Source organism: Triturus cristatus, chromosome 2_2 (assembly GCF_964204655.1).
Source record: "Triturus cristatus chromosome 2_2, aTriCri1.1, whole genome shotgun sequence".
Classification (NCBI taxonomy): domain Eukaryota; kingdom Metazoa; phylum Chordata; class Amphibia; order Caudata; family Salamandridae; genus Triturus; species Triturus cristatus.
Genome location: NC_140582.1, coordinates 863,951,045 through 864,023,133, shown reverse-complemented (window position 1 = coordinate 864,023,133; position 72,089 = coordinate 863,951,045).

Here is a 72,089-nt window from a genome sequence, read left to right as displayed (position 1 = left end):
GATTTTTTTCATATGTGATCAACAAGATAAACAGTGATCTCATACACTGGAATGAATATTCCTTCAGAGAGAAATTGATAGTGTCATAAGGTAGTTACATATAGGACTTCCAGATTGTGCATGTTAACTTCCAGTGATCCTGTGAGAAGTTTTGCTAGTGTGTTCATTTCTCTCAGGAAATAAAAACCGCATCAAATAGTTATTGTATTGGATACATATTTTTTCACTTAATATGGGTGGATTATATAGTGGATTGCATAAATCTGCAAATGTTGTATCATACATATGTTGAACATTTGTGTCCCACATGTGGTTTGCTCCCCTCTTTTTTATGACCCCTTTTCATTTGGGTACTTTTCACATTTTGTTATAAATGTGTTACTTGTCTAAATAACAAAACAATTCCTTTTCCCTAAAATGGACTCAATAGAAGATGCAGAGTTTATGGAGGACTCCTGCCTGAGTTCCGATTGCACAGTCTAACATTATTATATTGGACTTTGACACCAGACGGTGCATTCAGACTACTATGTAACTCAGAGTGCTGGTGCAGTGTTTGGTAAATAAATAAATGGAAGAACTGGATACCTCAAGGTGTAAAAGCATTTGTAAGCAGGCGACTGCCTGTCACTAGAGAAATCACGCTGGCTAACAACAATCGCACTGGACAACAACGGAGCCTCCTGCCTCTGTGAATTTGAGGTTTTAAGCCCATAATATAGAGGGCTTACTATGTCTGACCCTGCTGTACCACCTGTAAACATTAAAAGACCATGGCTTTATTTTATGTAGGGCTGCAGGCGTGATATCATTTTATCTTTGGCTTGTTGACCAAGCAGTGGCAATAGTTTTACTTCAATAAAAAACACGAAGGGGAAGCGTAACCCGATGGCTGGAAGCAGATAAAAAAAAGTTCGATATCCGTTTTCTTCAGGTTTGTTGAGGATTCGAGATTCTATACTTCTAATAAGTTAGTCTCTTTTAGGAAGAGTAATATACAAGGGATACTTTATTTCTCTGTAAAATAGTTATAAACCCCTGTATGAAAATTTCATTCTGAAAGCCCACTATTTTTTATATTTGGCTGTGGGAGTTGCTCATAATGTTGTATACTCTTAGAATGTATCTCTCACTCCCCAGGAAATAAATATAAAGATAATGATGTTACCACACATCCTTTTTGCCTCTGTTGTAATATGTTTTGACAACACTGGTTATTATATTGGTCCAGATGAATGCATTGGACATTTCGTGCTTTAATAAATGCAGAACTTAGTTGACTATTCTATCGTCCTCCACGGCCCGGATACTCACCAATGACTACGCCAAACATGGAGCTTGGTGGAACACATCTTTATCCTTCTGAGTGTAACCGCGAACTCACTCTGGGCCACTCCAGACTCCATGTCAGCACCTTGTTTGATCAGCATGCTCTTCAGCTCTAGCAGCCATGAGAACTCACTCCAGTCTAAGACTTTCTCTCACCCTTTTCCATCTGAATGAATCAGACAAGCATTCATCAATAACTCTGTGTGTAACAGTGATTTTAGCATTCAAAACCTGCATTCACTTCACTACGCTCTAACTCTAACATCCCAGTTCTACGGATTCCATCAGGAGCCACAAGGGTTCCGTCATTGCAAACTCACATGAAACTACATCGCCCCCTCTGTTAAATTTAAAAAAATATATATATTAATAAATATATTCACAGTCATAGTTCTTCAATGAGTTTTCATGGCATTTTGATCACACGTACCAACCGTGTCTTAGGAAACTGTGGACAGACAGTAAAAGTGTCCATGCCCTTTGTTGGTGATGTAGGAACAACAGCAGTCAGGGGGCCAAGCTAGTTTACCTGACAGCACTGAAAAAATACCATGCTCTATGTGCATCAGCTCATGGTACTTTCTTTACGGAAAGGATTAAGAATCCCAACACTGCCAAAAAACCCTATTTAAGGTTGTGAAACAACTTTCAGCAGCTAGTACTTTTCTACCTTCTCCTTCACTCTCGTTGCATCAGTGCAACAAGCTTGCGGCGTTTTTTCTTAATAAAGTTGAGTCTATTCATCGCCAGCTTGATTCAGCTTCTTCCCATCAAGGCAACTTTACCTCCTGTGCCACCTCTCTTGCAGATGGGCCTGGCTCCCTCTAGACCTGGTCACCCTTCAATCCTCGCGTGGAACTATCAAGTTCGGCTCCCCATTTTATCCTCTTTTCCCATCTAAACTCAGTCTTCTGGACGAGTCAGTCCTTAGAGTGATTCTTAATCTTCTCAACACTTCTTTAAATTCTGGTCTAGTTCCTCAGAACTAGAAACACGCTTTGGTGCTCCCCCTACTGAAAAAGACCCATCTTGATCCTTCCTGTTGGTCTAGCTATCAACCTATTTCCCTCCTCTTTGTCTTCTCTAAAGTCCTAGAAAGGCATATCAATTCCCAACTCTCCTCTCACGTGGCTACTCACAATTTATTTCATCTGTCACAGTCTGGCTTTTGATCTGGCTACAGCACCGAATCAGCTCTGTTTGGGGTCACTGAATATCTCAGGCAACAGCTTGTTTGTGGTGGTACGGCAGCTCTCATTTTACTGGATCTGAGCGCAGCATTTGATACGGTCTCACACTCCATCTTGGTTGATCACCTTGAAGCCTCAGGCATTGTGGGTGTTGCTTTGAGGTGGCTGGCCTCTTTCTTAAAAGATCGCTCGTTCCAAGTCTTCTCGCATACCACTAGATCAAATCCAGTAGCTCTTACTCCAGGAGTACCGCAGGGCTCGATTCTAAGCCCTCTTCTCTTTAATCTCTACATTCGCCCTCTTGCGGACATTGTGGAGAAGTCAGGACTGACTATTTTCTCATATGCAGATGATATCCAGACCATCTTCTCTCTTTCAGCCCCTCAGCATCAGGACTCTTCCTTGCTCCAGCTCGGACTAAGCAATATCTCTTTGTAGATGTCCAGAAACGCCTTGAAGCTGAACGGTTAAAAAACAGAGGTCCTCATTCTGGGAAACAACCCCGAACTTTGGGTACTTACCCATTGGCCTGACACTCTGGGACCTTTACCTGCGCCGGTCCCTAAAGTTAAGAATCTGGGTTTTATTATTGACAAAAATCTCTCCCTCAGAGCCAAGGTGTCTGGGGTCGCCGCAACCTGCTTTGCTGTTCTCAAGTGGCTAAACAAAATCCTCTGGTTAATCCCTCCTGCTGCCCAGAGAACAGTAATGCAGGCATTGGTGATTTCCAGACTTGACTACGGCAATGTTTTGTACCTGGGTGCAGATAAAGCATCTGTCCATCGCCTATAACTGATCCAAAATGCGGCTGCTCATCTTCTTATCCGGTTGCCTCGTCATGCCTCTGTCTCACCGTTGCTCCATTAACTTCATTGGCTCATGGTAAACCAACGTGTTGAGTTTAAGGCACTATGCTACATGTTCAGGGTCAAACATGGTTTGGCATCCCCTACATACAAAGTCTGGTCATACCCTACGTGCCCACTCGACAGCTGAGATCAGCAAGCCTCTCTTTGTTCTCCATTCCCAGAATCCATCTCACTCGTATGAGAGGTCGCTCATTCTCCTCCCTTGGCCCCAAACTGTGGAACTCTCCTCTGCTGAAACTCCGGTTATGTCATTCGCTTTTAGCCTTCCGTAAGGAATTAAAGACCTTCTTTTACAACTCGGCATAACTTGTTCTGTGCTCCTTCTGCAATGTGTGGCTTGCTTATTGTTCCGCTCAGCACTGGGAAACCCTGCTGGGTAGCTGTCCGTCTTCTAAATCTATAACTATATATATAAAATATATTTCAGGCCCAGCCTCTACATTGACATTAGTGTCTGACGAGTGATGAGCCGAATTGCAAGGAATCTCGCGTAATGAACTTCCCAGGACAAGGGTCAGTCTCCATGTGTTCTTTGCTGGTAACCACATGAAATGGTTCAGCATCGAACGGAGCATCAGACTTTCATTTTCTATGCTGACAAATAAGCATTCAGTCTCCTCTAGTTAACATAACATCTTTTGCACGTCAACGCTTGTCTGCGTAGGCCTTCATTGTACTTTTATGATGCAAGTCTTTCATGTGGGTTTCTCCCTCAGTATTTGATCTTCTGTCCACTGAGGTAACTTGGTTGTCATGGTTATCCCGAACATCAAGGTTGCCGGGCTTTCACCTATGGTTGAATGAGGAGTTGAACAGTAAGCTCGAAGAGTCGAATTTAAGACAATTTTAAGGTTGAGCTTTTGTAGTGTAGCAAGCTGGACAGCTTTCTGAATAGTACTCATGAAACGTTCGACAATGGCATTGGGCTGTGGCAAAAGAGATGTGTTCTTCTAATGCTTCACATTAAGATGACTGAGAAAGTCTCTGAATTCTCGACTGAGCCGTTGTCAGACTTTAAGATCACTGGAACATCCCAAGGCGTCTTGGTGCTAAAGGAAAGACTATGCTTCAACTAGCCAGGGAGAAGGGATTACATAGTCTTAGAGGAAAAAAGCCATGTTTTGAGCGACTTCCTAAAAGAAAGCCTATTACGCTGAGATCCGAGGGAGGGAGGCAAGGTATTCAAAAGTTTGCCCGCCGGGTGGCAGAGACTTCTGCCACTCCACTTGGTCTTTCTGATCCTGGGAATGATGACAAGATGAGCGCTAGCAGACCTCAAGTCGCGTTGAGGGACGTACCAAAGAGTTTCTGGAGGTCACGTGGCCCGAATCAGTGCAATGCCTTAGGTCCTCTATGCTATTAGATATGGAGCTGAATTTAGGAATTTTCAGCAGCAAACCGGCTGCGGCATTCTGCAGAAATTGAAGTTTTGATTGCAATTGTTTGTCTATTTCTAGATAGAGAGCATTACAATAATCTGTCTTGGACAGAATCAAGGCAGCTATTACCATTTTTTGCAACTCCAGGGGGATAAAGGGAAAATCTTTTTGAGGATCTTTTAAGTTTAAAGTATTTTATTCAAGCACGTCACATCCAAACTCCTATACAGCAACATGGGATCAGCCATCGAAAGGAAGCAAGAGTCTGGCATGACACAACCTATCAATACAAACAACCCCCCCCCCCTCAAATGCCCCAACGTCCCCCCCACCCACCCCACCCACCGTCCAGTGCGCTACTAACAGACAGCCCCTCTCCCCAAGCTATTGGAAACGGGGCAGGAAGGATTCTTCCCCCTCACGGAGCCGGCGCCAGCGGGCTCGTAAGCCTCAGGAGGCGAAGGTACCTCGGACAAGTGAGCTCCCTAAACTCTGTGACCAGCAACGAGTGGAATGGTTGCCATAGTTCATTAAATTGCGTTACATCTCCAGCCACCACCAAAGACAGTTTCTCCATCCCCAGCACATGCCACAGCCGGTGGAGCCACCCTGTTATCGTGGGCACCGTGTCTGTACGCCAGTATATCAAGATATTCTGCACTGCAGATCCAAGTGCAATGGCGATCTGCCTGCCCCTTCTAGACTTGAGGGGATGCATTAGATCGTTTGGGAGTCCTAGCAAAGTGTAGGTTGGGAAGCGCGGGAGCTCTATGCCGAAGTGAGAATCAATTTCGTCCAGCACTTCTTTCTAGTAGCCAATTAGCAAGGGGCAGTCCCAGAGAATGTGCGTGAGTGTACCCCGGAGTCCGCACCCTCGCCAGCATGCGTCTGTCTTGCTATGGTCAAACTCGTGGATCCGCTCAGGCGTATAGTACCAGTAAGTGGACACTTTAGTAAAAGTATCAGTGAGGCCCATGTGATATGCTGAGTGGCGCGCCCTAAAAGAAATGTGTTCCCAGTCCTTGGGGCTCAGTGTCCTCCCAAGCTCCCGTTCCCATCTCACCCTCCCCGGATTATAGAAATGTGTAGGAGGCGTTTGCAAAAACTTGTACAGGTCCGAGATTAGTTTCGAGTCTGATGTACGGGACAGCAGCCATCTCTCACACGGTAAGAGCCTCCTATCCGCCACCTCCCTCACCTGTGGCTGAAGGGCCCAATGCCGAACCTGCACATAGCGGTACCTCTCCGCCTCGCGGAGCGAGAAGTCCAGCCGAAATTGTGTGAACGGAATAACACCCTCGGGGCCATACAGGTGACATAATGCTCTACATCCCGCCTGCCGCCAATGCGTGAAGGCTCCCTTCTCCATCCCAGGAGCAAAGGCCGGATTATCCACTATCGGCGAGAGCGGCGAGGGAAATGTGGTGAGGCCATATCTAAGGTAGGTCTCATCCCAGACCCGTAGTGGCCCTCTAGTAATGAAAGAGGCGTAGAGGTTCCTAGGTCGGTGGGACCGGTGCAGAAACGGTATCTCCTGCAGGGGCCGACCCGCCACCGCCTGGTCCTGAAAGAGCCAATGCTTATCCGACTCCCACTTACACCATTCGACCAGGTACCGCAATTGCGTCGCCTGGAAGTATTTACGAAAGTCGGGAATACCTAGGCCTCCAGCGTCGGTAGACAAAAGGGAGAGGGATCTACGTAACCGAGGCTTTTTCCCCCGCCAGACGAACCGGGCCACGTCCGACTGCAATTGCTGTATCCACCCTTTAGGCGGCGGCAGCGGCAGAGCCCTGAACAAGTAGAGTACTTGCGGCAAAATCGTCATCTTGACGGTAGCTATCCTGCCCAACCAGGCTAGAACGCCGCGATTCCAGCGGCTGAGCTCACTCTTGATCTTGGCACCCAGGGCCCGATAGTTGGCCGAAACCATAGCTGACAACGTTGGAGCAATCAGAATCCCTAAATACGGTATTGCCTCCGAGGACCAAAGTAACGGGAACCTGTTCTGCAAATAGGCCTTAGTATCAGGTGCCAGGCCAATGTCTAAAGCCACCGACTTCTCCATATTTACTTTGAAGCCCGAAACCGCGCCGAACGCCGCCAGTTCCTCCATACAGGCTGGCAGCGATGTCCGGGGTGTATCCAGTGTAAAGATGACGTCATCCGCATAGAGGCTAACCGCATGGGTAAAGCCTCCCATCCGTATCCCCACCACCGCCGGCCGCGTCCGCACCCGCTGAGCGAACGGCTCCATGTAGAGGGCAAAGAGCAAGGGCGAGAGCGGGCAGCCCTGCCTAGTGCCTCTGTCGATGGGAAAAGCTGCCGAAGTGTGTCCGTTAACCCTGACCACCGCCGAAGGCCCTCTATAGCAATTAAGGATCATAGTACGGAACCGTTCCCCGATGCCCGCCTTCACCAGCACTTGTTCCAAAAAGGGCCAATGCACCCGATCAAACGCCTTTTCTGCGTCAACCGCGAGCATCATCCTCTCGCCCGGAACCCGGGAAGCCTTTTCCAGCAGGTGGACCACTCGTTTCGTATTATCCACCGTCTGCCGCCCCGGAACGAACCCCGCCTGATCCGGGTCGACCAGGTCGGGCAGATGCAATGCCAGGCGGCGTGCCAGAATTCCAGTATAGAGTTTCAGGTCGACATTCAGGAGAGATATCGGCCGATAAGAGCCACAGCGTTTCGGATCTTTCCCCGGTTTGGGGATGACCGTGACGGATGCCCTCAGGAGGTCAGGCGAGATGGCTCCAGGTTCCGCAAAAGAGTCGAAGAGGCGGGCGAGGATGGGTGCCAACGACCCGCAGAATGTCTTATAGAAGAGGGCGGAGTAACCATCCGGACCTGGCGCTTTGCCGTGCTTAAGTCTGGCAATGGCTGTCACTACTTCCTCTATGCTAATGGCCCTGTTCAGGTGGTCAGCCTGCCCTGGGTCTAGGGAGGGCAGAGTGACTGAGTCCAGATAGGAGGTCATAGCCGGAACATCCGGCGGATCACCCGCGTAAAGGGTTCCATAGAACCCTCGGAACGCGGCTGAGATGCAAGCATCATCCGTAACCACCCCGCCCGCGGGATCAGAGAGTTCCCTCACCAACTGGCTCTGCCGGGTGGCCTGGAGTCTGTTGGCCAGAAGCTTGCCACAACGGTCCCCCCCAGTATAGAAAGCATGGCGCAATCGGAGGGCCGCATACTCCGCCCGGTCTACATCCAGGGCGGCAAGAAGCTTCCTCGCTTCCTTAAGCTGCCGCCAAATCCTCGGAGCCCCAGTTCTACGGTGAATCAACTCCAGCTCCCGGACTCTATCGGTAAGCTCATCCCTCTTAATCGTGCGCTCCCTATTTTCGGCCGCGGAAATGGACAGGAACTCCCCCCGGAGTACCGCCTTCAGCGCCGCCCATTGGGTGGCTCTAGTGGTGTCCGTGTTATCATTATGTGCCAAATATTCCCTAAGCACCCGCTCAATACGATCCGTCACCGTTTTCCTGTGCAGTAGGGTATCCCGAAGGCGCCAGACCCTCGCCGGGGCGGCAGACGGCGGCAAGCAAAAAGAGGCCTAAACAGGGGCATGATCCGACAAGGAGATAACCCCCATGTCCACCGCGGACACCAGGGCCTGCGTCGGTGAGGTGACCAGTAAATGATCAAGCCGCGCATAGGTCTTGTGCGCGTGGGAATAGTATGAGTAATCCCTGGTGACGGGGTGTTGCTGGCGCCAGAGGTCCCGAAGGTCCACCTCCGCAAGCCTAGTCTTACAACCCGCGGAGAATTCCCCGATTTGCGGGGAGCGCTGCGCCGATCTGTCGATCACCGAGTCAAAGACCATATTAAGATCTCCCCCGAGGATAACATGCCTATCCGGCGAGGCCGAAATCTCCTCCACCGCGGACTGCAAGAACCTCTCCTGTTTATCATTGGGACTATAAAGGGAACCTATTGTGAATGTGATGCCCCCCACCCGAAACCTGTGCGCCAGCATCCTCCCTTTTATTTCTGCAAATTTGTGGATGTGTTCCCCTCCGAAGTGTCGAGCCACTAATATCGCTATCCCGGCCGTCTTCGCATTACCGGAAGAAAAGAACTGCGTCGGAAATTTACAGGAGCGCAGCCTATGTGTATCCTGTGGCAAGAGATGGGTTTCCTGTAGAAGGCAGATGTCCGCCCGGGTGTTTTCTAACAAGGAAAGCACCGCCCGCCGTTTAACCGGGTTGTTCAGACCCCTAACATTCAAAGTCACAATCTTAAAAGTATGTGGAGACATAGTAAGAACTACGTAGGAAGGCGCAAGTGTCCTGCATGGTGACCACAGTGGGAGGGCCGAACCCCCCCCACTCAAATCTCAAGCCAGGCTCCCAAAAGCAGGAGGCAGCGCCTCTCCCCTCTGCGGCGCGCATCCTAGCACCAATCACCAACCCCAGTGCGACCAGGTCTCTCCCCTCCCTCCCGTCGACCCGGCACTCCGCCTCCCCATGCATCTCCCCTGAAGCACAAAGCAAAACAATGTGGGGAAGCGCAAACAAAGCAGCAAATCCCTGCACAGCGCACTGGACAACCCCTACCCCCACAACCAACTCCCACGACCCCCCCAGTACCCCAACACCCCTAACCCACCCCTATCAAACCCAAAACCCCGTCCCCGTCCCCCCGAGAAGGAAGGCAGGGAAACCATTGTCCAAGGCCAGCCCAACGGCAAGTCTATGGAAAAGTCTCGAAAGTGGACGTCCAGCCACAACACCACCCCCGCTCACCCCCCCCACCCCCCCAGGCCCCCAAACCTGCAAAAGAAGCAATGTCGGTCTCCCCCCGGAGAAGTCCTAGGCAGTCAGAGCGACCTCTTCCGCCGCCGTTTCTCTAGCGACCTCACGCACCGCATTGTCCATTTCAGCCCGGATAGTGGGCGAGTCCGGTCTCACCGAAGTGGATGAAGATCTGCGACCGGGGACCGACCGCCAGCCATCTCGGGTAATCCGGCGTCGACGCGGAGTGGGGGCATCGTCATCAGTCGCCGTGATGCCCAGGACAGTGCAGGTTTCCTGAAGGGAGCGCAACTGATGCAGTATTCCGTTCCAGCGGAAGATAATACGAAAAAGGTGGCCCCACGAGTATTGAACACCATGCTCCCTCAGGAAGTCAGTCACAATTTTAAAGGACTTGCGCTTCTGCAGGGTGACCACAGAGAGATCCTGGAAGAGGGCCACCCTGTGGCCTCTGAACTCCAAAGAGGGCCTAGTGCGAGCCACCCGCAGGATCCTCTCCTTCAGGGGGTAGTCGGGTAGGTAGGCCAGAAGGTCGGGGGGGGCGCCGATGCCCCGCGCCGCGGGCCCACTCTATGAGCCCTGTCGATCCTGATGGAAAAGTCTGTCGGCTCTCCCAGGACCTCCCGGAACAAGTCCTGCAGGTAGGGGGCCACGTCCTCTCCCTCTTCTCCGAGCGGCACGCCCCGGACCCTGACATTGTTCCTCCGGGAACAGTTCTTGAGGTCCTCCACATGTGCCTGCAGGTCAATCTGCTGGTCCCGGAGCCTGATCACTTCCTGCTGGAGCTGTGTGAGTTCCCCATCCCGGGCATGGCCCGCTTCTTCCACCGACGAGACCCTCTCACCCAAGCCATCAACCTCTCTCCGGACCTCCCGCCACTTCCTGCTTGAGGGTCTGGAAGTCCTCCCGCAAGGAGCTGAAAAGCGACTCCAGGAATGACCTGGTAACTGGCGGCTCCCCTCCGCTCGCCCCCTGCGAGCTGCCAGCCGCACCCGGGGAGAGCTGTCCACGATCCGGCCGGGCAGTGCTCCTGCTCAACAGTTCCGGTAGGGTGCGGTCCCCCTTTCTGTTCCCCTTGCTGCCGGCCATCCTGGGCACCGAGGGAAAGCGCACAATCCACACCAGCGGCAGCAGAGCCCACCGCACCGCCGAGCCACCCGGCCCGAGACCGCCCTAGCCGGCCAGGCAGGCCGCTCGCTCCTGTGGCAGAGGCCGCCCCCGCTCACCACCTCGTTCGCGTTCTTCGGGCGGCAGCGCCCACCAGCTCTACTGCAGCGCTAGGCCGGCTGAACGTACCACTAAGCGCCCGGTCGCAGCCTCAGTCCTCCGAGCCCTGCCACGCCAGTAGCTCCCTGGGCGGGCCCAGGTCCTGTCCTCACATGGGGGCAAACAGTGCACCGCAGCCTCCACGGTCCGCCGCTGGCATCCAGGGCCCCACCGGGCCTGAGAGGCACCGCCAGGCACTCCTCACCTCCAATTTGGCTGCTCCGGCGGGTCGGCCTCGCGCATCTGGCCGGTCCAGGCAGGCCCCTCAAAGTCTTTGAAGCCACACCGGGAATCGGCCGTCTGCCGCAACAGGGCACCAACGTCTCTCCACCTCCGTCCCTCGCGCTCTGCGCCACAGCCCGCAGCTCCTCTTCCGGCCGCGCCGGCGGCCTCCGCTCCGCGCCGCAGACTCGAGTAGGCGCTCCGGGCGGACCCAACGGCACTTCCGGTCGGGTCGCGGCTTCCGAAGGTCGTGACTCAGCGTCCCCGGTGCCGGCAATGCCCGTTGGTGCTCTGATTTTCCCCCCGGCAGGGTCCGCAGGCTCTTCACCACCCCCTCCGTCGCTGGTCATCAACGACGGGGGGAGACCAGTAGCGGCAAGTGTGTTCCGGGGCCTGGGTCGGGGGAGCTCGCTGAGGCCGCGTCCTCCTACCCCGCCTTCTTGGCCACGCCCCTTGAGGATCTTTTAAAGATAAAAACACGAGGATGTGATGTGATTCATGTGTTCTGAAAAGCAGAGCTGATTATCGAATAGAACACCAAGATTTTTCACCTTATTGCCTGGGGCTGGACACGGACTGGAGTCGATGGGCCGCCAGGAGTCAAACAATATCACCTCCATTTTCTCTGTGTTGAGCTTTAAGTAGTTCTCATGCATCCAGCTAGTGATATGCTCCAGAGAGTTGTGAAACAGTCTGGCCACGGAGTTTACGTCAGATGTAATGGAAATAACTATCTGCGTATCGTCCGCGTAGGATGTAGCAGAGAAACCCTAAGCTCGGATAAGTCTGGCCAAAGGGATGACATAGATGTTAAATAATGTAGGGGATAGTGACATTGAACTTTGGTGTAATTCCGTTCAGCAGTTCGGGCTGTAGCTGCGGCTAAAGGTCCTATGGGAAATTGCATGGGGAAACACGTTTTGGGACCCCCCTTTTTTCCTAGCCCCCGCTACATGAATCATCCCGAGACTTTCAGGATAGGAGCGGACCGGAGCTGTCCAAAAGTTTTGAAAATTTCGCGAAGATTCTTCAACGGGCGCCAAAGTTATTCCAAATAGAATGTTGCGGATTTCCTATGGAAAATAGGTCCTAACTATAACTACCTACTGGCGACCGCCAGTAGGTAATACAGATATATATATATATATATATATATATATATATATATATATTCACTGAAAAAACCATAGGTTTCACACATGTTATAGTTAGCGGAAATTTTACTGATAAAAAACCAGTGAAATTGCCCCGTTATAGTTAGTGCTGGCAACTATAACTCACGCGACCGCAATCCTCTGCTGATGCTAATACTGTATTTAGACACTTATTTGCCCATGTCTTCTTCCATACATTTTTAGCTATACATATATTACAAAAATTTTTTTTTCATTAAGACACATATGTCATCAGCAGAAGATTGCGGTCGCGTGAGTTATAGTTGCCAGCACTAACTATAACGGGGCAATTTCACTGGTTTTTTATCAGTAAAATTTCCGCTAACTATAACGTGTGAAACCTATGGTTTTTTCAGTGAATTTGCAAGGTTTTTTAAATGCTAATTCCTAACTATAACGTGTGTGAAACCTATGGTTTTTTCAGTGAATTTGTACGGTTTTTTAAATGCGAAGTTACTTTACGCCATTCGAGGCGTGCGCGCCCACTTAACGCAGTTCGTTCCGTGCACGGTTTTTATCAACTTTAATAAGCCCTGTACATTTGGTGGCCTTCGGCCACCAAAAGCACAGGGGGTGGGGTCAATGTGGATAGTGTTTTTTTTATTTCGATTTTATAATTTCATGTTGCCAAAATTTAGTTTTTTTTACCTATTAATAAGCCCTGTACATTTGGTGGCCTACGGCCACCAAAAGCACAGGGGGTGGGGTAAGTGTGGATAGTGTTTTTTTTTTACCGTACGCTTACGGTAAGCGTACGGTAAGCGTACTCGGCGAAATTGCCGAAAAAAAAATAAAACCGTTTTTGCTCTTGGGGGATGTTTGGGGACTCCCTCAACATGACTATGTGGGAGGGAGTTGTCAAAACAGCCCCGTAACATGTTTTTGGCCATCTTGTTTGATAAACAACACTCAGTGCGAGAGACAAAATGGCGGCCGCCGCTTCCTGGTTTCGGCCGATTCGAATGTTTACTAAGATCTAAGAGCCAATCAGAATCGCGCTCGCGCACGCCACCGTACGCTTACGGTAAGCGTACGGTAAGCGTACCGTAAGCGGGCTCAGATATATATATTGATTTAAAGGCTATTTTCTCAGAATCTACTGAACAGATTTACACCAAACCTACAAAAGGCACTTCCTTGACCTAGGGACTACCTCTCTGCCAAATTTCTAGTAATTCTGTTCAGCCGTTCGGGCTGTAGCTCGTTCTAAAGGTCCTATGGAAAAATGCATGGGAAAAACGCGTTTTGGGACCCCCCTTTTATCTCAGCCCCCGCTTGACGAATCCCCCCGAGACTTTCAGGGTAGGAGCGGAGCGTAGCGCCCCACCTATTTTGAGAAATTCGCGAGGATTCATCGACCGGCGCCAAAGTTATTCAAAATAGAATGTTGAGGTTTTCCTATGGAAAAGGGGTCCTAACTATAACTACCTACTGGCGACCGCCAGTAGGTAATATATATATACATATATATATACATATATATATATATATATATATATATATATATATATATACATTACCTACTGGCGGTCGCCAGTAGGTAGTTATAGTTAGGACCCTGTTTCCATAGGAAAACCGCAACATTCTATTTTGAATAACTTTGGCGCCGGTCGACGAATCCTAGCCAAATTTTCAAAATAGGTGGGGCGCTGCGCTCCGCTCCTACCCTGAAACTCTCGGGGGGATTCGTCAAGCGGGGGCTGAGATAAAAGGGGGGTCCCAAAACGCGTTTTTCCCATGCATTTTTCCATAGGACCTTTAGACACAGCCACAGCCCGAACGGCTGAACAGAGTTAAATGAAATTTGGCAGAGAGGTAGTCCTCAGGTCAAGGAAGTGCCTTTTGTAGGTTTGGTGTAAATCTGTTCAGTAGATTCTGAGAAAATAGCCTTTAAATCAATATATATATCTGAGCCAGCTTACGGTGCGCTTACGGTGCGCTTACGGTGCGCTTACCGTACGCGTACGGTGACGTGCGCGAGCGCGATTCTGATTGGCTCTTAGATCTTAGTAAACATTCGAATCGGTCGAAACCAGGAAGCGGCGGCCGCCATTGTGTGTGTTTCACTCAGGAAAAAAAGGGTGATAACTTGAAAAGGGGGCAAGGAATAGAGTTACAGACCCCATAACATTTAAAAGGGGGTCAAAGAAGGACAGAAAAGTACAAAAAAAACATTTATTAATTTTAAAAAAAATCGCGGGGTACGCGTACGGTAAGCTCAACGTACGCGTACGGTAAAAAAAAAATAAAAAAAGAAATAAAATTCAGATTTAAGTGTTTAGATATTAAGGGGCTCTAAAAAGAGCCGTTGTGTTTATGAAGTGATTTTTTAGTGGTACCTACAAGTAAGTACCGATGCAGAGTCTAAGGTTCAAGAGGAAGACTCTGTTCCCTTCATCATTGAAGTGCACACCATCTCCTCTATAAATGTCTTGCATGTCGTAACGCAAGTTGTTGTGGTAAATGGAACCCATACCATAGTCACGGAGGAAAGCAGAAACAGATTTGTTGACGTGCTTTCTTGCTTTGTCAATCTGTGGACAGAAATGATTGGACCAGTTCCATTTTTGCCTTTGGCATATGTTAGAAAACACAAAGGCAGTTTTAGGGAAAAGTGAAAACAGTTGTGCAAAGGTGTCCTTCATAAGCATTTCCAGACCTACCCCAGTCAAAGTGCCTAGGTCATTGCCACCACAGTCCACTATTATGAGGTCAGGGTGTTGGATTTGCATGAAGGATTTCACCAATGGCATCAATTGGTGCCACTTTAACCCTCTCTGACCAATCCATTTAATGTCTACATTTGGCAAAGCAAGGTCTCTCACCATATCTGTTTTCTCTGCATACTTTTCACTCCAGAAGACATAGCTGTGCCCTACAATCCACACTGTGAACATCTTCAAAGGAGAACTGGATGCACTCAGGAGGTGTAATTCAGTAGAATGGTAAAAAGAAATGAAAGGCAGTTTGGAAATGGGGGCATACATATTTTTTTTATAAAAAAAAGAACTGATTGGCTGTTTCATACCATTCTACAATAAAAACTAGGCTGTATGTGTAAATTAATAGAAGCATGTTTTGTATTGGTACAGAAAAATGTGTTACCAAAGAACAGTACTATGGATTTGCTGTTAGGTTTGAAAAGTCAAGCACTCTTGCTCTTTGGAAATTAAACATTGTTTGGTGAACTTCTGACCTAACTCCACACAGCAGTGTTCCATGAGCTGTTGCTATGGTAGCAGGCAGAAGTCAAGTTGGGGGAAGGGTACTAGGCAGAAGTCAAGTTGGGGGAAGGGTACTTTTGGAAAAGGGTTGGTTTTCAACCAATAGAAATGTGTGATTACATTTGAAAAAAACGGGGGAAGCACTGAGATTTGAAATTAACATGTATATGTGTGGAAAAAGAGAGGGAAAGTTTGCCATTATCTGGTTCTGCTGAGAGGAGAGAGGTGTAAAGAACAGAGATCCTGGCTCTGATAATCTGCTGTTTGAGTGCCACATTTCTTTCACAACTAACTAATTTTAAAGGTGAGTTTAGAGTTTGAGAGGGGATGTGTATGGTAAATTAAGAAATGAATAATAGAAATGGAATTCCTTTTGTTGAAGTTGTGTTTATCATTTTCTGTTTTGGGAGAAATTTAAATGTGAGGAACATGTAAAATAATATGGACTATGTTTTCACGATAAATTAAGGTGTACTGGTATAAATAAGGAATACTTTTAGGGTTTGAGGTTGCACTCAGTAATGCAAATACATTCAGCATTACTAAGGCTGGTTGCCCTTGCTGGAGTGTAGTCAGTCACCCAGGTTACACATGTTGTTGGTCTCAGAAAGCTGTTTGGTATTGCTCTGGTGATTTTACATTTGCATTAGATGGAAAGGGGGAGCCATTTTTTGGTGCAGAAGCAGACTCTTAGCACACACCCAGCTGCTTACCCTGTGGAATCATGCACAGTATTCACAAGCGAGTGGGGTTTGAGGTTTCAGTCAGTAATGCAAATACATTCAGCATCACTAAGGCTGGTTGCCCTTGCTGGAGTGTAGTCAGTCACCCAGGTTACACATGGTGCTGGTCTGAAAAAGCAGTTTGCACATGTGCTTTTTTAAGAATCTGAAAAGTGGATTCATAATGTGTCAGTCTGTAAAAGTGTTTATCACTTGCCAAAAAAAAGAGTAGTAAGTGTGCTTTCAAATTGGCAAAGAAATTTCGTTTTGTGACTAATATGAAAACATGACTCTGTGTGCAAAAAGGAATTACAGGCAGAGATTTATTGCGTATTGCTCTGGTGATTTCACAGTTGCATTAGATGGAAAGGGGGAGCCATTTTTTGGTGCAGAAGCAGACTCTTAGCACACACCCAGCTGCTTACCCTGTGGAATCATGCACAGTATTCACAAGCGAGTGGGGTTTGAGGTTTCAGTCAGTAATGCAAATACATTCAGCATCACTAAGGCTGGTTGCCCTTGCTGGAGTGTAGTCAGTCACCCAGGTTACACATGGTGCTGGTCTGAAAAAGCAGTTTGGACATGTGCTTTTTTAAGAATCTAAAAAGTGGATTCAAAATGTGTCAGTCTGTAAAAGTGTTTATCACTTGCCAAGAAAAAGAGTAGTAAGTGTGCTTTCAAATTGGCAAAGAAATTTCGTTTTGTGACTAATATGAAAACATGACTCTGTGTGCAAAAAGGAATTACAGGCAGAGATTTATTGCGTATTGCTCTGGTGATTTCACAGTTGCATTAGATGGAAAGGGGGAGCCATTTTTTGGTGCAGAAGCAGACTCTTAGCACACACCCAGCTGCTTACCTTGTGGAATCATGCACAGTATTCACAAGCGAGTGGGGTTTGAGGTTTCAGTCAGTAATGCAAATACATTCAGCATCACTAAGGCTGGTTGCCCTTGCTGGAGTGTAGTCAGTCACCCAGGTTACACATGGTGCTGGTCTGAAAAAGCAGTTTGGACATGTGCTTTTTTAAGAATCTAAAAAGTGGATTCAAAATGTGTCAGTCTGTAAAAGTGTTTATCACTTGCCAAGAAAAAGAGTAGTAAGTGTGCTTTCAAATTGGCAAAGAAATTTCGTTTTGTGACTAATATGAAAACATGACTCTGTGTGCAAAAAGGAATTACAGGCAGAGATTTATTGCGTATTGCTCTGGTGATTTCACAGTTGCATTAGATGGAAAGGGGGAGCCATTTTTTGGTGCAGAAGCAGACTCTTAGCACACACCCAGCTGCTTACCCTGTGGAATCATGCACAGTATTCACAAGCGAGTGGGGTTTGAGGCTTCAGTCAGTAATGCAAATACATTCAGCATCACTAAGGCTGGTTGCCCTTGCTGGAGTGTAGTCAGTCACCCAGGTTACACATGGTGCTGGTCTGAAAAAGCAGTTTGGACATGTGCTTTTTTAAGAATCTGAAAAGTGGATTCATAATGTGTCAGTCTGTAAAAGTGTTTATCACTTGCCAAAAAAAAGAGTAGTAAGTGTGCTTTCAAATTGGCAAAGAAATTTCGTTTTGTGACTAATATGAAAACATGACTCTGTGTGCAAAAAGGAATTACAGGCAGAGATTTATTGCGTATTGCTCTGGTGATTTCACAGTTGCATTAGATGGAAAGGGGGAGCCATTTTTTGGTGCAGAAGCAGACTCTTAGCACACACCCAGCTGCTTACCCTGTGGAATCATGCACAGTATTCACAAGCGAGTGGGGTTTGAGGTTTCAGTCAGTAATGCAAATACATTCAGCATCACTAAGGCTGGTTGCCCTTGCTGGAGTGTAGTCAGTCACCCAGGTTACACATGGTGCTGGTCTGAAAAAGCAGTTTGGACATGTGCTTTTTTAAGAATCTAAAAAGTGGATTCAAAATGTGTCAGTCTGTAAAAGTGTTTATCACTTGCCAAAAAAAAGAGTAGTAAGTGTGCTTTCAAATTGGCAAAGAAATTTCGTTTTGTGACTAATATGAAAACATGACTCTGTGTGCAAAAAGGAATTACAGGCAGAGATTTATTGCGTATTGCTCTGGTGATTTCACAGTTGCATTAGATGGAAAGGGGGAGCCATTTTTTGGTGCAGAAGCAGACTCTTAGCACACACCCAGCTGCTTACCCTGTGGAATCATGCACAGTATTCACAAGCGAGTGGGGTTTGAGGTTTCAGTCAGTAATGCAAATACATTCAGCATCACTAAGGCTGGTTGCCCTTGCTGGAGTGTAGTCAGTCACCCAGGTTACACATGGTGCTGGTCTGAAAAAGCAGTTAGGACATGTGCTTTTTTAAGAATCTGAAAAGTGGATTCATAATGTGTCAGTATGTAAAAGTACTTTTCACTTGCCTAAAAAGTAGTAGAAAGTATGCTTTGCAATTGGCAAAGAAATTTCGTTTTCTGTCTAATTTCAAAGCATGACTTTGTGTGCACACAGGAATTATTTTTAGATATTTAATTTGTGAAGGTGTTATTGTGATTTTCATTTATAGGAAAGGGGTTTATAGTATTTTAAGATTTCTAAAGAACATAAAAAATGTAGTAATATATTTAAATAAAATAAAGGAATTTTTTTTTAGTTTTTTTCAGGTATTGCTGAAGAGCAGTGAACAAAATTTAAGATGCCTACAAAATCCAGAGTAAAGAAAGACCACAAAAAAAACCTATATTTGAAGACAACTGGAGGACCTAAGTTAGTTGGAGATGCTCATGTTGGGAAAAAGAAAAAATCTTCTGGTAAGCAAACAAAAGATTTTTTAAATAACATATTCAAAAAAAGGAAAAATGTACAAAATGTCTGTACTGGAAAGAATGTGTTCAATAGAAAAGGAGAGGAAAATATTGAGAATTTAGTTAATGCAAATATACCTTCTGCAACTAAAAAGATTAACTTAAACAGAAAAACAGCGTTTAAAGAGATACGTAGAAAAATGTTTCAGAGAAGAGTTATGTCCAATTTGATAAAGGATGTGAAGAAATATAAGCAAAAGGCTAAATTTTACAAGAGAAAAAAAGAAATTGAAGCCATTGCAGCAAAGGCATTAGAATTAAAAAGGAAACTATTCATTTTAATTTTGAATAGGATGCGTACATTAGATAAAATGGTTAATGTACTGAAATCACAAAGCAAAAGGAAAAGAGTAGTGAACAGAACAAACTTTTGTAAAGTGTTTTTAGGAAAATGGATGCATAGTTCAAGTAGTGAACCTTTTTTTAATGAAGAGAGCTATTTTCAAAGTAATAGTTTGCTGCATGCAGTTGACACCAGAGGTCGTGCTTACGAAGTGAAAAATGGTTGCATAATGGAGAAGGAGATAATGGTTCCAAGAGATGAGGTACAAGTGATGGCGGATGAGGCTATGGGGAGACGTCCTAAAGCCCCAGTGTACACTTGGAATTGTAGTAGTATTTGCACTGTGCGTCAGGAATCTATTGATAAATTTCGTGAGTTTCTAAGAGAATATAGTAAAAAAAGTGTAAAACAGAAGATTAAGGTGCTTCAAAGTCTAGATCCATGCAGAGTGAGAGAGAATACTGGTTTGCAGGGTCATTCTCTGGCTTGTCTATCTAGTAAAGTGTGTATTAGTGTTTTCCATCATTTTAGAATGCTGGCTGTTCATCATACTGAAATGAGAAAGTTTGTGAGACGGTTGTATTTTGCTAAAAGTCCAGCAATAAAGTTAGATGAATTGAATAGGGCTCTGTTCCGTGGGTCAGTATCAGATGTAGAGAAGGTTGTTGATGAAATTCAGTTTTGTTACTTTGGTCCTGAACAAAACAGTGCAGAAAAGGACACAGTAAATGAGGAAGAAGTGGAAGAGAATGTACAACCATTTTGAAGTAAGACATTTAATGATCACATAACAAAATTTGAAAAAATCTCTAATGAAAGACCAAATATTACTTGTATTTGTTGCAGCAGAACTCATTATAGAAAACAAACCAGGTATGTTGATCTCTATAGAAAAAGTGAAAATGAAGATAATTATAAGTGGAAGGATTTTGCCACATATATATTTCTTGAAAATTGTTTTGAATTGGGTGAAGTTCAGCGTATTTGTAAATACTGTTACAACAAATTAGAAGAAAATAGAATGCCGACCAGAGCTGTACATAATAATTTAGAATTGGATGTTATTCCTGCCGAACTTTCTGAATTAAATACTTATGAGTCTATACTTATTCAATGTGTTCATCCGTTCCAGACCATAGTACGTATGGAGCCCAAAACTGGTAAATTACCTCCTTCAGATTTACTGAGAGGTTTAAAAGGTAGAGTGGTATATTTGCCCTTGGATTTGAAAAAAAATATGGAAACTATTGATGCAGATACTTTGGAAACTGAACCATTAGTTATTCTGGTTAATGGTGTACCTACAAAGAATAAGAAGATTTGGCAGGAGCTGGTAGATGTACGGAAAGTACAAAGAGCAAATTTGTATTTGAAAAGGAATAACAAATGGTATGAATCAATTTATATAGAAGAAGAAGAAGAAGAAGATTTACAAGAAGACACAGAAACACCAACTGGACAAATTGAAAAAGTGGACAAGTCACAGGAAGAAGAAATTTATGAACATTTTAGCATACATCCTCTTCATTCAAAAGAAGTTATGGGAGACAATATTGATCTGTTTCAGATGAAGAAAGCAAAAGGAACTCCCGTGAGTGTATGGGAGGAGAGCTTGGAAGCTCGATGTTTTCCCCAGCTGTTTCCTAAAGGAAAAGGAGGACGATACGATGAACGTCCAGAACAGATTCCAGCTTCTGAGTATCGGACTACAAGACTATATGCAGAAGATCCAAGATTTCGACAAAGTATTCCTTATTTGTTCCATCTTTTATTTGAAAGCGACTTGTCTGCATTATCATATGCAGTAAATCACATTTTAAAAAGTGGAGTACATTTACAAAATGTGTCTGCTAAGGATTTTATGGAGAAAGTTCAGCACCGAGATGATCATTTGGAAACACAACTGATCAATCTGATGGCTTGTCAGCGTGGGGACTAATGAATATTGGTACCGACGCCATGGTGAATTAAAATGCATGTTACGGAATTTAGGAACACCAACATGGTTCGTTACCCTAAGCTGTGCTGAGTACGCTTGGGATGATTTACTGGATTTTCTACGAGAGGCAAATTCAAACATTAAAAACATCGAATACAAGACAGCAGGAGAACTGTGCTCATTGGATCCGGTTAATGTTTGCAGATATTTCAATCATAGATTTGAGGCTATGATGTCCTTCATCTGCAATAAAAAAAATCCACCTCTAGGAGAAGTAGGGGATTTCTTTAGGAGAAAAGAGTACCAGGCAAGAGGTGCTCCTCATATTCATATGCTGTTGTGGATCAAGGATGCTCCAAAGTTTGGAACAGATGCTGATGAAGCAGTGTTATCTTACATTGAAGAATATGCAACATGTGCTATACCAAAAAGCACAGAAGAGAAAAAGTTAAAGGAGCAAGTTTTACGTTTCCAAAGTCATCGGTGTGGAAAATACTGTCGACGGAAATACAAGAGCAAAGATAAATACTACACTAAATGTCGATTTGGATTTCCTAGACCTGTTCTTTCAAATGGAAGAGTAAACAGTTTTATGTCATCTGTGAGACATACTATCACAAGAAAATCACCTAAGCATACCTACAACCTTAAAAGAAAAGAAGAATCAAAAAATATAAATGACTACAACCCAGTCATTTTATCCATGTGGAATGCTAACATGGATATACAGTATGTAGCTGACAATTCCATTGCTGTTGCTCGATATGTAACGTCTTACATTACGAAATCAGAAAAAACAGAATTGAAGGAAATGTGGGAAGAGATTTCTCACGAGAAGACTGTCAGTAAGAAGCTGTACAGTTTCAGTTTAAAGATGTTATCGCATCGAGAAATTGGATCCTACGAATGTTCAGATAGGTTATCTTCTGCAAGTCTCTACTCGAAATCAAGAAGAATAATTTGGGTAAGTTTAGGCCTTGCAGCAATGAGAAATCGGGTACTGAAATCTGTTGGAGAAATTGAATATTTGGCCGAGAATGACCCAGAAAGTACAGATATTTTGAAATCAAACATGTTGGACACATATTACCCAAAGAGAAGTCATCATCTGGAGAACATGTGTCTTTATGAAGTGCTGCAGAACTACATTTATTCACGGAAAGCCGCAGAAGACATCAACAATGGAAAATATAAAGTCATTGGTGAGGAAGGATGTTTGGTGAAGCAAACAAAAGGAAGTTTGATAAATCACAGGAAGCTGAGTTGCGACAGTACTGACAAAAAGGAATTTTACTACTTGGCTCTTTTACAGCTGTTTAAACCATGGCGTACAGAGGATGAACTACTGGGAGAATTTCAAAGCTATGAAGATTCTTTTAATGCTTGCAAAGACAGCATACAATGCAGTACATTCTCAACTTATCTGCAAATGTTAAATGAAGAAATTGAACAGGAAACTACAATTGCAGCAGAAGTAGCTAGAGACAGTTCTCAGGACAGCCAAAGTTCAGGAACACTCAGTCAAGATCCCCTAGGACAACCAATCGTTGAAAATGAAGCATCAATAGCCATGAATGAAGTGGAAACGGCTATGAATCAAGCTCAAGAAGAATTTATAGACTTACAAAATTTGGAAAGACAACTGAACGAAGAGCAGCAACAAATTTATGAAGAGATCAGAAACAAAATTGATCACGGATTTCTACATGAAAAAAAAGAGTGCTCATGCACATCATTTCATCCAATCAGGATGTATGTAAGTGGACAAGCTGGAACTGGAAAAAGTTTCTTAATAAAAGTCATCAGAAGCTACCTACAGCAAAATACGGATTCTACTTTGTCTTGTGTGGTTACTGCTCCAACTGGGTTAGCAGCATATAACATAAAAGGAATCACCTTACATCGTTTGCTAATGTTACCAGTGGAGCATGAGAACAAAATACAATACAACTAGCTAACTGGAGAAGCATGCTTGGAAGTTTCAAGAGTATTGAAGAAGATGCAAGTTCTCATTATTGATGAGGTGAGCATGGTATCAAACTTAATGCTTGCCTTTGTGCATTTAAGAATGCAGCAAATTCTAAGGACAGACTATGACGTGTTATTTGGTGGAAAACATGTCATAGTTTTTGGGGATCTTCTACAGCTTACTCCAGTTAAAGGACAACCAGTGTTTAATACTGTGACACATGAAGACACAAAGAAGTCATTGGGAAGCATCGATAATGCAAATATTTGGTCCTTCTTTGAGTACAAGGAACTCACTACCAATATGAGACAAGCAAACGATGAAGAATATGGAAGTATTCTGAAAGATATCAGAATTGGACTACTCACTGAAGCTGGCACAAAAGCATTACAGAGTCGGTTGCTACATAATTTATTTCCAAAGGAAGAAATAGTTGCAGAGAAGATATACAAGAACATTGCAGAAAAGAAAAGTGTCATCTGCTTAATGCCAACTCTACGTGAATGCTCAATATTCAATGAAGAGCTTTTGAAATTGGAAAAGGAAGATATCAGGAAATTGGAAGCAGTGGACAAAATTGAGGATGGAAGAATTACTATCACATTAACAAGCACACTGAAAAATAAATTGGATTCACTAGAGAAGAACATTTCCAAAACAGCTGGATTAGAAAATAATCTATATGTTTGCATGAACTGTAGAGTATTTTTAAGGAGAAATTTGGATGTTGAAAAAGGTTTAGTTAATGGAGCTATGGGAAGAGTTGTGGTTTTTATTAATTATCAGAAAAAAGATGGAATTGAATGTTTAAAAATAAAATTTGATCAGATAGAAGAAGTTAAAGATATTTGTCGTTGTTCAGTTCGTTTCATGCTTGTGAAAGACTTATATGTACGTAGGAAGCAGTTTCCGTTTTCTCTAGCATATGCTGTAACTATTCACAAGTCTCAAGGATTGACTGTAGATTGTGCATTTGTGAACATTGGTTCAACTGTGTTCAAAGAAGGTATGGCATATGTTGCTTTGTCACGAGTGAAAACATTATCAGGTTTATTCATGATAGACTTTGATGACTCAAAAGTTAGTGCTGATACAAATTGTGTAAAGGAGTATAATAGATTAAGAAGAAGCTATGCTCCTCATTTAGGTCAGTATCCTGTGTTGGAGAAACGTGTAGTTTCTCGTAAAAGGAGAAATGAGAATATCTGTAATGAAGATGTAGAGAGGAGGAAAAAAAAGAGGAGTGATGTAATTGCAAGCAAAAAGAAAAAGGAAAATGAAGAACAGGTTGTAGGATGTCATTTTGAAAATAGCTCTGGTGTCAACTGCTACGCTAATGTAATGCTGAATGTTGCATTTTATCTGGAAAGTGTGCAAGAGCAGATAATAGTAAATCAGGGAAAAAGATTCTGTTCTGAGTTGAGTCTCCTTTTTCAAAAGCTGAGTAATGATAAAACTCAAATAGAAAGTGCTACTGAAATTAGAAAACTTTTAGATGTATGTTCAGGACGAACACAGTTTTCTCAAAATGTACAGCAAGACGCACAGGAATTCTTGATGTTTTTTCTTCAGGTACTGGAAGAAGAAGGGGCTCCCATTGAAAATGTATTTGGTCTCTCTTATAAATGGGAACATAGTTGTGAAAACTGTTATAATATATGTGGCTCTAATGTTGATTCTGAAAGGTTTATTTATTTAACATTGCCAGAAAGTAAAACAGTCACTTTTGCTAAATTAGTTAAAGATGCTAATCATAGCATGGAATGCAGTGAGTGTCAATCTGACATGTTTTCAACGTTAATTTTAAAAGAATACGGACAGTATGTAATTTTAATGATGCAACGCTGTAAAGCTGATGGTTCAAAATTAGATACTTTAATAAAGAAGTTTACAGGACAGCAATTATCAATTTCAGGAAAAACTTTTGTAACAGTTGCAATAATTTTCCATGATGGACCTACTGTAACTTCTGGACATTACACAGTTTATCTTAAATGTGAAAAAGGCTGGACACTGTGTAATGATTCCCAATTGATTTTTAAGCAACGTTTGCCTTTAGATTTAGCAAATTCCTATCTAATCTTCCTGAAACCAAAATTTTAGAGAGACTTGGCAAGATCTGTACAAAACAAATTTACTATTTTATTGGATTACCATTGGAATTTTCAAAAAAAATGATTTTACAAATTATCATTTGGCCTAATGGAAAGGTAACCAATTGTAATGTGGACTTTTTCAATTTTTAATGAAACTTTGGAAAACCAAAAATTTAGAAAAAATCGGTAACATCTGCACAATTTAAATTTTGGAATGTTATTGGATTGCCATTGGAAATTTATTCCAAAAAGATTTTTAAAATTACTATTTGGCCATGCGGAAAGGTAAACAATTCTATTGTGGACTTATTTAATTATTAATTAATCTTTCGGAAACCAAAATGTTACAGACAATTGGTGAGATCTGTACAATTTAAACTTTAGATTTTTATTGGATTACCATCGGAAATTTAATCAAAAAAGAATTTTAAAATTACTATTTGGCCTAAAGGAAATGGAATCAGATGTATTGTGGAGTTATTTGAGATATATTTTTGTGATTATACTTCTGAAACAAAAATGTCAGACGGTATTTTAAAGAAATAAGTATTGATATTAGATGATATTTTTTAAGAATATTAATCATTTCTATAAAGTTATGTTTATGCAAAAAGAGATTGTGGGCTTTTTTAAAACAATCTTTGAGATTGTTAATTTTTTTTTTGCCCGCTGTTAAATGATGAATGCAATTGCTTTCACAATTTATAGTGAAATGCAATATATTCTGAAAACAGCAAAAAAAAGGCAAAATTTTTTTTTGAAAAATATGTAAATATGTGTACTGTATTATAAAATGTTTTATTAAATATTAATACATTTTCTTTTTTTTCAGATTGAGATAGAAAATTTTCGACAACTAGAACCATTTTTAAAGCAATTAAAATTAAATTTAAATTAATAAATACTTTTTTGAGTGGGTATGGTAAGTCAAAAATGTCATGGTCCCTTTTTTCCACTTCTCCACAATCACATTTTCAGTTTTTCATTGTAGTCTCTCAAGGACCTTGTAATGTGATAATTGATTTTTAGTGTTTTTTTTATAAAATAAGTGGATGTTTATGTGGATCTTAGAATTATTGAAGAGGTTGTTGTAATTGGTATTGGTATGTCCACTTTTTTGAAAATTTCAGTCTCTATTTTTGAATGTGTGTATCAAAGGTTATATTAGGGTGAGAGGAGGTCTGCCACTCTATCACATGGATGATGTCATCAGTGATGTCATCAGTGATGTCATTTGAGATGTCATCAGTGATGTCATGAGTGATGTCACTGACCATGTCATGAGTGATGTAATATGTGACGTCATCAGCAGTGCATTGCGGGCGCGCGAGTTATAGTTAGCTTAACTAACTATAACGGGGAAATTTCATTGTTTTTTTACGAGTGAAATGTCCAGCTAACTATAACGTGTGTGAAACCTATGGTTTTTTCACTGAATTTGCAAGGTTTTTTAAATGCTAATTCCTAACTATAACGTGTGTGAAACCTATGGTTTTTTCACTGAATTTGCAAGGTTTTTTAAATGCTAATTCCTAACTATAACATGTGTGAAACCTATGGTTTTTTCAGTGAATTTGCAAGGTTTTTTAAATGCTAATTTCTAACTATAACGTGTGTGAAACCCATGTTTTTTTTCAGTGAATATATATATATATATATGAAACAAACTTCTCTCTAGCTTCACCCCGAGTCCCAGGGTTCGTCGCAGCAAAGGAAAGCACGGCACCACAGAGAAATCACCGTTAGTATTTATTCAGCATAAATCTTCAAGAACACGCACAAAAGGACGGTCGACGCGTTTCGGCACTCAGCCTTTAACTGGACCATAGAGTCCTATTGTCCAGAGTGTCTATTTAAAGCAACATTTTCAAATTAATAGTAGAAAGTGAAAACATACTGGACATACATCGCATCGTCGATCAAAACATGTTATTTACAAGTAAATGAGAATGTAGATCAGTTGTGAATCACAATAATTCATCCACCACGGTATTTGTTGTTAATTCGGATAAAGTTTAGAAAATTATTGCAATTAATCTCAGGCAGTTTGGAATTGAAGATGAATCGCAATCAAGGTAAAGTACCTTAGGCCTGTCAGATAATTGAGGTTAGGCAATCCTAGATAATGTAGTCTAAGGTGATTATTTACATAAAGTATGTGATATCAATAGACAAATTGCGTTTTTTGTCAAAATTCATGACATTCCCAACCTAGAATCATCTAGAAAATTCCAAATATTGCAAAATGAATTTCATATGTCTATATCAACAACAGTCAAGGAGTAGGTGGTTTAAAGAGAGATGCAGTGAAAATAATGAACAATTGGCAATTTGTTGATCAACCGTGGAAATATATACAAGTGCAAAAAGAAAAAGAAAAAGAAACGGAGAGGAGCCCATCATAGGTCATCAATTTAAGTCTCATTAAAGGTGCACATGTAGTTCAGCATCTAAGTTATGTCCCAATGGGTTTTCAGTACCCATTAGTAGTATCATTCTTGACTCAGCTCTTCTTAAATCAAGAATGCGATTTCCACCCCTTTCCTTCTGCTTGACAATTTTGATGCCAGAGTATTTAAGCTGATTATTGTCACTTGAGTGGAAGTCATGAAAATGTTTTGCCATAGGATATGTAAAATCCTTGTTCTTGATAGCACGCAGATGCTGTAGGATGCGAAGTTTGAGTTTGTTGATTGTGCTACCTATATAATATTTCTGACAAGGGCATTCCAGTCTGTAAATTACATATTTCGATTCACATGTAATGTGGTCTTGAATCATTTCATGATGGCCATTCTGTAATTGATAAGAAGTGATGTTTTTGCCCTGTTCACATGCCTTACATTTTGAACATTTCCAAAATCCCGGTGTGGTTAACCAGGACTTGGTGATTAGTGGTTTAACTTCAAAATGGCTTTGTGTGAGAATATCTCCCAGAGAGGCTGTCTTTCGATAGGTAATTCTTGGTCCGGGAGGCAGAATTTTCTTCAGGGTTTCATCAAGCAGTAGTACTCCCCAATGTCTAGAAATCGTTTTTTGGAATACATTACTTTGGTTGTTGAAATCAATAATGATTCTCGTTATGTTTGCAGTGTCCTCTTTGTTCCGGCCTACTTGGAGTAATTCATCTCTGTTTTTGTTCTGAACTCTATTAATTGCAGTTAGGATTACATCCATGGGGTAACCTCGTTGCAAGAAACGTTGACTCATCTCATCTATTTGCAGGTTAAAGTCTGACACTTCTGAGCAATTCCTTCTGGCTCTTAACATTTCCCCATAGGGGATGCTCCATTTAAGTTTTGCTGGATGTCCACTATTAGCATGAAGTATGCTATTACTGGCCGTAGGTTTTCTGTGCATTTTGGTACAGAATTTGCCATTTAGTATGTATACTTCGACATCCAAAAATACAATGTTGGAGGTACTGATGGTAGATGTGAAAGTCAGTTGGTATCTATTGGTGTTGAGGGAGTCCAGAAAATTCCTGAAGAGCTCAGAGTCGCCTTCCCAGATGATGAACAGGTCATCAATGTATCTTGACCAAAATTTGATGTTTTTTGCGCGATCGTCTTTTAAGACTTCAGTTTCCCATGTTGCCATGAGGAGATTGGCATATGTTGGGGCAAAAGATGTGCCCATCGCGGTCCCTTGTTTTTGCAGGAACAGTTCACCTCTAAACAGGAAGACGTTGTGTGTCAAACAGTAGGTCAACATTTCAATCAACATTTCAGAGTGTTCCAAAAAACAAATTGCTCTGGTATTGAGGAATTCTTTTACTGCTGCGATTCCATCAGAATGACGGATAGACGTGTAAAGTGAAGAAGCATCAATAGAGGCCATGATGTAATTTTGTTTCCACTGTAATTGATCAATTTTTTGCAAAAAGTCCATTGTGTCCCTCAAGTATGATGGGAGAGCTGTAACATAATTCATTAAGAAGATGTCAATAAACCGAGATGTAGATTCTAGTAAAGAACCGATGGAGCTAACAATGGGTCTGCCAGGTGGATTGATGGTAGATTTGTGGATCTTTGGTAGGAAATAAATTGTTGCCGTAATTGGATGATTAGTTTTGAGGTATAAATATTCTTCCAGATCAATAAGTTCTCTCTCCTTTCAAGCCGCAAGTTTCAAATGATATTCTTCTGTCCAATTCTTGATTGGATTCTTTGTTAATCTTTCATAGTGATCCTTATTATTAAGTTGTCTGTCAGCTTCTTTGATGTAGTCCTCACAATTTTGAATAACAATGTTGCCGCCTTTGTCAGAGGCTTTAATAATGATGTTTTGATCATTGCGTAATTCCTTTAATGCATTGTGTTCTTCAAAGGTGAGGTTCCATGTCTTACTCTTGTCCTTGTGTTTGGTAGTAGTTTTGACCTTTTTATTAGATGACATCGGACAATTGATGGACATTTTGTTGATCTCCTCCACCATGATTTCCTGGAAGAGATCAATTTTGTTACCAGGAGGAAGTTGTGGACAGAACGTTGATCGGTTTTTAGAGCCACTGTTACCTCCTCTGTTAGTTTCAATGCCAATGTCATGACAATATTGTAGATCAGACATGGAAGAAAGATTGCTGGCACCAGCGTGTGTGGATGATTCAGTTTGTAATAAGGTAGCTGTTCTTAATGCTGGAATATCTTTGATACTCAAGGGTTGAATAGTAGGGCTTGGTGGGAGTGTAGAAGATGGTTGAGAAGGTTTCTCTTCAAAGTATTTATTGAGTTTAATTTTGCGGCAAAATTTATACAGATCAATACGTATGTTGGCAAGGTCCATATCTTTATTGGGACAGAAGGATAAACCTTTGTTGAGCAGTGAGGTTTGTGCTTTGGTGAGAATTTTGTTGGAGAGATTAACAATTAAATTGAGATCTTCTGGTTTTAGTTTTGTTTTGCTCTTCCTCTTCCTATTTTGGGTCTGACCACCTCTCCTGGTTCTCCGTTTCGGGGTTGCGGTCGTCCTCTCCCCCGTGATGGTCCTTGGCCGCGTCCTCTCTGTCGCGTTGTCATCTGCATGAGGCGCATTTCCCCGGAAAAATCCAGGCTAGAGGTGAGTTGATCCTCATCCGCTGAGCTTAATTCAGAGCTCTCTTCTGAGACAGGAGTTTCTAGTCCACTGATTTTATCCATGACTACACGATTTCTGAATGTATCATATTTTCTGGCGAAGGTATAAATTCGGCCATATGTGTAGTCAAGTCTGTCCCTATTGAATTTATTAGCTTTACGTTTTTCCACGTCATCCTCGTGTTTGTTGACTTTCTTTTCCATTAGTTCAATTGATTTTGTAATATCCTCATCAGTGGGGATTTGGTTTAACTCAGTCTCCAATTCTTTGATAGTTGTGGCAATAGTGGCAAGTTTTCTTTCAGCGTGGGCAATCAGAGTGGCCATCAGTCTAAAAGAGCATTCGTTGGTGTCGGTTTGCCATTGTTTAATTAAGTCAGCATCCAAGTCATTGAGGGTGGGCATAATGAGAATCCTCAAGCCTCTGGGAATTCTTTTGAATTCGATATACTTTTCTAGCGTGGTTTCCCCCACCATTTATATATATATATATATGTGCAGGAAAAACACGCTAGTAGTGGCCGATGCGTTTCAGCTACACACATTCTACTGGTCCAGTAGAAGGCAAATGTTATGCTCCTCTGAAAACTCACTCCTCCATGTTCAAGCCCTCAGCACCCTGGTACACTCAAGAAATTACCAAATATACCTGCACCATATAAAGTTAGAACGAAGAAATGAAGTTCAAAATAGCAGGATGACCTTACATTTTAAAAGCACTTCATTTTAACTGTTTTTCCATCATTACTGCTGCTAAAGTCACCTACTACAAAACCACCACTTACAGAGCATTTAGCAAAAGTGAAGCCATCTTTAAAGCTGTCTGTGTGCCAACCCGATCCTAGAAGCTGTAATCCCACCATCACTTGATCGAAGCAACATTATCCACCCCATCCATCCATCAACAAAATCACATCTAATATCAACCAATCATCACCATCATTCAGATAATCACCTATAGCCAGCTGCCACACCACTAACGGGTCATCCTTTAACAGATTGCTCCGCAACATTCTGTACTGACTCAAAGATGCCTCCTACAAAAATGACATGCCCCTTCTCCACATTGCCAACGCCTCATTAACTGAGGGCACCTTCCAGAATATATTCTCTTGCTTCTCAAGAGGCCGACAGTATATCTAGCCATCCTCTCTAATTTCCATCCTATATCCCAATTCCCATTTGTTGGAAGAACCATCAAGAAGACAGTCACCACCTAGCTATAGGATGGCATCAGCAAATATAATCTAATTCAAGATTAATGAGGTTCAGACCACACAGCAATATTGAAACAGCCATGGTCCAACTAGATGATAATACCCTCTTACTCAACTGCACAAAAATACCTTCTGCTCAACCTCGCCACTGGTTATGACAGAGTCAACCAATCCAGCATTGATCCAAACCTTAAATGTCCCAAGTGCTTCACTGGAAAAACTCTACAATGCTCCTATCTACTTCCCTAACCAACAGAAACTCACTCAAAAAGGAGCTACCAGATCCCCAGCTCTTCGTGTCACCTGCGAAGTCCTTCAGGTCTTCATCCTGTCACCCATCATTTTTAACCTCCACATCGAACGAGTGGGGAGCTTTCATTGCAAGCAGAACATCAAGATCCACTGGCATGCAGATGATACCCAGCTGTATCTCAGAATCCCCTCTCAATGTACAGAGCCTGCCTCGTAGGTCAACAAAGCGCCTGGTGCTAAACCACATGAAGACTAAATTCCTCCTGTTTGGCAACAACACCAGACATTCTTTGACTTAGTCACAGAGCTCCAACTTAAACCTAACGGGCATCAGTCCCCAACTGTTGCAGAGGCTGAATCTTTCAGATTCACCCTTAACTCAAACCTCTCATTGAATTAACACATTTGCCAAGAATACCAAAATGCATTGCTCCAATTCTCTCCCCTAAAAAATGTTGAACTTTTTCTCCCACGAGATGACTTCAAAACAGTTCAAGTCCTAAACCTCTCCCACCTAGATGGAGACGATTCCCTGCACAACAGCATGCCAGAGACCCCCCTTGCTCCCTTGAAAAGCATAATTCATGCAGCAGCATGACTCATCAAGGGGCTGAATAAATCAGACCACATTGTTTTGTGCTAAATAAAGGGCCTGCACTGGCTCTCTTGGTAAACCTGGATCATCTTCTTGATCAGATGCATCACCGACTAGGCCCTCTATACCAAGACCCATGTCTACCTAAGTGAAAAAAGAACAAGTTGCCATGAGACATAAAATACCTGATTTAAGATTTCTGGTAAAATCTGTAAATTCCAATTGATGTTGAGGTAGTGACCTTTCATTAAATGAGCGACATTTAAATGTGTGGGTAGCAGTGGAAGGGAGGTTCCTAAGAGAGAGGGATAGCTGGAAGGTTGAAGAAGGAAAGGCCACAATTGTTGCGGGTTAAGAGAAGGCTTGACTATAGGATAGGGGCATACCACGTGGGCATTTCTGAGCACCTTTAGGATGTCAGACCTCTAAGAGAAGCAATGGGTAATAAAAGAGTCATGAGTCCTAGTAGTAGACCCAGTCTGGGTGCAGACAGACTCAGACGGGCTTGCCCTTAGCACACCCGCTGTGAGGATGCAAACTGTAAGTAAAAACAGCTTGTCATGAATGGAGGGCGTGGTTAAACCAGGAACCACGTAGTAGCTGGACTGCTGACGCCTACATGGTACTCAATGTGAAAAGTGAGGGAAATTAGCAACAAACTGAGGCCCAGCTCCTCCTGGATGCAACTGTCAAGCTTCCTTCTCAGCATTCCTACGAGTTAAGAGATTAAATGAAAATAAGTGTCAAATTTTATATCATAACATACATAAAACGCACTAGCAATCAAATTTCTGGTCAATGCAAAAAGGCAATGTTGAGGTGGTGGGATGGAGCCGGGCACCCCGGAATACAAGGAAAACAAAATGGTTTCCGCAGAAAGTAGCATTTGTCGCTAATCATTGGGACCACCACTCAGTAGAGCAGATATTACAAAAGTTCTGGTTATATTAATATTGTACTCAATTTACAGGTACAGAGTGCACAAAGCAAGTCCTTGTTGCAATGTTGTTTCTTCTCTCTTCCATCTTCAACCCCATTATCCCTGTTTTGCCAAGCCCTGACTAGTTGTCTTTCATTATTTTTCCCAGTTATAATGCCGTGGACATCAGGGACGCATTGGTACTGACGGCTTAGATGTATTCTCCTTCTTTAAAACCTGACATTGGCCGTTAAAAAGAGGATGATAGTTGGTGGGAAAATGTAAAACAGTGGCAATAGCAGAATAAGGAGAGCCACAAACGTGGTGTGCTGCAATCAATAACTGGACAACAAAACTTATGGCAGGCCATTTAATCACATCTTTAAATGTCTTAAGGAAAAACAATGAAACATTCAAATCTTTACATTGTAGACCATTTGACAGACTATCTATTGAATACATTGTTGCACTAATTGTGAAGCTAAGAGAAACACATAACAAGAACACTGTGACTGCGTTTCTGCGCAGAACCTACCAATCCCTAAAAGAAGTTAAAACCTGGCATGTGAACAGGATCAAGCACAAAGTCCATGTGGACTGGTGCTATCTAAGTTGGTAAATGTTTTAGAAGACTTTGAGGTCTTCTCCACTCTGACCTACTGAAGAAAGAGCTTCAAAAATCTGGACAAGGGGTCACCGATTTTCAAGTGCGGCCTCCAAAAAACATCTCTTTATAGAAAGTGTAGCAGTCTGCCCAGGATGTTCTGCTAGATGTGAATCATGGCATCATTGCACTGCTTTTCTTTGTGTTTGCTACTCAGGCAGAAATACATAACCTTGAATCACAGTAGAAAGTCCTGTTCTGGCTAGTGTATTGCAGAACCTGTTGAAAGCGACAGGGATGGCAAGCAATGGTGAAACCTCACTGGAAAGCTTAATTGATCATTCCCTTTTTTATTGTGGAAACAAAGGGGCATATTTACAAGGGGTTTGCACCACTGGGCCCCGCACTCAACCCATCAACTTGGGTCGACACACCAGGATGCCACAGAGAGGCCACGGCTGCACACCGGTCCTCTTGTGCCCCCTGCCTTTCCATTGGAACTGGGATCACCTGGATGCTTGCCTCTTGGCTACTCGCCCAAATTTGCCAGTGGATTCGAACGAGGCACACAGGGTATTCTCTGAGTGGACAGAGCATCCATTGAACAGCCTAATCCCTATGAAATGGTCAGTCAATCGTAAAACCAAAACACGACCTTGGTTTAAGAATGAACTCGCCGATATGCGTAAGGGTTGTAAGAGGCTAGAGCGGATATGGAGAAGAGACTTCAGTCCGCCTGCTAAAGTTATCTATCGGGCAGCCATCAAAAGGTATCATAATGCCATATATCAGGCACGTGCAGTCTTTATTTCCAACCAAATCCGCGAGAGCACTAATCCTTCTAAGAGCACATTCTCTATACTTGCCAGTTTGCAATCTCAGCAAAACATGGCCGGATCTACCATTAAGTCTCATAAACAGTGCGAGGACCTGGCCATCTTTTTTGTGAAAAAAGTGGATGACATCTACAGGTCCTTCCCGATCGCACATAGTAACGTGCCGGTGGCACGCTGCTGTCAACAGGCTAATAGTCTTCACACCTTTCCGCCGATCCCGGTTGATCAGCTGGTAGCTCTTTGTAGTAGGATCAAGTCGGGATCCCCTGTTGACCCGCTCAAACCTGATCAATTCAGGAAAGTGTTGTCGACAATTTTACCTTCCTTGAATCAGGTGATAAATGGGTCCCTCAGTACAGGTACTGTGCCCAGGGCCTGGAAACAGGCTAAAGTAATTCCATTACTTAAGAAACCTGTTCTCGACCCAGCCAAACCAGAAAACTATCGCCCTATTTCCTTGCTTCCCTGGGCAGCAAAGATCACAGAGGCTTATGTGAACTCCCTTCTGTCGGATTTTCTGGCTGCAAATAACATACTGGACCCCTCCCAGAATGGCTTCAGGCCAGGCCACAGCATGGAGTCAGCTCTCCTAGCTGTTACAGAACATCTCTGGTCAGCAATGGATGAGAGTCAAACGTCGGCAATGATCTTGTTAGATCTACGCGCCGCGTTTGATACTGTGTCTCATGATATACTGTTGAGACGCCTCGCGGAGGTTGGAATTACAGGCTTGGCTCTGGAGTGACTTGCTTCATTTTTCCATGAGAGGTCATTTATGGTAACTGCCCCCCCGATTGCTTCTGGCGAATATCCAGTGAAACAAGGGGTGCCACAGGGCTCCTCCCTCAGTCCCCTGTTATTTAATATCTATGTTCAACCTTTAGCGGCAGTAGCCAGCAGCAGGGGTCTGACCATGGTCTCCTACGCTGACGATACTCAGTTGGTGGTGGCACTCTCTAATAACACCGAGCGGGACGCCCTTAAGTTTCAGGGCGACCTTGCAGCAGTGGCCAAGTGGATGAACAGCAACTGCCTCCAACTGAAATCCAACAAATCAGAGGTACTGTTAGTAGGTAGGGACAATGGTCGGTGGAGTGAGCTCTGGTGGCCAGCCAGCCTAGGTAATGTTACGAAGTCACCCACCTGAACTCCGGTTTATTCCTTCTTCAATGCTGCTGGTTCTCCAATCCCCCCGAAACCAGCCAGAGCCAGAAGATTGATTAAACCTGCAATTCTGTCTGACTCCCAGGGGAAGGGGGAACATGGAATGAGAGAAAAAGAGAGAAACACTGGAACCTGGAGCCTGTTTTCTGGAATGGCACCACTCTTTTCGCTCTCAGGGATGGGAAACTCAAGCTGCCGGAAATCTGTACTTTTCTAGAATTGCAAACATTAAGATCATTAACTGTCTGTGTTATTCTCCGTGCTTCTGTCAATTAACTTCTATGCAATGAACATACCATTAAGACAAGAGTCCAACTCTCACCAATAGAGCTTAAGTAACATCAATTATTGGATGACCTTCCTAAAACATAAAGAGGTAAGTTGTGTTACTTTCAAAACATTCGACTAGATATAATCATCCAATAAAAAATAGAAGTAACATTGCATACCTGGCTTGCTTTGAGTCGTGGCTTCTAAAAGGGATTCATAAAGAAAAGAAATAAAAAAAATAACACAGAAATATACTCTTAATTACACAACCACACTTGTGTACTTGGGTTTCTTGACCTTTTCAACAAAGTTCTTTTGAAGATTGTCAGGCAGTCTTTAAATGCAGCAAATAGTCTTAGTTTTTTGTGTCCTTGGGCTTTTAAATCAGTCAAATCACTCTGAACGTACTTTTTGGCCAAAAAGAAGTCAAAGAAATCTCTTACCGTCCATTAGTGGTATTGTTTTGCATTACCGTGTCTTTTTCTATGAAGGTTGCCAAGCAACGAGGTGTTGATCGTGTGGGGATGTCCTTGCGCTGGAAGAACTGCCAAAATCTTCCCTCGATACACCGGAAGAGATGGTTGAGGGACCAGATGGGAAACGCCGAGCGAACTGAAGGAGCCAGCTGGAAGTCTCCCACCGAAATCAGCATCGGACCCTCGGGAGAAGGGAATCCGGATGAGAGATTCCGGGCGGACGTTAAAGCCGGCCGGGAACCTTCAAACCGGGACGTGGAGATCGGGAAAGGAAATCTTGAAGGGGAAGCCGGAAAAGAAATCCTGGAACAGAGCGGAGTCTGGTAGGCACTTCTCTCAGGAAGCGAAGCGCTGGAAGTGTGACGGGTGGGGTTTACATACCTGCTGGTCTTGGCTCACACGGGGCTGTTCTCACGTGTTCACGGTTCTCAATGAAATGGTTTGCATGTGTTTCTTTACTACACGTGAAAGTAGCTGTTCTCACGTGTTCACGTTTCTCCAACTAAATAGTCTTTTCACGAATCCTCCAAAAAGCATTGGTAAAGAAACAAAATAACTGCCAGCATTTTAACAATATTACTAAATACAAAAGAGTCAAACATGTTTTTCTGCACATTATGTTTTTTCCAGTGAATACATGACTTCCACAATAAACAGTTAGACATGAAGTACGCTGAAGCCATCAGGGACTAATTCAATTAATTTCTTGCTACAACATTTAGGTTTTTCGCAATAGTTCTCCCCCCCAAAGGTCGTCTAATTGGGCGGGGTTTTTCTGGATGTAAAGCGCGAAAGTTTCTTACAAGACGTGGTGTATGTACATGCGTTTCTGGTTCCCACGAGCGCTCAGAAGCGTCATAACCCTTCCAGTCGATTAAATAATGAAGAAGACCACGCACACGCTTCAAATCTATGATTCGATTAACTTCAAATTCAACATGATGTCCCACAATAACCGGTGGAGGTGGATTGTCCTGTCGAGTAGACGGATCGTATGGTTTTAATAAGGACACATGAAACACTGGGTGTATGGCAAAATCTGTTGGCAGAGTTAATCGAATGGAAACAGGATTTAGGATTTTTTCTATTGGGTAAGGTCCTATAAACCTACGTTTAAGTTTCTTTGGTCCCTCTACCTGTATGTTCCTGGTTGACAACCAGACTAAATCCCCTACTTTATAATCTGGAGTTGGGTTTCTATGTTTATCAAACAGTAGTTTCATTTTCAGTTTAATTTTTAGCTAGACTTTGCATAGCCTGCTCCTGTATTTTGTGTAAATTGCGTAGTCTCTCTGTTACTGCCGGCAAAGTGTCGATGGAATCTGGGAGAATAGTAGGAAGGGATCGTGGATGTATGCCAGACATAAAAAAGAAAGGAGAACAACCTAAGGCTGAATGGTAGCGGTTATTGTAAGAAAACTCAGCTAGGGGTAGAACTTCTTCCCAACTTGTTGAAACAGTGGTTGTTAAACAACATAGACTCTGTTCTAGGTATTGATTTGATTTCTCAGTTTGGCCATCAGTCTGTGGGTGGAAAGCTGAAGACAGTGCAATTTCTATGTTCAAATTCTTACATAATTGACCCCAAAATGTAGAAATGAATTGGGGTCCCCTATCAGAAATCATTTTACAGGGCAGGCCGTGTAACCTCACAATTTGGTTTATAAAAATCACACTAAACTCTACTGCTGATGGTAATTTGTGTAAAGGAATAAAATGTCCCATTTTAGATAACTGGTCTACGACTACCAGTATCGTAGTAAATTTGTGAGAGTCAGGTAAGTCTGTAATGAAATCTAGACTGATTGTGTGCCAGGGAACTGGTGGTATAGGTAATGGTAATAAGGGTCCAGTGGGAACTTGGTGAGAAGATTTTTTTTTGTGTTGCACAAACAGGGCATGTTTTAACATACTGCTTAATGTCTTCACTAATGTTGTGCCATCAAAAATGTCTCTGACACAACTCCAAAGTCTTGGTGATTCCAGGATGTCCTGAAGTGCTAATATCATGGTTCCATTTTAAAACCTGTTGCCGCAACTCATCCTGGGGTATAAATAATTTATTTTTGTGGAAAAATTATCCCTCATGAATGACATTTCTTTTCTGTGAGGGCCATTTCTACTTATCCAAATTTCAGGACTCTTCTTTCACCTGCTTGAGAAAGACATCAGCTTGTGTTACTGCAATTATTTTTTTCAGGGGGAATAATATTGGGTGAATCACCTTTTTCAGTGGATTTTTTATCACAAACTAATCTAGATAAGGTATTGGATAAAAGTTGTTTTTGCCCAGGACGATAAGTGATGATGAAATCAAACTCACTAAAGAACAATAACCAGCGCATCTGTCTAGGGGTTAATGCTTTGATAGTGGTAAAAAAACTGTAAGTTCTTGTGGTCTGAAAAAATAGTGATGGTATGCTTGGCTCCTAACAAATTGTGTCTCCATTCAAGGAAAACTGCCTTGATTGCTCACAATTCTCGTTCAGCAATTGTATAGTTTTGTTCAGCGGGTAGAAGTTTATGAGAATAAAAGGCGATTGGATGTAAACGCCCAGTACTGGTATCCTTTTGTAATAATACTTCCCTCAAGGCTGTCTGGGAAGCGTCTGCTTCGATAAAAAATGGTTTATCTGGATCCGGGTGAATCAGTATTGGTGCTGAAGTGAAGGCTTGCTTTAACTTGACAAATGCTTGTTCTGCATCTGAAGTCCACTGGAATTTTACTCCTTTTCTAAGTAACTGTGTAATCGGTGTCACTATGTCAGAAAAATTGGAGATGAAACGCCAGTAAAAATTGGCAAACCCTAATACTGTTTGAGTATCTTTGACTGAGGATGGAGTGGGCCAATTCAGAATTGCTTCAACCTTTTTTGGGTCCATAGTTATACCATCGGGGGAAAGCCAATAACCCAGAAACTCCACCTTCTGAGAACTAAAGACACATTTCTCAAGTTTTACATACAAAGAGTTGTCTTTCAATCTTTGTAGAACTGAGCGGACATGTTTGGTATGTTCTTCTTTGGTTTTGGAGAAAATCCGAATGTCATCAATATAAACTATGGCGCAAACGTCTAGGAGATCATGCAAGACTTCATTGATAAAATACTGAAATGCGGCCGGGACGTTGCAAAGGCCGAAGGGCATTGCAGTATATTCGAATAGACCGTATTTAGTACGAAATGTGGTCTTCCACTCGTCACCCTCCTTAACACGGACCAAATGGTAAGCTCTGCGTAGGTCTAGTTTTGTATAGATGGTAGACACTTTAACTTGATTCAGAAAAACAGGTATTAAAGGTAGTGGGTAGCGATTCTTGAAGGTTGCCTTATTGACAGCGCGATAGTCTATGCACGCCCTCAAATCGCCAGACTTCTTAGATACAAAAAAGAGTGGCGAGGAGACCGGAGAGGTGGAATGTCTAATAAAACCTTTCTCTAGAAGTTCTTCCAAGTAGGTTTTAAGGTATTGGTTTTCTGGCTCTGTCAAGGCATAAATTCTACTGCAGGGTAAATCTGCGCCAGGAATCAGATCGATTCTACAATCGTAGATTCGATGTGGTGGTAACTGGGTTGCTTGTACTGGATCAAACACTTCTGAAAAATCTTCGTACTCTTTTGGTAATTGTGGAATGTCTGTTGAGGCAGTGACACAGAACAAGGGAGGTATTGGATCTTGAGTGTCCTGATAGCAATGATTTCGACAAAATTCAGAATCTAGGGTTACTGTCTTTTAGACCCAATCTATCTTTGGGTTGTGCTTTTCCAGCCAAGGAATCCCAAGGATAACACCAAATGTAGGGGTGTCTATGAGGTCAAATTCTGTGACTTCTGTGTGTCCATTTTCTCCGACAATTGTCAGGGGTTTAGTATGATATTTTATTAGTCCGGACGATAGGGCCGAACTATCAACTGACTTAACCACTTCTGGTTCTGCTTTTAAAACTCGTGTTATTCCTAATTTGTGAGCTAATTCTAGATCAAAAAAGATGCCAGTAGCTCCCGAGTCTATAATGACAGCCAGGCTAGGTCTATTTTGTACCGATAGAATGAAGGTTAGTCTTAGTGTTAAATGTTTGGGAGTGTGTGTCAAAACATTCATGGCATAATGGGAGATCTGTACTGAGTTAGATCCCGAAGAAACGCTCTCTTCTTTCCCCGGGGACACTAGTTTTCCAAATCTCTAGTTTCAGATGCAATTACTGCAAACTTTTTTTTATTAGGCTTACTTTGACAATCCTTGGCATAATGTCCTGCTTTGCCACAATATAAACAGAGATTGCCTTTTCTCCTGCGTTCTTTTTCTTCTGCGGAAAGAGGTCCTTTTAGACCACCAATCTGCATGGGTTCCGAAAAGGTATTCCGTGTCTTCCGTATCTTTCTTTTCTGTTTTAAAATGTAGGGTTCTAAAATCCTCCTTAGGCCTTTCACTTTTGCGTTCACCTAATCGGTGATCTAGCTTAACCACTAAATCAAGGAATTCTGTGTAATTTTCAAGTAAATCCACAATATGAGCTAAGGAATCTTTTAGGTCATCACGAAGGCCCCTATAAAACAGAGAAATTCTTTTATCCTCTGGCCAATGTGTCTCAGATAATAACCTATTAAAATTTGTGACATAGGTTATTAAATCCTTTGTTCCCTGACGAAGGTTTAGAAGTTCGTTATCTGAAGCATGAATGAACACATGTTTAGCAAACAACCCCGACATGGCTGATTTGAAGGCCGCTAAATTGTGTAGCAAAGGATCATTAGTATCAACTAAGGGCATTGCCCAATTTGCAGCTACCCCTCCCAAATATGAAATCATAAAGGCAACTTTAGAAGTGTCTGAGGTGAAAATTTGAGGTTTGCACATAAAATGCAGTTGGCATTGACTTATAAAAGTGGAATACCGATTGCTATCCCCTGTGACACATTCTGGATTAGCCAGAGGAACTGGACTGGGAAAAATTACAGTTACCTGTAAATTCTGTTCTGGACGTGTGCCTTAGGAAGAGGAGGGAACACTGAAACTACGTCCAAATTTAGCGGGGGCTATGAGTGGTTTTACAGGCTCCGGACTAGTTTCTCTCCAACTAGTGAAACCTGTTCTGGTTTTTTCTAACTCGTGTTTAAGAACCTGATTTTCCTGCCTAAGTTCAGCCATTTCGTCTGTGAGTCTACGAACCATGGAAGTTAACTGAGATGCGTCTAGGGTGTTTTCTTCAAACTCCAAGATACAGAATTGAAGGAGGAACTGGGTTTGTTTTAGGCTTCTCTTTCTGTTACGAAGTCACCCACCTGAACTCCGGTTTGTTCCTTCTTCAATGTTGCTGGTTCTCCAATCCCCCCGAAACCAGCCAGAGCCACAAGATTGACTAAACCTGTGATTCTGTCTGACTCCCAGGGGAAGGGGGAAAATGGAATGAGAGAAAAAGAGAGAAACACTGGAAACTGGAGCCTGTTTTCTGGAATGGCGCCACTCTTTTCTCTCTCAGGGATGGGAAACTCAAGCTGCCGGAAATCTGGACTTTTCTAGAGTTGCAAACATTAAGATCATTAACTTTCTGTGTTATTCTCCGTGCTTCTGTCAGTTAACTTCTATGCAATGAACATACCATTAAGACAAGAGTCCAATTCCATCCAATAGAGCTTAAGTAACATCAATTATATGGATGAGGCTTGTATTGACCTTCATAAAACATAAACAGGTAAGTTGTGTTACTTTCAAAATATTCGACTAGATATAATCATCCAATAAAAAAAAGAAGTAACATTGCATACCTGGCTTGCTTTGAGTCGTGGCTTCTAAAAGGGATTCATAAAGAAAAGAAACAAAAAAAATAACACATAAATATACTCTTAATTACACAACAACACTTGTGTACTTGGGTTTCTTGACCTTTTCAACAAAGCTCTTTTGAAGATTGTCAGGCAGTCTTTAAATGCAGCAAATAGTCTTAGTTTTTTGTGTCCTTGGGCTTTTAAATGAGTCAAATCACTCTGAACTTACTTTTTGGACAAAAAGAAGTAAAATAAATCTCTTTCCATCCATTAGTGGTATTGTTTTGCATTACCCTGCCTTTTTCTATGAAGTTTGCCAAGCAACTAGATGTTGATCGTGTGGGGATGTCCTTGCGCCGGAAGAACTGCCAAAATCTTCCCTCGATACACCGGAAGAAATGGTTGAGGGACCGGATGGGAAACGCCGAGCGAACTGAAGGAGCCAGCTGGAAGTCTCCCACCGGAATCAGCATCGGAGCCGGGGGAGAAGGGAATCCGGATGAGAGATTCCGGGCGGACGTTAAAGCTATCCGGGAACCTTCAAACCGGGATGTGGAGATCGGGAAAGGAAATCTTGAAGGGGAAGCCGGAAAAGAAATCCTGGAACAGAGCGGAGTCTGGTAGGCACTTCTCTCGGGAAGCGAAGCGCTGGAAGTGTGACGGGTGGGATTTAAATACCTGCTGGTCTTGGCTCACATGGGGCTGTTCTCACGTGTTCACGTTTTTCAATGAAACGGTTTGCATGTGTTTCTTTACTGCATGTGAAAGTAGCTGTTCTCACGTGTTCACGTTTCTCCAACTAAATAGTCTTTTCACGAATCCTCCAAGAAGCATTGGTAAAGAAACAAAATAACTGCCAGCGTTTTAACAATATTACTAAACACAAAAGAGTCAAACATGTTTTTCTGCACATTATGTTTTTTCCAGTAAATACATGACTTCCACAATAAACAGTTAGACATGAAGTACGCTGAAGCCATCAGGGAATAATTCAATTAATTTCTTGCTACAACATTTAGGTTTTTCGCAACAGGTAAATCCCCTTCTCTAAAACAGGCAGTAAAAAACTTAGGGGTTTGGTTGGACTCTTCCTTAAACTATCGAGTCCAAACAAAAAAAATGGCAGGGACTTGCTTTGGTCTCTTACGGGGGCTTAGACCCTTGCTGTTTTTTTTTGAGGCATCTACACGTCAGGTCATCATTCAGGCGACGGTTATGTGGAGACTCGATTATGCCTGTTCCCTCTATTTAGGGTCCAAAAAAGCGGAGGTCTCGAGGTTGCAAAGGGCACAGAATGCAGCAGCAAGAACACTCTTAGGTCTGTGCAAATCTTGCTCTGTGTCAAACGCCATCGGCCGTCTTCACTCGCTACCTGTGGCCAGACGCATTGAATTCAAAACCCTATGTATCTCTTTCGAGATCTTGAAACTGGCCGCTCCTCCCATCCTGGCCGATCTCCTGCTGCCATACGCCCCTACACGGCTTCTCCGTTCACAGGGTCAGCACCTGGTGGTGGTTCCCCGCTCTTTTCGTTACAGAGCCGCCACTCTCTGGAACTCACTCCCTTGGCAGATCCGTGGCCTTGATAATTATTTAGCATTCAGAAAGGCCATTAAGACTTATCTTTTCTCTGCATCTTAGTCCTTGTCTGCTTCTTCTGTTCTGTCAGTCTTTCCTGCAATAGCGCTGGGACGTCCCTTCGCTGAGGCAGCCGTCACGCTTTATAAGACGATAACATCACATAACATAACATTTGAAAGAATGGTGTCTTGTTGCAATTGGGCCCACGGGGCTTGCTGCTCTGATGTAGGGAGGTGAGGCCCTGCGAAGGGTGGCCCCCCTCTTATTTTCAGTTGCAAGGAGACACATTCCACAGGTTTGTTCTGCAATGAGGCCTTCTGCCCACACAGAGGTACCGCAGGATGCCTATTTTCCTGCTGTTTACTACTCCCCTGTAATAACGCATAAGCAACTCTCGCACCTTCAGCCCTTTTTGAGCTGTGAATAAGGTGCTTGTAGGTGGCTGAGAGGGTTTCATCCCGGGGGAATATGTGCAAAGCAGCTACAGGAGTAGGGGCATCTATTGAGATGCTAACAACCCTGAATGTGTCACTTTGTATGCAAAATTAGAGGTGCCCGAAGTTTCCATTTCTGCCCAGGGCCCCAAAAATCCTAGAACCATCCCTGCATATGACCGCTTACTGGAAGTGTACACACAGACTTGTCTCAGACATGCCATCCTTCTCGAGAGTGTCTCACAAAATGAGGTCAGGTGGAGAGCGGCATGTGGTCAGCAAACCACATTAAAAGGATCACTGTTCAGCATGAGCTCCATGGCCTCTCACTCATGTATACACCCAGTTGCTGCCTCTATCAGGGTACACTCTCACTGCATCTGACCATTAAGTTTACACTGCTACCACACGCACTAGCATGATTTGTGAGTTTCAAAGGATGAATCATTGCTGCTGCAAGTGTCGAGGAAGGCAGCCCTAACAAGGTTGCCATGGAAACCCTTAGCTCTTTATGAACTGCCATAGTGTCACATGAGTTCATAAACAGGACAATTAATTCTTTCTGTTTCTCACTTGTGGTGGCATGTGTCATGATAACAGCACACGTGCCGTTTGGAAAATGAAATGCAGGAAATATTTGTGATCAGCCTTTTATTTTTAAACCCACTAGACCACCAAGGATTGTTTGGTATATAAATATTTTTGCGGAGTGGCTCCTTGGGAAGGATCACTCCCCTTTTGAAGGTGAATGTTTTGGCCATTTTGGCCCCCCTTGGGGGCAGATCAGCCTTATATTTTTAAGCCCATCTGCTCCAAGGGGGGCAGAAGCTGCTGGACCACCATGGATTTTATTGTTTATGGTGCAAAATGTTTCCGGGATGGCCACCTTGGGCAAGGGTCTCTCCCCTTTTGGAGATTAATATTCTGGCGTTGTCTGCCCCCATTGGGGGCAGATGGTCCTTGTATTTGTAAGCCCATGGGCCAACAAAGGGGTCCAGAAGGCACTAGACCACCATGGAATGTTTGTGTGTTAAATGTAGTTCGGCTGATGGTCTGCGTCTTTTGCCATTATTTGTGATAGTAACCTTTTTCTCCTTTTCATTATAGTGCAAAGCTTTTGTTTTATTTTGGTGCAGTTGCAGGTGTTTGGTAAGGAAACTTTTTTTATGTTGTTTACAACAAATGAGTATCAATGAGCTGCATGAATATGGCTTTTTAGAAATGTTGTAATAATAGCAGCCTATTTAGCTTCTGTTTGAATATGTGTGACATTATCCTTGTAATTGCACAATGTGTATTGTGTTGCTTTGTGTGTAATTTTCTTTTGTTTTCTTTTTTAGTGGGATATCGGTGCCTGCTGTGTCTGACAAGAGTAGGTGCTGGTGAGTCTAGCCGCCTCTGGCAAGTGAGTGGTATTGTTTTACAGTATATAGGTCTTTGTGTGCTTTGTATTGATGGACTTCACCTTGCAACTGCTATCGGCCTGTAGATTTTCTTTTCGTTTTTGTTTTATAAAGCCACACTTTGTTTATTACTTTTTTTACGCAGTGTTGAGTACTGTTGACTCATTTGTCAAATTACTTGTATAACTAAGGATTTGGCCAGCCACGGGATGATCTCTCAGCAGGTTGTTGGGACGCTTTGCAAGTCTTCTTCTGACCACGATTATGAGACTGACTCTGCATCTGAAGTAGAAGAGGAAGGCCAGGATTCTGACAGTGAACTTTCTGTCTGAGATGAATCATCTGATGATGAAGCTACTCTCAGCGCGGATGAAGTGCCTGTTTTAGAGGAGGACACTGATGTGCCAATAGTGCAGCAAGCTGCATCTAGATTGCAGCCTGGAGCTGCAAGGCTTCCTAGTGTTGCCTGTCTTTAGTGGTGTTGCAGGGTGTAGAGTGAATTGTGAACATTTTTGGGCTATAAATTTCTGTTGTTGATGGCTGATATATTTTTGGCAGAGACTGTTGAGCAGATACATTTGTATGCTGAACACTATTTGAGGGATAACAGTGCCAGACTTAAGCTCCACTCTAGAGCTACACAGTGGACTTCCACAAATCTGGAAGAGCTGAAAAAGTTCTTGGGTTTAACTTTTTTGATGGGCCTGATAAGGAAGCCATTGCTGTCTTCATATTGGTTTACTAATCCCTTGATGGCAGCAGCTAGATTTCCTGCAACCTTAAGTCGTAATCTGTATTTGCTTCTTCTTCGGATGTTGCATTTTGTTGATAATGCTTTTGCATTGCCTTGAGATCCCCCTGTTTGTGACCATCATTTTAAGGTTCGGACAGTCATTGATCACTTTGTAGAAATAGCTGTGGATGAGTCTTTGGTCCTGTTCAAGGGTCGATTGGTTTTTAGGCAGTACATTCCTAGCTAAAGGGCACACCATGGAATTAAGATGTATATGCTGTCTGAGAGTAGTACTGGATATCGCTATAATTTCAGGGTCTACAGTGGTAGGGATTCCAGTATTGACCCCCCTGGTTCTCCTTCCACTTTCGGAGTTACAGAGAAAATTGTGTGGGAACTGGGTAGAGGACTTTTTAACAAAGGTCACCATTTCTATGTAGATAACTTTTACACTGGTGTGTCATTGTTCAAGGAATTGTTCAAAGTAGACACTGTTGCTTGTGGCACCATCCGCTCTAACCATGAAGGTTACCCAAAATAGCTGGTTTGTAAAACACTTGTGAAGGGACAGTGCAGTGCCTTGTGTAGTGATAAGCTTCAAGCTCTGAAATTTTCTGACAGGAGAGATGTCTATATACTGAATACCATCCAAATTGAAAATACTTCACCTGTGATTGTTTGGGGTCAGGTTGCCGAAGTGTGCAATCCTGTGTTCATTTTAGACTATAATAAGCACATGGATTGTGTAAATTGAGTAGATCAGAGTTTGGAACCTTACACTGCTGTTCTTTAGGCCTACATTTGGAATAAAGTTGCCTATCCATTTATTCCATTTAGCAATCTACAATGCCTTTGTTGTAGTTAAGGATTGCTCTCTAGAGTCAAAGATGACATTTGTTCAGTTTCAGCAGTCTCTGATAGGCAGCCGTGTTTTAGTGGAACAGGCAGGAGTTCCTAGAGAAGCAGTGGTGGAGGATGTGGCTAGATTGAAAGATCTCGACTTTCCTGATCACCTTTCTCCCGTGGCCCAAAAAGACTTTCCCGCTAAGCGGTGTGCCGAAGGAGAGTCATATTTACTGCCCCATTGTCCTTCTAATCCTGGGCTGTGTGTGCCCACATGTTTTAAATTGTACCACCCGCAATAGAGTTTTTGGTTGCAACCATGAGCGTAAAAGTAAACTGACTGGTCTGTACCTTTTTTTATTTTTTGCTCCTATTTCATGGTTTGCATAAGTGTGATGTATTTAGTTAGAGCTGTTGTGCTTGTAGTTGCGTTGTGTAGTTTTGTATCTATTGGTAATTGGTTTGTGTTTTCTTTTTTACATAAAAAATGTGAAGGCGGTGTGAATGTACTGGTACTTGGCTGGTGGTTTGCATGAACTGGTGCTTGGCTGGTGGTGTGTGTGGACTGGCCCGTGGCTGGCAGTGTGCATGGACTGACGCTTGGCTGGTGGGACTGGCACTTGGCTAGCAGTGAATGTGGACTGGTGCTTGGGTGGCGGTGTGTGTGGACTGGCGCTTGGCTGGTGGTGTGCGTGGACTGGCACTTGGCTTGTGGTGTGCATGGACTGGTGCTTGGCTGATGGTGTGTGTGGACTGGCGCTTGGCTGGCGGTGTGTGAGTAGTGACTTGCTGCTGCTCACTACACACCCTGTTAGCCAAATGCCAGTCCAAAGGTTGGTGCCTTGCCGTGGCTTTACAGCTCACAAGCTGTTAGTCACTGGTTCAGGATTTTAGCCTTTTAGCTATTAACAGTGCATTTCCTTATTGTGAAATCTCTTGTTAATAAAACTTTACGCTCTGAACCTTCACTTACCCGTATGCCAAATCCAACCGTATGTGGGGGAAACAGTGGTTTCAACACGGGTGTTACCACGCAGGTAGGTAACAACGCGGTCGACCGTGTTGTTACCACGCGTGGCTTTACATCGCAAGTCGTTTCTACGACTTGCGCTAGGTGACGTGCAACACCAGAGAATGTGTTGGATTTTAAATCCAACACCTTCCCTGCTATTGCGCTAACTGGAGTAGGAATAGTAATTTATACTATTCCTAAGTCCAGCGCGCCATCTAGCGTAGGTCGTAGAAACGACTTGCGATGTAAAGCCATGCGTGGTAGCAATGCGGTCGTTGTAACGACCGCGTTATTACCTACCACTTGGTAACATCACGCGTTGTAAAGAGACATATTCGTATGTGGGTGTATTTGAGGAATAGTTGGTTGTGAAGTATTATTTGCATTTTCTGGCTTTCCCTGCCAAGGTGTACATTGTCTCTAGGGAATATCTGGCAATTCTCGATATTTTTATAAAGTAGAAACCCAGGGGAGTACAGGGTGGTGTCCCTCTCATGGATCCCAACACGTTTTCTTACCCAAAATGCCCAGCAAACCTCTAAATGTGACTACAGTCACACATTTTCCTTGCATTACTGTGCTGTATTCTTCCAGAATCAGAAAGAATCCACACATTTTCTACTGCCCAGCGTTCTGCCATGTCTCCCGATAAAATTGGTGCCTCACCTGTGTGGGTGGGCCAAGTGTCCACCACAGGATAAGGCCCAAAACATATTGTGGAGGCATCAAAAATTATCAATTACAAAAGACCTGGTTTTCCAAGGGGTCTCCTGCGTTTTTGGTCCCAAGGATGTGCTTGCATGGATCCCCCAATTTTTTCCTACCCAGAATCCCCTGCAAACCTCACATTTAGCTAAACAAAAAACATTTTCCTCATATTTCTGAGTGGGAAAGCTGTGGGATCACTGGACCAAGAAAAATGTCCTACTGCCCAGCATTCCCCAAGGTCTCATGATAAAAATGGTAACTCACTTGTGTGGGTGGGACAAGTTTCCACCACTTGGAAGGGCCCAAAACATATTATGGAGGCATCAAAAATGATCAATCACAAAACAACCTGGTTTTGCAAGGGGGTCATGTGCGCTTTTAGTCCCGGACTTGGCGGCCATGTACGGAAACCTACCAAATGTAGACATTTCTGAAAACTAGACACCCAGGTGAGTCCAAGGATGTGTGGCTTGCGTGGATCCCCCAACATTTTCTTACCCAGATTCTGTGAGAGCCACACAAATTACCCTATCCTGGATTCTCCTGGGTGGCTAGTTTTAAAAAATGCACAAGTTTGCTAGGTTTATCTAGGTGCCGGCTGAGCTATCACCCAAAATCCAAAGCTAGGCACATTGCATTAAAAGGGCCTGTTTTCTGTGGAAAAATGAGATGTGTCCATATTGCTTTTTGACCCGTTTCCTGCAGGCCTACCCACACAAGTGAGGTACCGTTTTATCAGGAGACTTAGGGGAACACAGAATAGTAGAAAAAGAGTTATTACCAGTTGTCTTTCTATGCATTTCTGCCATCCAAATTTAAGACAGTGTGTAAAGAAGAAGACATTTTGAAAAATTCTCCCTAATTCACCTGCTAGAATAGCTACCCACATATTCAGAGATGTGCAAATACCCACTGCTTCTAAAGTCCCATTTTGAAAATTTCAACTATTAGTTTCCATTGGAAAGCCTTGAAGGATCTCCACAAATGACCCCTTGCTGAATTCAGAATGCTGTCTTCTTCTCAGAAATGTATAACTTTCTGGGGTCCATTATTGGTTTCATATCAATGTCTACCAGCAACTTGAAGGTGGTTGAAAGCACAAAACATAGGCCCAGTAAAATGCCAAAACTGTGTAGAAAATGTTGGGTTTCTGACAAAAAAAATTGCTGTATTTTGCTTAATTTCTTGGTCCCTCCGGGGAAATCCACAAACCCTGGGTACCTTTAAAATCCTCAGGATGTTGGAAGAAAAGGACGCAAAGTTGGCATGGATACCGTATGTGAACAAAAGATTATGGGGGCCTTAGTGCGAACTACCCCAAATAGCCCAAAAAAGGACTGGGAAGGGGAGGGTGGTGGGCGGCCCTGGCAGTGAAGGGGTTAAGAGACAAGTGTTGTGTGTGCACTTTTATGGAATGTTACCAAGTTTAAGTGAATATGCTTTTGTTTGTACTTGTTGAATTTTTTTCTGCTTTGGATCAGTCCTGGTTAATTGCAGATTGCATTGCTTGGGACCACAAGCCTGTGTTTGACCCTCATGTGAATGGAGGAAAAGTGCCTTGCTGATATCAGGCTGAGGGCAGGTAGCCCCTTGCCTTCCACCCAAGTGTGGGATGGGTGTCCACTTAAGAGACCATTCTTAAAAGGCTCATGCTCTGAAGTGCTATTTTGTTTGACACCCTTCATTGAGGAATGCAAACAATGTATTACCTCCATTAGTCCCCCCCCTCAGCTATGCAACTGTTATGAGGTGAATACCACCTTGGGACAGGTAAACTCTAGAAAATGTTACAAAAGCAAGCCCTGCCCACCCACTACTGCGCATCATTACAGGAATGGCATTCCAAGCTTCCTCCTGTTTTCATTGCTTTAATCAACACAACAGATATTCATGTAGGATAATCATTTCCACGTACATAAGTAGCTACTGACATCGCCATTTACATTACCAGCCTCACACAACATCTACTCGGTCCCTTGCTGTACATAAAATTTGAAAGTCATCTCACCATGGACCACATATTTTATCATATTTTTCACATTGTCTTGCCCTAAATAGGGCTTCTTGTGCTTTCACACTGAAGTCCATGCCTCTTATCCAATCCTTCAATGCAGGCGGTTCTTATGATTGACAATGATGTTCCACGCCTCTTTTTGCTATTGCTATATACCACTCCTAGTTGTCTTTGATCCCTGGGTATGACTGATTGTAATGTAAGTAAAAGTTATATATTCTGTCTTTTTGAAGGCTTCCCACTGGAATACTGAATGGCAATATATTCTGAGGTTGGTACTTTGTGTTAGCCTTTTTGGGCGTGTGGTGTGTTCGACGATGGAGTTTCAATCTCCAGTGACGCTACCAGGGAAAACGCAGTGCGCCATACATTGGGTGTCTTCTGTCCTCATTTAAGGGTTGCTTTCTCTGGTAAAAAATTTCAGAAGAGTGATTGTTCCTTGTCGATAACTAGCACTGATTTACTTGTATTTATCTTAAGACAGTACTGGGGAAACAGGAAAAAAGAGGCAACATTATAACTCCCATTTCTTGTCACCATATTGAGGTCTGTATTTCTACCTTCTGTAAAAAAAAAAGGAAAACATTCCTGTTCCAGGGACAGTGACGAGGAGAGCATACTGTTGTGAAAGTAGCTGTCTTAAATGAGAAATCCAGAATGATGGTTCTGCTCAGAGAGGAAAATCCTATGATAACAGAACTGATTCAGATAGCTCTGGTTTGAAGAGTGGGAAAACTGAAATTACTCCTGAGGAGCAGAGGGGGGAGTATATTGGAAAGAATCTCCATCCAGGGATTCTGGCTCATGTCAAAGTAAACCTTACTACATTCATTTGATCTCTCTCCTCTATCAGGTTTATCCATTCATCTTTATGTTCCAGACGCTGTGTTTAGAAAGTCGAAGATTCATGCAACACCTCTATTGTTATGTTTATGGTTTTAGAGTGCTGCAAGTCATCATGGTTGCCTCACAGTACTATCAATTTAGGTACAACTGACAGGAGTGCTAAACCGTGATTTTATGTTAATGGTAAGCATATAACAGAGCCTTAGAAGGAGAAGTCAGTAGAAGAGTAGACCCAGCAAGGTGGAGGGGCTGGTTTTAGGAATCCAACGAATTTGGTTCTGGTGCAGGTGGCAGCAGCAGAGGGGCCAAAAACATGATTGTTTGAATAGGTGAGATTTTAGCAGTTTTTGGACAGTGCTAAAATCAAGTTACTTAATAGGGCTATCAGCTCAAGGTGTTTCCTTTCCCCAAACTTAACAGTCAATAGGACACCTTTTCCACAGTGCCCAGAAAAGATTACTTTGTTTCAAGTGATCCAGAACCTCCAGAAGACAACTGCAATGATTTAAGTTTCTCCTTTGGTGGGAGGAAAATGAGCATACTCTATTATCGTTCTTCTGTCTAAGATGTCAGGGGGACACAGCATAGTGATAGACTTAAAGAATAGCAACTGATGGTTGTATATGAGTTACTTACAGAAGCCAACTCAAGAGGTTAATTACATTAATCCCAATGGGGGGAGTTCATGAGACAGATTTAATCAAAGTCTGTTTTCATATCCCAATCACAACAAAATATCAATATTATCTAATATTCTCTGTCCAAGAGAATCAGTTTATTTTGGAGGTTCAATTTTGGGATAATTGAGCTCCCTGCGTTTTCAGGATGGAAATGGCTCTCTTAGTAGCTCAACTTCCTCTACAGGGGTTCTGTCTAACCCTCCCTAAAAGATTGGCTCCTTGATGGTTCTTCATATTTGAACCATGGAATATCTGAAAGCAGGTTGTGCATGTCTAAAGAAACAGATTTCATTTGAATATTTCCAAATGTCAAATGGCGGTACTCCATACTTGATATTGATATGTGCATATTTCATGGCAGATAGGGGCGTGGATATCCCCCTAGAAACCAGGGAATTAAGGATATGACAGTTAATGACCTCTCTGTTGGATCTTCAGCAAGTACCACCGATAATGTGGCTGAGAATTCAGGAATACATGGCATTATGTTTGAGCATGGTTCCTTAGGCTCTTGTCAACCCTTGCTTTTGCAAAGCAAATGCACATTCTTTGGCTCTCAGCATCCCAAGATTACGAGGCACTGATCTCAGTGTCACCAGGGAACAAAATATATCTTGATTGGTGGTTGATTCCTTTGAACCTGCTGACTAAATCTGTTTATGTAAGGGATTCAGACATCTTATGGGCGCCTCATTGTAGCACGAGATTTCCTTCTTACCAGCATTTAGTTCCTTCCATCTACATTTCATGAAGAGGTTCAGGACACCATTCATAGACCTTTTTGCAATCTGAGAGAATGTTCAACTTCCTCTCTTTTACTCCAGGCATCCGATGTTGGTGGCTGGGCTGTGGATACCTGACTAGTGAAATGGCCCCAGAAACTTCAATATGTCTTAGAGAGCCTCCTTTCCTCTAATTCACAAGTTACCATGCAGTATTGAAGGAATGTAATAATAGAGTTTCTATTTTATCCATGGAAACCATGGTTTCCTCCCCCTAAAGTCTCTCTCTTTTGGTCCTCCAATGAGACTTTCATTGTCTCTCATTCTCTCCTCTCCTCTTCATCCCATTGGATTCTGATTCCAGTGAAATTATACCGTTCTGCATGGGGACGTGGTTGCATAATAATGGCCTCTCTCATAATTTAGCCAAAGCCATCCGAAAAAATGTAATGCTTCTATGATAAATCTTATTCTGCCACTATAAACCCTTTCAGAAATGGTATGAGGTATTTTATCCCCTTCAGAGTGTAAGTTTCCAAATCTTCTGAAATTCCTTGTGAAGGGATTTAATTAACTCCTCTCTGCTCTGAAGCCATAGAGCATGGAACCTTAGGCATCCTTGGGGGATGGGGAGGCATTGGCTTCTCAGGTTTTTAAAAGCTTTTCTTTGTCTCAATTAGACCTATTTCCCCACCTTTGGCTCGAGCTTTAGATCTCTAAGCACTCCTTTATCATCCTTGTGAGGTTTTGTCTTTGGTAGATATTACATTTCCTACAAATATTGCTTATTTGGTAGCAATTACATCAGCTCATAAGGTGATCTGGGTTTTTAGTTGGTTCATCCCTCATTACTTTCCATCTTTGATAACAATGTAGTGCTTTGTCCTGGCTCTTCATTTGTTCCAAAAAGTAGTTTCAGATTTCCAGTGGCATCAGGAAGTCTCTCTTCCAGAATTGTTTCAGTATCCTTCCTCTTCTGAATAAGAGTTTCTTCACGCTTTGATGTTAAAAGGACTCTCTCAGTTTACTTATACAGATGGCATTCTTTTTCACCGGAGTGAATATTTGTTTAATACATTCAGTGTAGATAAGCTGGAAGTCTTGCTGCCGCATGAGCAGAGGTTGAAGAGGCTCCTATTTCTGAGACTTCTATTTGTCGATCCATCACTTTGGCTTCACAAAAGTCTTTTCTGCATCACTATAGATTTCAAGGTTTGGAGAATGATGAGAAACAACTTTGGTTTGCGCTCAGTTTCATCTAGTTATAAATCTTTTTTGTGGTTTTCATACATTAAATTTCATGAGTTTACATTTAATACATGATGTCTGTGTATTTCTTCGCGGTAGAGTCCACTGTTGCTTTATTGTTCCTCATAAGTAAAGAGAGGAGCGTGGACCAGTAATGTGGAGTTAATGTCCTGATTACTCACCAATATTCTTCATAACTCCTAGTTCTACTCGTCCCATCAATTATGAAGTTGCCCACATCCATCCCACAACTCTAGAGAGGACTGTTTACCTCTTCAGACATCTCTTTACATTTGCAGGAACCGCCTTCACTGTACAAGTTTGCTGCACGGCCCCATCAAACAGTAAGGCCATTCATCAAATTATTAAATAGTTTTCCTTTATTCAACAACAAACTCTCAAATCTGGAGATTGTTTTTGAAAAAAGTAAAACTAATGACCCCCACACTGTGAATTTTCTCTCATGTTGTGGGGGGAGGGGTCGTTTTCTAAAATGTTACTGTCCCTCGTCAGACAGGATGGCTAATCTCCGACAGCCTTTGCTCTGTTGGACCACTGGAGGAGCAATACGACGTGGAGCTGGAGCTGGAGTAGGTTCCATGATCAACATAGTGTCAGTCCACTAAATATTTTCCAAAAGATAGAAATGAATCAAGGGGGCCTCCGAAATTTCGACTGCCTAAGGGCCTCCACAGGAGAGTGCCCAGGTGTCTAGTTTTCAGAACTGTCTGGATTTGGTAGGTTTATTTTGAAGTCTCCACAGTACGTTTTGGGGTGTTTCCTGTCGTGGGTACTAGGCCTACCCACACAAGTGGGGTACCATTTTTATCGGGAGACTTTGGGGAATGCTGGGTGGGTGGAAGTTTGTGGCTCCCCACAGATTCCAGAACCTTCCATCACAGAAAAAGGAGGAAAATGTGTTTTTTTCTATACAAAGTGTGAGGTTTGCAAAGGATTCTGGGTAACAGAACCTGATGAGAGCCATACAATTCACCCCATTATGGATTTCCCTGGGTGTCTAGTTTTCAAATTATACAGGTTTGCTAGGTTTCCCTGGGTGCCGGCTGAGCGAGGGTCCACAATCCACAGCTAAGCACATTGTGAAAAAGGGGTCAGTTTTCACTGGAAAAATTTGTTGTGCCCATGTTGCATTTTGGGCCGTTTCCTGTTGCGGGCACTAGGTATACCCACACAAGTGAGGCATCATTTTTATCAGGAGACTTGGGGGAATGCAGGCTGGGTGGAAGTTTGTGGCTTCCTGCAGATTCCAGAATCTTTCATCACAGAAAAATGAGGAAAATGTGTTTTTTTCTTTTTACGCAGTTTGAGATTTGCAAGGGATTCTGGGTAACAGAACCTGGCAAGAGTCAGACAAGTCACCTCATCCTGGATTCCCCTGGTTTTCAAGTTTAAAAACAATTACAGGTCTGCTAGGTTTCCCTAGGTGCTGGCTGAGCAAGGGTCCAAAATCCATAGCTAGGGACATTGTGAAAAAAGTGTACATGTTCACTGGAAAAATGGGATGTTCCCACGTTGTGTTTTGGGCCGTTTCCTGTCACAGGCACTAGGCCTACCCACACAAGGAGGTACCATTTTGTATTGAAAGACTTGTTGGAATGCTGGGTGGGTGGAACTTTGTGGCTCCCTGCAGATTCCAGAACTTTCCATCACAGAAAAATGAAGAAAATGTGTTTTTTTTGTGCAAAGTTTGAGGTTTGCAAGGGATTCTGGGTAACAGAACCTGGTGACAGACACACAAGTCAGCCCATCCTGGATTCCCCTGGGTGTCTAGTTTCCAAAAATATACAGGCTTGCTAGGTTTCCGTAGGTGCCGGCTGAGCGAGGGTCCAAAATCCATTGCTAGGGACATGGCAAAAAAAGGATCTGTTTTCACTGTGAAAATGTGGTGTGTCCATGTTGCGTTTTGGGTCGTTTCCTGTCACGTGCACTAGGCCTACCCACACAAGTGAGCTACCATTTTTATTGGAAGACTTGGGAAAATGCTGGCTGGGTGGAAGTCTGTGGCTCCCCTGTTTCATATAGGTACCCTAATATAGGCCCAGGTAACATCATTCCCCTTCACCTACATTACCTCGCCTAAACTACACTGTAACGAGCCTTTTAGCATTGAACCTTTACCTAGTTCTAGTCCTTGGCGCAGAAGGAGGGTTTCTCCTAAACAATAGAGTCCTATAACTCCATCAATAGACTCACACAGTATCAATGAACATTCATAAGGTTTCTTAGAAACCAGACTGGGGCTACACCACCTTCCTCCCCATATCTACGTACATGGTTCATCCCATACGACATCCTCAGATCCAACAATGGCTAATACAAAAAACAAGGGACAAAGGAACCCTAGATACTTTCCGTATAAATACAGCACCTCTTGCTAGTGTTAGCAAGAGGGAACCAAGACCGACACACTGTCCAGAGACGCTGAGGCTCCTGCATGCAGACGCTCCAGCTGGCAGTGGTCTGAACATCCTAAGCGGGGTGTCCAACTCGAGACCAAGAGGGGCTCCTATATTGTCACAGTTCAGGTAATGGGGTTCGACTAAATCCAAGAGGGATTCTTGGCTTTACACCTACTCACATGCTAGGTACACTTAGGTACATCTAGATAGGCATCGTAGGAGTATGCGCACTTTTATCATGCATTTTATATTCATGTATTTATTCATGCTTATTGCAAGACGGTAGAACTGTACTATCCCTTTATATTCACTGTACTGGTAATCGTATATCTCTGCTACTGTCTAATGGTTGTTGCAGCTCATATATTCTACATGAGAATAACAACTGTTCAATAAATCTTTATTGAAACGCCCAGACTGTTTATTCTGTGTATCTCTGAGACAAACTAAGTGAGCACGAGTGACTGAGCGAAAAGTAGTACATTGTTAACACGATTCTGAGGGATCAAGGTTGTCATGTTCTAAGGTTGCCAGAAACTATTCTCTCCCCGATAAGAGGAGACACTAGTGGCACTGTGATGTAGCTAATGCAAAACCGTCTAACATTTCTCGGTGGGGGTGCACGGAACCAGTCTGCCACCAATCCCACTGTTTATGTAATCCAAAAGTGCAGGTCCTGCAAGGGTACTATAGGAACTACATTACACCCCGCTGATTCCAGAACATTCATCACAGAAAATTGAGGAAAATGTGTTTTACTTTACAAAGTTTGAGGTTTGCAAGAGATTTTGGGTAACAGAACCTAAAGAGAGACACACAAGTCACTGCATCCTGGATTTCCCTAGGTGTCTAGTTTTTAAAAATGTACAGGTTTGCTAGGTTTCCCTAGGTGCTAGCAGAGCAAGGGTCTGAAATCAACAGCTAGGCACATTGCAAAAAAAGGTCAGTTTTCACTGGAAAAATGTGATGGGCCCAATTTGCGTTTTGGGCCATTTCCTCTTGTGGGCACCAGGCCTACAAGTGAGGTACAATTTTTATCGGGAGCCTTGAGGGAATACTGGGTGTGTGGAAGTTTGTGGATCCCTGCAGATTCCAGAACTTTCCATCACAGAAATGTGAGGAAATTTTTATTTATTTATTTTTTAAACAAATTTTCCTCTTGTGGGCACTAGGCCGACCCACACAAGTGAGGTAGAATTTGTATCAGGAGACATGGGGAATACTGGGTGTGTGGAAGTTTGTGGCTCTCTTCAGATTCCAGAACTTTCCATCACAGAAATGTGAGGAAAATGTATTTTTGGTTTTACAAAGTTTGAGGTTTGCAACTTGATTCTGGGTAACAGAACCTGGTGAGAGCCACACAAGTCACCCCATCCTAGATTACCCAGGATGTCTAGATTTAAAAAATGTACAGGTTTGCTAGGTTTCCCCATGTGTGCTGAGCTAGGGTCCAAAATCCACAGCTAGGCACATTGCGAAAAAAGGGTCCATTTTCACTAGAGAAATGTGATATGTACATGTTGCGTTTAGGGCCGTTTTCTGTCGCAGGCACTAAGCCTACCCACACAATTGAGGTACCATTTTTATTGGGAGACTTAGGGGAACACAGAATGGTAAAACACGTGTTATTACCTAATGACTTTCAATGCATTTCTGCCTTGCAAATGTAAGACAATGTGTAAAAAAGAAGTCAATTTGAAAAATGTCCTCTAATTCAAGTCCAGTCAAACAAGGCTTTATTCGATTGATTAAACGAACAATCATAAAAGCTCAAAATTTTAAAACATTCAAACAATTCATATAGACATATTTTGCATAAAAATTACATTAATATTGTCATATACTAGGTAAAAAAAATATTAAACTTGTAGAGCCTTCATACAATGAGTTAAAAAGAAGCCCGTATCTCGTTAAAACGATTAAGTGCACATTTGTTTCCTTAAGCTGAAAACCTTTTTCAGGAAAATTTTTATCCTGAAAACACTATGCTCGTTATCTAAATATTGTAGAGCCAGGAAAGCAGGACGGCATTGGCGTAGCCCGCGCTGATTCAGAATAGGTACCAAGAGCGAGCTCCTGGGAGCAGAATAAAACCTACAGAAAAAAATAACGTGTATTGTGGATTGTGGGGAAGTATTATCACAGGGACATAGTTGGAGGTCTTGAGACCAGTCATTACTAGTAGGAAAGGTAACCAGTCTGTGAAACACCCCCAGCCTAAAACGAGTAAGTAAAAATCTATCATAGGCGCTGAGGAAATTCAAATACGGCCCCATCTTTGCTTGTAACACCATTACGCTGTTGCCCTCACTCAGGCCCCTTCAACCTTCATAGTGTTTCTTTCACATTCTATACTGTTGCACATATTACACAACCTTTCCTGTTTCCCTGAGCTAAGTCCATTCTGAGACCCCGCTCGAAGCAACTAATCCCCGAGATAACCATCTATTGACCCTTGGTGACCGTTCTCGGCCTCTCCAGTTGTTTTACGAATCACCATCTTCAACACGCAAACACGTCCTGTCGTAAATTAATTTAACCAAGGAATGGCTATGCCACCTGACCTATAGAGTCGGGTAGAGAACACGACCTTAGGGAAGGAATTTCTATTACCCATTATCCTGTATCTTGTACAAAGAATGTTTTCTTGTGGATGATTTGTATTTTTATTGCACATTGAGGGGGGTTGTTTCTTTAGGGGATTCAAGCGCTACAAAAGACTGTGAGCCACGGATTGAAGTGGCAGTCTCCTGAAAACCTACCACTGATGTACTTCTAGGACAACTGTACCTAGCTGCAGCTAATAAATTGATGTTCCTATGCCAAACAGAGTGTTCCGTGTCTCTGTAATTTGGAAGGCGAACTCAGAAGATTTCAGGCGTACCCTGCGCCGCCAGGCTTAATAAGCCCGGTTCTTCAATGGGTGCCCTCTGTGAGGCCGCTTCAGAGGTCGTGGGTCCATCCCGAGGATCGTGAGGAGCCCCGCAAGGAAATTCCGGAGGACGCGCACCACGTGATCGACCCCTGCATGTCGTAAGTGGACCGAAGGTTTTTTACCGTGTGGCTTCTCCCCTCCAACGGCTGCGAAGACCTGCTGCCCTGACTGCGCCACGCTTTGGCTCCGTTGGTAATTGGTATCGCGAGACATCAGACGGACCTCTGTTGGCGTACGGAAACATCTGGTTAAGTTAAGTATAGTGGCCACTCCTTTGTCTTTGTTTTGTCTTTGTTCGACTTTTGCAAAAGCCAAAACCGAGGGGTGAGTGCAGTTTTTGTACTATAAAGTGACTAATTAACCCCTTGAAGTTTGTAAAGAAACTATTGTGGTAGTGATGCCTGGTTTCAGTAAGTTTGGAAAATGGTTTTGTTGTAATCGCGATAGGGCTTCCAGACTGGAGGACTCTTGTCCAATTCCTCCGGCCGGAACTCCCACTTATGAAGTATATTCTAAACATGGTATTGGCCCCATAGCTTTTAATGAGACATGGGTTCGCTATACTAGAAAAGATGGTGTTTTACGATGGCCACAGAACGGCAGTTTTGAGATCAATATTTTAGATAATTTGGAGAACACTTTGTTTAAGCGAAAAGCCCGGCTGGCTATGTTTGACTCTTTTCGCCTATGGCGTAAGGAGGCCAAACAGAAAGAAATAAAACAAGCTAAAAGAGATAGGAGGGATATGTCTATTTTACAAGCTGCGCAACAGTTTAAAAATAATGAAACCGATCATGCGATTGAGGTCTCAGATAGGCAACATCGTATGGCGGTAGATAAATGTTATCCAGTGTTGCCAACTTCCCCTGCGGAGAAAAATGTGGACCCTGAGAAGGATCCTTTAATGTCCCATCTGTTGAGATTACCCCCGCCCTATGCGCAGGGAGCAAATGTACCTTTTGGATTACTGCCTGCCCCCGGAGCGAATGCACCTTTATTATTAGCACCTGCCCCGCCTGTTCCGCCTGTTGTCCCACCTGTCGCTCCTCAATCGGTTCCTGCACCCCCACCACAGCTTTCTCCGGTATTACCGAGCTCTCCCTTACCTTCGGCTCCCTTTATAAATGTTACTCCCTCTTCTGCCCCGCCTAATATTCTGTCTCCTGTCCTAATGACGAATTCTCCCTCCGCTCGGAGGCGAATGATCGATACCGTTTCTGGCCTTTTGTCCCCTCTTTTTGGGACATTTCAAATGACCCCTGTTCCCCCTCGTAGACAAACTCGTAGTCAGCTCCCAGGTCCGGAGGAACGGGAAGTGCTAGATCTTCAAGCCCGAAGGTGGATCACGAATGGCCCCCAGTATAGTGTGCAAGATATTATGGTAACCTGTCGGCAGTGGGAGGCACCAGCGCAGAGATATGTTTTTGATACTATGTGTAAAATTTTAAGTCAAGAGTGGGAGGATATGGGATTGGGACCAGCCCCTCAGGGCCTGCTCGATGTACAGGCCGAGTTTGATAAAGGGCTGATTGTGGGCGCAGAGGTTGAGGACGCGGTAGGAACGCTTGTCACTTTTAGAATGATGCTTGCCTGCCGGTCCTTGCCAAAACGCGATTCCTCCGTTAGGCGAAAATTAAAACACTATCCCATGAGAGAGGTTCCCCCAGTGTGGAGAGAGGAGGTTGCAGCTCAGGGTGGTAATCCTCTTATACCTGCTCACTTTCAACGTGTGTGGGTACACGTTCCTTGGAAACGATCTGAGGTATTGGCCCTTAAGCAGTCGTTACCGGACCCCCGTAAAAATCCCGCTGGGTACTACAAAAAGTTGTCCCAAACTGTTGATGCATGTATTATGAATTTGGCCGATATAGACATGCTAATGGGTAATGTGGTCCAACAACCGTTATGGGCCAGGATTCGGAAGGAGGACCATGTGAGGGAACTCGGGGGTGATTGGGCTGCCATACTCGCCGCGGACTCCAAGTGGGTGGTGCCAAACCTAAGCCTCTAATTACAGAACTCCCAGCTAGGATCATTGCCTTACTGAAAACTATGATGCACCCTCTGCGAGTTAATTGGGATAAGTTAGCAGCTTGTAAACAGAAAGCGGATGAAAACGTCTCTGATTTCTTCACTCGTTTCGAGGAGACGTTCATCGATCATAGTGGTCAGGATATGAGCACGGAAGGTGGCCAACAATTGTTTGTAGACAAATTTGTGTCAAATTTGGTTCCGGAAATATCTAATAAGTTGAAGAATTCCGAAAGTGCGTGGGCGGTCTCCTCTTCGGCCCAGATATTGGCTACTGCCCAGTATTATGAAAATAGGGACAAAGAGGAAAGAGAGAAACTTGATAAAAAGACCAAAGAGTTGAAAACAAAAGTTCTTTTACAACAAGAGGTCTGGGCCTTTCGTTCCCCGATCCCCACTGGGCCAAAATCAATGCGCCTACTGTAAAGAAGAAGGCCATTTAAAGTATAATTGCCCGGTTTTGTTACAGCGCACGAGCGGTATTCCCGCGTCACGAGGCCAGGGTGGTTATCAGTCAGCACCAAGAGGTAGAGGACGAGGTACGCCGCCTAATAACCAGCGTTCCATGCCCCCTGGAAACTCCACAAATTATTTTGATCAGCAAAATGTTCAGTCTACCATCTATTACAACAGTGATTACTATACTGAGGATGGGAGTCAGAATTCCCAACCTAGCTAGGACAGCCATGGACAAAGTAAGGGAGTAGTATCAGTTCCAGTGGACCAAAGCGGCCCTTATGTTGACGTGGAAGCACTAGGTGTTACAGAGCCATTCCTATTCGACACTGGTGCAACAAAGAGCTCTATGATTCACTCTAAACTCCCTGGGGCACCTTTGTCAGGCTGTACAAATGTTTCTGTAGGTTTTTCTGGCGCCCCAGTTCAGAACCCCGTTTCATGCCCTTTGCCCATTTCCATAGGTCCTTGCAAATTGGAGGCCCCGCTCCTTTTAAAAACTGGTTGTGGTGAAAATTTGTTGGGCTTGAATTTATTGAAGAGATTGTATGCGACATTACACTGTTCCCCTTCTGGTGTACGTCTTACCTTAGGTAAGAAATTGACCTCACCGATGTACTTGTCTAAGGATCAGCTTCCCCTTGAATTACAATCTCTTCCAGCCACCCTCTGGGCCACCGGCCCCAATGATGTGGGCCTCCTGCAGATTCCTCCCTACATTGTAACACTCAAGCCTAATACTAAATTTCCTCGCATTCCACAGTATAAAATTTCCAGTGACGGCGAAAAAGCTCTTTTGACTAAAGTTCATGATTTGGTACAAAATGATGTAGTCAAAGAGACTAGGGGAAATGTATGCAACAGCCCTGTTCTGCCTGTTTTTAAATGAACCAACCCTTCCCAGCCACCTGTCTATCGTTTTGTGATTGATCTCAGAGAGGTCAACAAGATTGTGGTACCTCAATTCCCTGTTGTCCCGGATATTAATGCCCTACTGACAATGATACCAGCCTCAGCTTCCTGGTTTTCGGTCATTGACCTCAAAAATGGTTTCTTCAGCATTCCCATTGCTGAGGAAAGTAGGGACATTTTTGGCTTCTCCTTAGCAGGCCGAAACTTCCGGTTCAAGCGAGCTCCTCAAGGCTATTGCGAGAGCCCCTCCATTTATAGTCAAGCATTGAAATCACAGCTCGATACTTTGTGTTTACCACCAGGGGCCACATTCAATATGTGGATGTCCTGTTGGTTGCAGCAGACTCTGAAGACACTTGTAAGAAGGCTACCATTTCACTGTTACGCCACTTATCTGACCACAACCACAAGGTTTCACCATCAAAATTGCAATATTGCTGCCAAGAGGTTACCCACCTAGGTCATCTCTTGTCAAAGGAGGGACAACGATTGACCCCAGAACGTATCCAAGCAATTGCCCAAATGCCTATTCCATGTACGCAAAAAGAGGTGCGTGCCTTTTTAGGTATTAACTCTTATTGTAGACAATGTATCCCCAATTTTTCCCTTCTGGCAAAACCTTTGTTGGCACTCACTCTTAAAGATACACCACACCCGCTTCCATGGACTGCGAAATGTCAGAAAAGTTTCACTGATTTACGCACTGCCTTGTGCTCTGCCCCTGTGTTAGGTACTCCTGATTACAGTAAGCCTTTCACACTCTATGTTCATGAGAAAGAAGGTTGCACGTTATCAGTTTTAACGCAACGATTTGGGGACAAGGAACGCCCCTGTGCCTATTTTTCGGCCACGCTAGATCCAGTGGCCAAGGCATTACCTAGCTGTTTGAGGGCTACAGCAGCAGCGGCAGTTTCCATTCGCCAGTCTGCTGGATTGGTATTAGATAATACCCTTATTGTCATGGTACCGCATGCAGTAGACACCCTCCTAAATAGAACAAAGACCTCACGAGTTCACGTCTTTCGGGGTACGAATTGATGCTCTTGGCTAGCCACATACGCATTAAGCGATGTAATACCTTGAACCCGGCAACATTGCTGCCAATTCCAGTAGAAAATGACACTCAGGAGCAAAACGACTGCTTCCTCCGCACGGAGGAAGAGACAAAAGGCAGAGTTGATTTAAAGGATACTCCACTCCCGGACCCGGATGGGACCTTATGGGTGGACGGTTCTTGTTTTAAGCTTCCCAATGGTGAAACGACCTCAGCCTATGCAGTCACTACCTTATACACTGTTGTAGAAACAACGCGTATTATACATAACTCAGCCCAGGCAGCTGAATTGATAGCACTGACTAGAGCTTGTGTGTTGGCTGAAGGAAAAAGGGTGAATGTGTACACTGATAGTCAGTATGTGTTTGGAGTGGCCCATTGTTTTGGCCGCCTGTGGAAGGAAAGAGGGTTTCTCACATCCCATGGCACTAAGATACAGCATGGCCAATTGGTAAATGACCTCCTTGAATCACTCACCTTGCCCACTCAGATAGCGATCGTGAAGTGTAGTGCACATAAGAAGATCACTGATGATGTAGGTCAAGGAAATGCTTTCGCAGACCACATAGCGAAAGAGACAGCTAGAGACACTACAAGCCGCATGTATGTTGCGGGCTCTGCTAGATGGGTTGCACAAGGAGGGATGTGTGAGAATACTGTGGACACTGTGAAAATGATCCAGGCAGAGGCCACAGAGAAAGAATTGAGTACGTGGAAAGAAAGTATAGGAAGATTGGATGTGACAGGGTGCTGGACAGACTTGTCAGAACATCAACGCTGGTTGTTACCAGATGCTTATGTACTCCCAGTAGTTACCATGGCACATGGTCCAGCCCATAGTAGCGCTAAAGGTATATGCAAGCTTCTGGCTCCGGTATGGAAGAATGTGGGGATCCCTAAATGTGCAGACAATCTGGTTAAGCATTGTATTGTATGCTTGATGCATAACCCGGGGAAGGGAACACCAACACCAGCAGGACACTTTGCTTCCCCAACTTACCCTTTTGAGGTTTTACAAATAGATTACATCCACATGGAACGATGTAACAATGTGAAGTACGTTCTTGTTGTGGTATGTGCCTTCTCCCGATGGGTAGAGGCCTATCCCCTGAAAGATAATACTGCTCTATCCACGGCAAAAGTCCTTTTGAAGGAGTTTCTGCCAAGATTTGGGTTACCCAGAATTATTTGGAGTGACAACGGGAGTGAATTTGTGGGTCAGATCATGCAGAAAGTATGTACAGGCCTTGGCATCAAGCAAAAGTTCCACGCAGCAAACCATCATCAGTCAGCAGGTTTGGTGGAATGCTATAATGGCACCCTTAAGCTTAAACTGGCGAAAATACAAGCCAGCACGGGTCTTGCCTGGCCTGAATCCTTGCCCTTGGCTCTCTTATCCACCAGAACAACCACCCATTCCCGTATGGGGCTTAGTCCTTATGAGGTTGTCTTTGGACGCCCTGCAAATGTTTGGGGAGGCCGAAGGCCAAAGAAATACTCAGAGTTCGAGTATCCATTGTTGATTGACTATTTACATGATCTAACCACTAAGTTACGTGTCCGTCACCAACAGGTACAAGATACTTTGCCCCAGGCTTCAACGGATCCTGGTCACACCATACGGCCGGGAGACTGGGTCTGTGTCAAAAACTTCCAGAGGTCAAAGAACTTGGAACCTCGCTGGAGAGAACCTCGTCAGGTACGACTGACGACGCGTACTGCAGTAAAGGTGGTTGGCAAAAAGAACTGGGTACATGGGGTACATTGCAAGAAAGTGCCCCTACCATTGCCTTATGATCAATGGGTTCATAAACTAATTAGTGACTCTGAAACCGGAAGAGTACCAAGATTTGGACTATTCAGCGATGCACGCCTAGACTTTGCCGGAGCAGGACAAGACGGCGACGAGGTCCTCCAGACAGCTATACCACCGGCAGTGAAATTGGACACTACTAAACCACATCTCCTTTTCCAAGAGCAAACTGTACCTGGTTCCCGGAGGTACGATTTGAGGCCCAGACTGAACAGAATACCTCAATAGTGCTTCATTGACTTTGTTTTTATCCCGTTTTCCACATGATTGCAGGGCCGTGATCGTAAGTCTCAGAATTGTGACCCAAGATGTGGCTCTAGGCCTGGGGGACTTGTAGGAAAGTATAAAGAACTACAGACAATCACAGCTGAGTGAAGCAACCTCCCGTCACAGGCAATATTTAGAGCTGGAAATAACTGTTAACAAGGGAATGAACAAAATGCAAACAATGAGCACAAAGCATTGTAAATTGCATAATCGTTTTATAGTGGCTTTAACCCCTTCGCTGCTAGGCCTTTTCCCCTCCTGTGCTAAGCCTTTTTTGGGCTATTTGGGGTAGTGCGCGCTTAGGCCCCTGTAACTTTTTCACCACATTAGGTATCCACGCCAAATTTGCGTTCTTTTCTTCCAACATCATGGGGATTATAAAGGTACCCAGGGTTTGTATATTCTCCTAGAGGGTTCCCAGAAATTAATCAAAATATAGCAAAATGTTTTTTTTTTTGTGAAAAATGGGAAAAACGGGCTGCAAATGAAAGCTTCTGGGTTTTTCTCTGCAAATGGTATCAAAAAAGGGTTTGTGGGGCTGAAATCACCATTTCTCCAGCTTTTAGGGAATGACAGAATTTTGTCAGAAAACCAAAATTTTTCACACAGTTTTGGCATTTTTCTGGGACATACCCTATTTTTACTATTTTTTGTGCTTTCAACCTCCTTCCAGTTAATGGTAGAAATGGGTAGAAAAACAATAATGGATCCTGGAAAGCTATACATTTTTGAAAAGTAGACAAAATTCTGAATTCAGCAAGGGGTCATTTGTGTAGATCCATCAAGGTTTCTTTATAGAAACTAACGGTTGAATATAGAAAAAATTAGTTGAAAAAAGCAGCCTTTTGAGTCAACGTTTTCACCTGTAACTTCTTCTAATTATGACATCTCTTAGAAAGCAATGTACCGTTACATCCACTGGACCTTCCTGGTTGTGGGGATATATAGGACTTGTAGGTTCACCAAGAGCCCAACGAACCCAGAGTAAAAAACTGAGCAGCATTTTGTAATGTTTTTTTTTTAGTTCTGGGTATATAGCAATTATAGTGTGAAAATGTATACATGGAAAAATTGGTATGAAAAACACCTTTGTATTTCTGAAATGGGAACAAATTACAGAGTTTAGAAACAGTGTATATTTGCACTTTTTCGAAATTGGGAATACTCATACTTGCATGACAATTATTGGTCATTTTTCAAAATGACTTTCTTTTTACACAATGTCTTTCATTTGGAAGGGAGAAATGCATCAAAAATCAATAGGTAATAACAGTTGCTTTACAAATCTGAAGTACCCTAAGTCTCCCGATACAAACGGTACCTCACTTGTGTGGGTAGGCATAGTGCCCACGACAGGAAGTGGCTCAAAACCTAAGGTGAACACACCACATTTTCACACTGAAAATTTACACCTTTTTTGCGAAGAGTCTAGCTGTAGTTTTTGAACCCTAGCCCTGCCGGCACCTAGGGAAACCTAGCAAACCTATACATTTTTGAAAACTAGACACCCAGGGGAATCCAGGATGGGGTGACTTGAGTGCCTCCCACCGTGGTCTGTTACCCAGAATCCCTTGCAAACGTAAAAAATTGACCAAAAAAACACATTTTCCCCACATTTCTGTGGTGGAAAGTTTTGGAATCTGGGTGGATCCACAAATTTCCACCCACCCCGCGTTCCCCAAAGTCCTACGAGAAAAATAGTACCTCACTTGTGCGGGTCGGCCTAGTGCCTGCGACAAGAAACGGCGCAAAACACAACGTGGTCACACATCAATTTTGCAGTGAAAAATGACCCCTTTTTGGCAAAGTGACTAGCTGTAGTTTTTGAACCCTAGCCCTGCCGGCACCTAGGGAAACCTAGCAAACCTATACATTTTTGAAAACTAGACACCCAGGGGAATCCAGGATGGGGTGACTTGACTGCCTCCCACCATGGTCTGTTACCCAGAATCCCTTGCAAACGTATAAAAATGACAAAAAAAACATATTTTTTCCACATTTCTGGAATGGAAAGTTCTGGAATCTGCGTGGATCCACAAATTTCCACCCACCCCGCGTTCCCCAAAGTCCTACGAGAAAAATGGTACCTCACTTGTGCGGGTCGGCCTAGTGCCCGCGACAGGAAACGGCGCAAAACGCAACGTGGTCACACCTCAATTTTGCAGTGAAAAATGACCCCTTTTTGGCAAAGTGACTAGCTGTAGTTTTTGAACCCTAGCCCTGCCGGCACCTAGGGAAACCTAGCAAACCTATACATTTTTGAAAACTAGACACCCAGGGGAATCCAGGATGGGGTGACTTGACTGCCTCCCACCATGGTCTGTTACCCAGAATCCCTTGCAAACGTAAAAAAATGACAAAAAAAACACATTTTCCCCTCATTTCTGGGATGGAAAGTTCTGGAATCTGCGTGGATCCACAAATTTCCACCCACCCCGCGTTCCCCAAAGTCCTACGAGAAAAATGGTACCTCACTTGTGCGGGTCCGCCTAGTGCCCGCGACAGGAAACGGCGCAAAACGCAACGTGGTCACACCTCAATTTTGCAGTGAAAAATTACCCCTTTTTGGCAAAGTGACTAGCTGTAGTTTTTGAACCCTAGCCCTGCCGGCACCAAGGGAAACCTAGCAAACCTATCCATTTTTGAAAACTAGACACCCAGGGGAATCCAGGATGGGGTGACTTGACTGCCTCCCACCATGGTCTGTTACCCAGAATCCCTTGCAAACGTAAAAAAATGAAAAAAAAAACACATTTTCCCCACATTTCGGGGATGGAAAGTTCTGGAATCTGCGTGGATCCACAAATTTCCACCCACCCCGCGTCCCCCAAAGTCCTACGAGAAAAATGGTACCTCACTTGTGCGGGTCGGCCTAGTGCCCGCGACAGGAAACGGCGCAAAACGCAACGTGGTCACACCTCAATTTTGCAGTGAAAAATGACCCCTTTTTGGCAAAGTGACTAGCTGTAGTTTTTTAACCCTAGCCCTGCCGGCACCTAGGGAAACCTAGCAAACCTATACATTTTTGAAAACTAGACACCCAGGGGAATCCAGGATGGGGTGACTTGAGTGCCTCCCACCGTGGTCTGTTACCCAGAATCCCTTGCAAACGTAAAAAATTGACCAAAAAAACACATTTTCCCCACATTTCTGTGGTGGAAAGTTTTGGAATCTGGGTGGATCCACAAATTTCCACCCACCCCGCGTTCCCCAAAGTCCTACGAGAAAAATGGTACCTCACTTGTGCGGGTCGGCCTAGTGCCTGCGACAAGAAACGGCGCAAAACGCAACGTGGTCACACATCAATTTTGCAGTGAAAAATGACCCCTTTTTGGCAAAGTGACTAGCTGTAGTTTTTGAACCCTAGCCCTGCCGGCACCTAGGGAAACCTAGCAAACCTATACATTTTTGAAAACTAGACACCCAGGGGAATCCAGGATGGGGTGACTTGACTGCCTCCCACCATGGTCTGTTACCCAGAATCCCTTGCAAACGTAAAAAAATGACAAAAAAAACACATTTTCCCCACATTTCTGGAATGGAAAGTTCTGGAATCTGCGTGGATCCACAAATTTCCACCCACCCCGCGTTCCCCAAAGTCCTACGAGAAAAATGGTACCTCACTTGTGCGGGTCGGCCTAGTGCCCGCGACAGGAAACGGCGCAAAACGCAACGTGGTCACACCTCAATTTTGCAGTGAAAAATGACCCCTTTTTGGCAAAGTGACTAGCTGTAGTTTTTGAACCCTAGCCCTGCCGGCACCTAGGGAAACCTAGCAAACCTATACATTTTTGAAAACTAGACACCCAGGGGAATCCAGGATGGGGTGACTTGACTGCCTCCCACCATGGTCTGTTACCCAGAATCCCTTGCAAACGTAAAAAAATGACAAAAAAAACACGTTTTCCCCTCATTTCTGGGGATGGAAAGTTCTGGAGTCTACGTGGATCCACAAATTTCCACCCACCCCGCGTTCCCCAAAGTCCTACGAGAAAAATGGTACCTCACTTGTGCGGGTCCGCCTAGTGCCCGCGACAGGAAACGGCGCAAAACGCAACGTGGTCACACCTCAATTTTGCAGTGAAAAATTACCCCTTTTTGGCAAAGTGACTAGCTGTAGTTTTTGAACCCTAGCCCTGCCGGCACCAAGGGAAACCTAGCAAACCTATCCATTTTTGAAAACTAGACACCCAGGGGAATCCAGGATGGGGTGACTTGACTGCCTCCCACCATGGTCTGTTACCCAGAATCCCTTGCAAACGTAAAAAAATGAAAAAAAAAACACATTTTCCCCACATTTCTGGGATGGAAAGTTCTGGAATCTGCGTGGATCCACAAATTTCCACCCACCCCGCGTTCCCCAAAGTCCTACGAGAAAAATGGTACCTCACTTGTGCGGGTCGGCCTAGTGCCCGCGACAGGAAATGGCGCAAAACGCAACGTGGTCACACCTCAATTTTGCAGTGAAAAATGACCCCTTTTTGGCAAAGTGACTAGCTGTAGTTTTTGAACCCTAGCCCTGCCGGCACCTAGGGAAACCTAGCAAACCTATACATTTTTGAAAACTAGACACCCAGGGGAATCCAGGATGGGGTGACTTGACTGTCTCCCACCATGGTCTGTTACCCAGAATCCCTTGCAAACGTAAAAAAATGACAAAAAAAAACACATTTTCCCCACATTTCTGGAATGGAAAGTTCTGGAATCTGCGTGGATCCACAAATTTCCACCCACCCCGCGTTCCCCAAAGTCCTACGAGAAAAATGGTACCTCACTTGTGCGGGTTGGCCTAGTGCCCGCGACAGGAAACGGCGCAAAACGCAACGTGGTCACACCTCAATTTTGCAGTGAAAAATGACCCCTTTTTGGCAAAGTGACTAGCTGTAGTTTTTGAACCCTAGCCCTGCCGGCACCTAGGGAAACCTAGCAAACCTATACATTTTTGAAAACTAGACACCCAGGGGAATCCAGGATGGGGTGACTTGACTGCCTCCCACCATGGTCTGTTACCCAGAATCCCTTGCAAACGTAAAAAAATGACAAAAAAAACACATTTTCCCCTCATTTCTGGGATGGAAAGTTCTGGAATCTGCGTGGATCCACAAATTTCCACCCACCCCGCGTTCCCCAAAGTCCTACGAGAAAAATGGTACCTCACTTGTGCGGGTCCGCCTAGTGCCCGCGACAGGAAACGGCGCAAAACGCAACGTGGTCACACCTCAATTTTGCAGTGAAAAATTACCCCTTTTTGGCAAAGTGACTAGCTGTAGTTTTTGAACCCTAGCCCTGCCGGCACCAAGGGAATCCTAGCAAACCTATCCATTTTTGAACACTAGACACCCAGGGGAATCCAGGATGGGGTGACTTGACTGCCTCCCACCATGGTCTGTTACCCAGAATCCCTTGCAAACGTAAAAAAATGAAAAAAAAAACACATTTTCCCCACATTTCTGGGATGGAAAGTTCTGGAATCTGCGTGGATCCACAAATTTCCACCCACCCCGCGTTCCCCAAAGTCCTACGAGAAAAATGGTATCTCACTTGTGCGGG